This window comes from Apium graveolens, chromosome 6 (genome assembly GCF_009905375.1).
Source record: "Apium graveolens cultivar Ventura chromosome 6, ASM990537v1, whole genome shotgun sequence".
Classification (NCBI taxonomy): domain Eukaryota; kingdom Viridiplantae; phylum Streptophyta; class Magnoliopsida; order Apiales; family Apiaceae; genus Apium; species Apium graveolens.
The window spans coordinates 56,778,659-56,850,747 of NC_133652.1; the positions used below are offsets into that span (position 1 = coordinate 56,778,659).

Genomic DNA, 72,089 nt, shown 5'->3' on the forward strand with positions numbered 1-72,089 from the left:
TTGTACTCGCCTAAGTTGGGTGAATCCGTGCTTACGAGTATAAAACTCATATTTTTATATTAAAATACCTGCATGGACATGTCGTTTTCATGTAATCTATACTATACTATTATAAACGAAACATAGTTTGGTTTGATCGGTTGGTTACCACCTTCCTAAAAAATATGTTAACACCTTCCAAAAAAAGTTTAAACAAATATTATTTAATCAAAATAAATAAATCATGTATCTCATATAACTACAAACTCTATGAATTATAATACAGCTTGATATCTAAGAGCACTCAACTTCTTTCTTGGTAGGAAATCAAACACTTCCAAAATTAATTTTATTAATTTAAATTATAATATAATAAAATATTTATTAAATCAAGGAAAAATTAAAAAACAATAGCAAATCATCCATATACACTTATATTTATTTAAGACTCCCACTTTCGTATAGGCCCTACACCCGCCATATAGATTGCAGAAGAAGAAAAGACTTTTTAAAATTTTAACTATTGAAATTTTTAATCCTTCAATAATATATAATACATAAAAAATGATACGTAAATATTTTAATTTTATTAATTTTAATAATATATAATCATTATTTTTATAATTTAGTTTTACGAAATAACAAAATAATAAAATTATAAATATTATAATCAGTCCGTGCATCGCACGAGTTACATGCTAGTATACTATAATAACCGGAATGTGGTATAATTTGGTATACCTCTATTTTGGTTAGTTTGGTTATTTTGGTTATCCTCTTTTAAAAATAAATCTATACTATATTATAATAGACGAAATATTAAAAGTTTGGTAGTCGGTCGGTACTTGCTGAAATTACTTAATTACCCTTACTTAAGTATTTTAATTCTAATCATTGGGTCGATCCATTCTAATTCTAATTGATATTGAAGTCAACTTCCTCTGTTACTTTACAAATTTCAATTCTATTTTATATTGAACTCTATATCTTTATAATTTATATTAAATTCAACTTCTTCTACCGATTTATATTTTAATTCATATCGAATTCTATATTATTCTAATTTGTTATTTTGGGCTAAATTAAATTTAAGCAAACTAAATATATTTATTAAGATTTAGTTAATATATCATGTGAATCGAGTTAAGATAAAATAAGAATACTATCCATCCTCCTAAAAAAATTATACTAATGAACTCGGATAAACAAAATAATATATTTTATTTATTCAGGATAAAAAAATACATTATACAATTGATTCAGACTAACACAAAATCATATATACTAAATATTCGGTCTTAAACAAAATTATGTCATTGATTCACACTTAAAAAAATTAAATTAAACTAAAAATAATTACTTTAATTTGGTCTGTGTATTGGGCATCGGGTTAAAATAAAATAATGTAAACCACTGATTCGAGATAAATCAAATTAATATTAGACTAAGTATAATTTGTATCCTGTTGATGTGAACTAAAAAATTAAATTTTAATTAAAACATAAATATTATTTTTTTTAAAATACACATATAATTATCAATAAAACTATATCATTCAATTAGTAATATTTTCTTTTTCAAATGTCTTTTATAAAATTATAGTCAATCGATTAAGTAATTACCATACTAAAATAATATTTTTAAGTTCTCAACATAATGGAGACATTATATTTTTACCTTCTATAAAATAATAATTTTGTTATAATAACATTTCCGCCTTATCAATACTATCACTTTAAATAAGTTTAAATGTTGAACATATACGTCTACTAATATAATTATTATGAAATCATATCATTTAAAGTTTTAAATGAAAAAAATAAGAATTGAATTCAACTTTTAAAAAAAATATATATAAATTGAAAAAAAATATGTGTTATCCGATGCATCACACGGTATGTGTTATCCGATGTATCACACGGGTTTTAAGTTAGTATATTTAAATTATCTAAATGATGTAGTCGTTCGAAAGAGGGCTATTGATCATTACAGCAAAAAGATTTAATAGAACAGCAGCGGGTTTCTACAGAGATGGCGAATGCCATTACTGCTTGACATGGGTTACAAATTGCGTTATCGAATTATTATTATTGAAACAGATACGTGGAACGTGGTAAACATATGCTCCCGTTTATCTAATATTTGAGAATATTAATAAAGAAAGATTAGAGCAAAATATAATAGCCCACGGTTTATACCTTGTCATTATCATCTGTCATCAAGTTCTAATCCTGCTGGGTTAAATTTTGCCTCACCCCAAAATATTTTTAGAACATATATCAATTATAAGGGTGTACACGGCATATTAGTAAAAAAAAATAAAATAAAGGGAGATTAGTGTTTAACTCGTTTAATATACGTAATGTTGGAAGGATATTTTCTTAAATTGTAAAAAACTTTGGATAATTCTAATTTCTATTTTTTTAAGAAAGGTGAAGATATTTTAATAACAAAAACCTTTGTGATATCTACGATCTAGTCGAAAACAATAAGATAGATCAAATCTTCAGTGTTCATACATACAAAGACAATCACATTATATATTGAACATGATTAATTTATAATTATCCGGTTCGTTAGAACCTATTTGATCTATCTGACAATAATTATAATCATATACAAATTTTCATCATTAAATCAAAACCAATACACAATAAATAAGAGTAAATATTCTCTCACTAAGAAGAGCAACCAAAATCAAATTCGTAAATTAAAATCCAAATAAACTCTTGCTTAGGATACGAAAATCTAAAACAAAATTCCTAAGGGATTATTTACCATTCGAGTCTAATAAATTTTGTTTGAATTGAATACGAAAATTTCAAAGCTCCGATAATTTAAGTCTAAAAAAAACAAAATAAGCTAAATGGGTAGTAATTCATCCCAAAAGAAGAAGATTATTCAAATAAAAAACAAACGATTTTTTCCTCAAAAAAGACGAACAATCTTAATTATTAATATATCTTTACCTTTTGCTAAAAAAAGTAGTATAGTTAATCCACATCTTTATCAAGTGAGATCATGTCAATTTTCGAAACGAGATTCAAATTAGATATTTTCTGTGTCACATTTAATTTTATACAGTACAATTGTTTTTTAATATCCCACTTAATTTTATATATTTAAAAATTATCCAAAATGATAAAATTTTATAATATATAAAAATCAATTACATTCACTTTTTTTTCGCTATACTCATTTTACACATTAAATATTAATTAATTTCATCATTTTACCATTTTTTTCAATTAAATTACATTTTTCCCCTTACTCTTTCAATACCCCACTTACTAAAATTAATATTTATCAATACGTACTTGCAGGGCTGTAAAATGATCCAGGTAGAACCGAACACCCCCGTACTCAAGTATTGTAACATTTTACTTTTAATGTGTCCATATTTGGGTCCGAGATCATATTATTCGGATACAAACTGATCCCGAGTATTTGAGTACCGGATCCAACCCAAATATGAGCCGGTATCATATTTTCATTTTTTAATCGGATAGTTTATGATCCACCAGATATGAGTCAAATATGACCCACTAACATTAAGTATCATTTTTATTTCAATTATTCAGATGACTATTAGTATAAAATTAATATAAAAATATAAAAATAATAACCATAAAGTCATACTTTATAGGAAATTAATACTTATATAAGATATAAAGAAATATAAAATGATTTTTTACTTAAAAATATAAAGGCTTGAAAAGATATTTTAAATATGAGGTCGAATCGAATATAAGGCATGAATCATATTTGGATATTCGGGTATGATTATTTTATGAAAAATAATATGAGACATAATCTAAGCGGGTATATGAGTGTTCAGATCCGGAATCATATTTTATCTGAACTTATTTTTTCTAGCCAAATTTGGAACGTTTATAAAACGGATACGAGACATATATCATATTTTTAAGTCGGATATAAGGAGAGATACCAATAGTCCGGATCAATTTATAGCCCTAGTTACTTGGGACCGAGAGACTGAATCATCAAATTCATGTCAGCTATTTAAAAATCGCATTCAAATCGAATTTTTTTAAAAGATCTACTATATCCGTGGGATCATTAACAAGCATTAAACAGCCACTCTTTTACTTATTTGTTAGATCCATAATGAATTCGAGAATTTTTATATAACCATGGTAGTTACTGCCAGAATTGAAGTTTTTCCAGAAACTTTTGAATTGATCAAACTTACCCAAAATTTAACCCTCCAGATTTCAAATTTATATTTTTGACAAATACTTTATACACCAGTCAAACACAACAATAGTGGTACCCTCCTACAGGGCTATAGCCTGTTGTACTGAACAAATTTAGACACTGATGAATGATGATGCACACATATTACATACATGCATCCAAAACATACATATATCCCATGTACTTTCATCATACATACATGTAATAATGTAGTAATAAACACGCACCTCCTATGTATAAATAGAAAACGCAAAATTTATGAGCTGCTTCAAAGTCACACAGGCTGATGATGACAATGATGATCAAACACAGTTTTCACAACAAGCCCATTACCTAACTCTATCAATCTCTCTGGGAGAGAGGGAGAGAGAGAGAGAGAGTTAAAAGTGAGGAAAAAATCGGGAAGTGTGAAGGAGGGGAGAGAGTAGGGAGATGGAGACAGGCGTCCTTTGGAGGGGTCCACGTGTGATGTTACTATTGGCTGACAAACGCACAAACCCTCTTCTGTTGCCATGTCAGTTTTGTAACCCCAAAGTCCTATCGCCCCGGCGATTCCGTATTACTACAACTACTATTACTCACTCTCTCTCCTCTCTAAAATACAATCTCTATCTCTCTCTCTCTCATTTTGCGTGTCTCCCTTTTTTCCTTTCTCTCAATTTTGCCCTAATTCTCTAATCTTTACTCATCTAGCAATCTTATGTTATGTAAATTTGTGGGTTCTTTTATGCTTTTCTTGTAATTTAATCTGCTTGCAAGATTGGTATGTTCCTCTCTCTTCTGGGTACTTTTGTTTTTCTGTTTTTTTTACTTTATAGGTTTTTAGTTTTATGTTCAAATTGAGCTGATTCTTGTGTGTTTTGCTGTTGATTTCTATGTTTTTACTGCTTGATTTTGGTAAATGTTTGGTCTTTAGCTTCAGTTGTGTCTAAAAATTTGATCTTCTTTTGTGGGTTGTGTTGCTAATTAAGTTTCTTGAAATGGGGTTGGTTGTAATCACTAAAGTAGGGGTTTTGAGGTTTACTTAGATTGATGTGAATTAGCTTCCATGACCACCATATTGCTTTATATACTAACTCACAGTGGTTAAATATGTTAACTTTTTAATTAGAAAGCTGGTTCTTAAATAACTGGTGTTATCAACTGAAAATATATTTTTTTTAAACTTTAAATCCTAATTTGAATTTGGTATAGTGAGTTCATTAGCCGACTCACAAGCCTAAAAAAAGTAACAGAACTGAAAATTAGATTGTATTTTCGTATCTTTCTTGTTACGGTTGCTTTTCTAGATATATGTTGGTGTATTTTAAGTTTTAGGTACACGTTGTCCCAGTCCCTGTAACCACATTTTCGGTGTAAGCTCAAAAGCTTATACAGGTGTAGTAGTTACAAATAATTTTTCCTTGCGTTTCTAATCTTTCACAGAGGGACTTGAAAGTGTACCTACTTCAACACTGCCGTTAAAGTAAATTAGTTGATAGTATTCCTACTTAAACGCTGTTGCATGAGCATTGTGTACGTTTTATTATGTCCGCTCGTTCATCTAAGGGTCTTCCAAAGTGGAAGGAGTGCAGTAGCATGTAATAATGTTTACACGAGCACGTAGACATTGTATCTAACTTGCTCCCAGCAATTTATATTCTTCCTTAAAAGGTACCGTACTAGTGTGTTGAGTCTGATCTAGAAATACATCATCTTAGGTCCTTGTCATTAGTAGTCTGTCTACTCTGTGATTAGTCATGCACTGTAGAAATTGAAAACTCTCATAAAGAACGATTGATGTAACATTTAAATTTGAGTAGCAGTGGTCTTGCGAGCCTGTAAAACCTGACTTGGTTTTAGGTAAGGTAGTGGTCAAAATGAGCTTTAGGCTGACCATTTTTTGGACTTTGCATATCTGTTTAAAAAAGTTCATTTGAGTATGGAGCATTTTTAGATGAATTGAAATGCTATATGAGCTTAGTTTCTGGATGTATACCTATCTGTAGTAGAATATTATGCTTACCATTTGGACTATAGATCTTTGTTTGTTTTAATAAGAAGCTGAAATAATGCCAGTATGCCACATATTGATGCATAAATGACTGATTTATATTTCTAATTTTTGTTTATGTTCTAGGAACACAAGTGGAGGATCTAAGAATAAAGTTTTTTGCCCGATACTTCAGGGAATGGATCTCTATAAATAAATGAGTTCGGAAAGTATGAAGGGTAATGCCCCAGTGAATAGTAAAATGATTAACAAAAACTGGGTTTTGAAACGGAAACGTGGAAAGCATCCATATAGTCCGGATACATCCAATGGCGGTAGAACCAAAATCGTACCTTCCGAACCTGCAGAAAATGCATCATCAGAACTTAACCTGAAAACTGAGACAACTTCTCGTTGTTTTTCTAGAAAGAAGAAAGGAAATGATGGGGTAACCTGTTTTCCTCCTTACTGTCACTTTCATATATTAAGTACATCGCATAATGTATGATGAGAATCGACCTAATAACAATTGGAAGAAGAAGAATACTTACAGAATAACAATAGAACCTTAAAAGTATAGTAAACAGAAGAGGACTCATGGTTAGCGCGAAAAGTAACAGAAGAAGAAATGAAGAAGACAAGAATAGAAAGAGAAAATTGTGATGAATGTTACACTGCTTATGAATACATACTGTACTTCTTTAAGAACCCCTGTTACACTTTTTCTCCTTGGTCAAAGAAACAACCTTGTCTTTGCATATATTGTTGGTGTTTTCCCCAAATTATGTAGCCAGTAAATGTACTGATGATTTCCTTTGACCTAATTTAAAACTTTGCCTCTCCGTATTCCATATTGTATCTCTCTGGATACGCCTACATGGGTCTTCTTTGGTAAAAAAAAACCTCGTCTCTGCAGCCAGTTTCCTTACATGATTCTCTTGGCCTAATTTAGAACTTTGCTTGTCCATATTCTATTATCTATGTCATGCAAAATTGAAGATATATCAAGTTTCTAGAATGGTTTAGAGAATTACTACCTAAATACTTTGGTGGACACTAATAATTTTGATTGCAAACTGCTTATAATTTTTGCTGCCTCTTTCTTCTGTTCTGCAGTACTTCTATGAATGTGTGGTTTGTGATCTTGGTGGCAACTTGCTATGTTGTGATAGTTGTCCACGTACCTATCATCTTCAATGCCTAGATCCGCCTCTGAAGGTGCGTTCACTAATCTCCACTACAATGTACATTAACTGTTTTCCATTTTGCTCTTCGTTTACTGATTTGTTGACATTATATTCATTTTATGGATCTATTGTTATTCTATGCCAATCTTCTCCAGCGCATTCCAAATGGAAAGTGGCAGTGTCCAACGTGCGTCGTGTCACATGATTCCAAAGACAACTTGGATTTCTTCTCAAAGCGAGAAAGAACAAAATTGACCCAAAAAAAATCTGATGTTGGCAGTGAATCAGTTGACATGGACAACATGTCCTCCGTATTAGGAAGCTCTAACCTTCGGAAGAAACGATCATCGGGCAAAGGAAAATCTTCATTATCTCAGTCCATTCACTCAATCGGAGAGAAGCTAGTCCCTATAGATGTGGTTTCCAGCAATAAGCCAAGCCATCTACTCTCTGATGGTTCTGTAGAGGGTAGTTCATCGATTTTGAAGGTTTTTAATGAGAATTTACCTGAAATGTCTCCATTAACTGAACTTAAACAGACGAAGACAGTTTCTCTTGCGGAGGTATCACAAGCTAGCATTGTGGATACTGAGAAGGATGAAGGAACTTCTGAGAAGAAGTCTGGCCTGTCCAAGAATGTTGGATCTCCTGCAAAAGAAGTTGTTCCTGTGCTTGATGCTGCCACTCGAAAAGACAGGAAGAGGAAGTACAAGTTTTATGTAGGCAGCAATCAAAATAAGCCTAAAAATGGTGAAGACAGTTGTCCCATCAGCATATTAGAAAAGCAGGAAGTGGAAGAGAATTCAGCCAGTCGTCAAACTAAGAAAGTCCACTTGAAGTGCGAGTTGAAAGAGAGACCTTCCAGCTTTCAAGCTAGTAAAACTCACAAAAAACGCGAGTCAAAAGATAATTCTGTCGGTCCTCGAAGTAGTATACCTCTCCGGAAGCGTAAAGATGTTTCTCCTGTGGCTGCAGCATCTCTGTCTAAAAATGATAAAGACAGAGAGATAGATATCCCCTTTGAAGATGAGGTATATAAAAATTGTTATGTTTTTTTGGTTCTTTTTCTTCCATACATCTTACGGCGTGCTTGCATATATCTCCTTTGCAAACTTAATTTTTTATGGCATGGTGTTATATGTGTGTTCAGTGTTGTTTCCCTTTAGAAATAATGCATTATCTGGCTGTACAAAGTTTTAAAAACACTCACTCTCTTATTGCTGTTCAGCGGCAGATTATTAATAGCTGACCTTGTTATCCCTTTAAGTGGTAATGTGTTCTGATATAGCCAAGTATGGTGTATGGCACTTGGGCCGTGACTATGATCTCGGAGCCACATAATGAATTATCTTCTTCAACATGTACATCCTAAGTACCTATACCTATGGAAATAAATAATTCCTCATAGATCTTGACCATAATTATTAGCGGAAAAAGTAAAATCTGGTACTTTGTAGTAATGTTTTACATGCGTCATGTACACATACGCACACATCAGAATTTAGAACACATGCAAAATATACATGATAAGATTTGAAGAGATACTGGAAAACAAGATTTTACATACTAAGATAGTCCAGGTACTTTAGAAATATACTAATTTCTTTTACTTGCAAAGATCCTCTCGATACTGTTACTTTAATTTTTAAGCTTTATATCCATGCCATCAAAGACTACTAAACTTTAGGAGAATCTATGATCTAGATTCAAGTTATATGGCAACCTCAGAAATTGTATTATCTGTAGACTACACTTGTTACACAAACAGAGTAATCTCCATTCCCCCGGGTTTCATAAAAATTGTATTATCCGTGGACTATGCACATTATACAGATAAAATATAACAGGTTGACTCATTAATTTTCATTCCTTGTACTTTTCCCGGGTTTCATTTTATGTCCTTGAAAAGAAATAAATTTGTCGATCAGTTTCTCAACTTGACCTGTCATTCTAATACATATTGCCAAAAAATAGAGTGCCTACTCTTTAATCTTTATAAACTGAAGGGGCAAACTAGTCTTTTCCTACTAGTAGTGTGCCGTCCTTAAATTATTTTCTACATACACCGGCTTTAGACTAAGCAATACACAATCGAAATCTTCCCCAAATCTCAGATCCATTCTTCCCTAATTCACCTACGGTCTCCTCTAGATTGCATATCCCCCTTCAAATCACGATTTCACCCACCCATAAGATCTCTACTGCTCCAAACCAATTTTCCCTTCGTTGTCTCTACCGTCTAGTAGAGATTTATGTGCTAACCTGTCAAGATCACAGAAAAACATGTAGAAGAAAAAGATCTGAAACAGGTATGTATCTATTTGCTGAAAGGAGAAATGAAGTAAAATAGAAAATTAAAAAAAGAATAGTTGGTTTTCATGTTCATTTTACTGCTATAAAGTTTTCTTCATTTTTTAATTTGATTTGTCATTATTTGTATATATAATATTTCGTGGTAGTTGAGATATTTTTAAAAATTGTTTAAAACCGTGGATAAATTTTATCATACATTCTTCTACTCTATGGTAGATGTTGCATTTAGGTCAGGTATTGCAAATGCACTCAACAGTCTTATTATTGCATGCTCATATCGATCATAAATTTAAAGTTTTGCATAGGTTGTCAAATTGCCGGTTGGAATTATTTTTTCAGGTATTATTGTACTTGTAATGTTAACTGTTCCACCCTTCCCATATATTACAGAATTTGTGGGGTTTGGTTTAGTCTGTTCACTGTTGTACCTATTCATCTTAGTCTTCCTCTCGCTATAAAATCTTAGCTTATGGTTTTCTCACAAAATGAAAGAAACTCGCGTGGAGCTTGTTACTTGTCGGTGCATCTTAGTATTTTGGGTTACCTATTGATTGGTTCTTATGTGAAAGTCGGACTCCTCACTTATTAAAGTCGTATAGTGACATGTGTACTCGTTTGGGTTAAGGGCGCAAGGCTTCCCAGGATGGCACCAATAAAAGAACAGAAATTTATAGGGACCAAAAAGTTTTGTTTAGTTTGTATTGAGACTCATATTATCCCTTTGCTCTAAAAATATCTAATTGCACTGAAGATGGTTGTTAGTGATGACCATGTTGGATAAGTTTCTTTCTACACAAGATGGTTTTCCTCGTTTTTTGCTAGAAAAGAAGCAATAATGATCAGTTTGCAAATTATGCGCAGTTTCATGCTATCTTCCAAAGTAATAGTTGCTTGAAAGCTTGTCCTTGTTGATTATATTGGTAACTTTTCTCACTGTTGCTGTGTTGCATGCAGATGGTTTCTGCAGATATGGGACATAAAGAACATAGAACAAAGAAGCTTGTAGTTGACATACTGGCATGTGAGGATGTTTCTGATGCTCAACAGGTTGGTTTAATAAGTAGAATCGTTATAAGAATTTACTTTTGGGTGGATCTACTCGAGGCCTAGAGTATGCCTCTGCCTGTCTGCCTCAACCTGAATTTTCTGTAGTAATTTAATTTTTTAACATTGATTTTTTTTATATTATAAAAGAATGTCTGTTAAGTGCTAAATTTTGTTAAGTATATCAATTTCATTTTACTTTCCCTGTTTGTTTGGTTTTCAAATCTCTTTTTCCCTTCCTTATATTTAAAGAGCTTTCTTGTCTTCTTAATATCTGTTTATATTATATAAGATCATGAAATTTTTATCTTATTTGTATTTTAGATCTTAGCAGCTACAATTAAGTTTAATTTGTTATAATTTTTTTACTGATATAAAATCTTAATTCAATGAAATTCATTAATAGAAAACAATATATTAATAACTTATATATATATATATAATAGAATGGTGAAATTCAATAGAAATGATTATATGATGTTCATGGTCAGAGCAATGATATGATTGTATATATTTTATTTTACTATCTACTAACAATTTATTGTTTTAATATACTCAAAAAAATATTTTGAATCAACCTCGCCTTGAAATGCGGGTTCGCCATTGGATGTACTTAAATTGATATTTTGACCAGCTAGCTATATTAATATGTTATCTATTATGTTGGAGGATCGATTTTTTCTCTCGATTCTCTGCTGTTATTAGTGGCAAATTATGGGCTCTATTTTACTCTTTGATATTTTATTTATAGTATTTATCTTGATTGTGTAAAACAGGTTGATAGGGTTCTGGGTTGTCGAGTAAGAGGTGGTGAATTGAACTCTTTAAAGTGCGACACGGTGGCCGACTCAAATGACCAACCTGCAAAGAGATCTGTTTCTTTAGATGTTTCAAATAGAAACCCTGAGAAAATTACAAGCTGTGATCTTCCTCCAGATGGCGGGGCCTCTGAAAACAGTTTAAAAGCTGCAGAGGATAACTTAAACCAATTTGATGCGGAAAAAATTGTCAAAAAGGGTTCCGAATCAGACGAGAGTAGCATAGATAAAAGATCAATGGTTAAAGAGTGCAGTGAAGGAAATTGTGAGGATGTGATGACAAGTGACATTAAAGTTACTGATTCTAGTGCAATAAATAGTAAAAAGGAAGGCATTTGTGCTGTGAGTCTGAGTACTGGAGATCTGGAACGAACAGCTGGAAAGAAAACGATGGGAGAAAGCAGCGATATTTATAGTGATAATAATGAAATTACAGAAAGGCTTGAAATGTCCTTACCTCAAGAAAATGCAGAAGCACAGGTGGATTTGGAAATTTCAACTAATTGTGTTCCTGAAACAATGATGAAGGATGACTTATTGTCCGAATTTGTTCCTGAAACAATTGCATTCTCCAATGGAGCTGTGGTTGAATATGAGTTTTTAGTCAAGTGGGTTGGAAAATCTCATCTTCATAACAGTTGGATTTCAGAATCCCATCTGAAAGTTCTTTCAAAAAGAAAACTAGATAATTATAAGGGAAAGTATGGAAGGTCACTAATGGATATAAGTGATGAACGCTGGAAAAAGCCTCAGCGGGTAATTGCTCTTCATTCCTCGACAGTGGGTGTAGACGAGGTGTTTGTGAAGTGGACCGCTCTTCCCTACGAGGAATGCACTTGGGAGAGAGTTGATGAACCTGTTATTGCAAGATCATCTCATTTAATTGATTTATTTAAACAGTTTGAACATCGAACAGTGCAAAATGATGCTACGGACAATGACATGCAGAAGGGAAAACGTGGACGTCAGCAAATTGAGATAGTGCCACTAACAGATCAGCCTAAGGAACTTCTAGGAGGTTCCTTATTCCCACATCAGCTAGAAGCATTGAATTGGTTGCGCAAGTGCTGGTGTAAAGGCAGGAATGTGATACTGGCTGATGAGATGGGTCTTGGAAAAACAGTATCCGCTGGTGCTTTTCTGTCGTCGTTATACTTTGAGTTTAAAGCTACACTTCCTTGTTTGGTTTTAGTTCCTCTTTCAACAATGCCAAATTGGATGGCGGAGTTCTCACTATGGGCACCTGACCTTAATGTTGTTGAGTATCATGGTTCGGCCAAAGCAAGGGCTATGATACGTGAATATGAGTGGCATGCTAGTAATCCTAGTGGGTTTAGTAGGAAAACAGTTTCTTACAAATTCAATGTGCTTTTAACTACATATGAGATGGTTCTTGTTGATTCCTCATATCTACGTGCAGTGCCTTGGGAAGTTCTTGTAGTTGATGAAGGACACCGGCTGAAGAACTCTAGTAGTAAGCTTTTTGGCATGCTCAATACCTTCAAATTCCAACATCGTGTACTTTTGACTGGTACTCCTCTTCAGAATAACATAGGCGAGATGTACAACTTGCTACATTTCTTGCAGCCAGATTTGTTCCCTTCTCTGTCCTCATTCGAAGAGAAGTTTAATGATCTTGCTACTGCCGAGAAGGTGGAGGAGTTAAAAAAACTTGTAGCTCCACATATGCTCCGACGGCTTAAAAAAGACGTGATGCAGAATATCCCTCCCAAGACCGAGCGAATGGTTCCAGTTGAATTATCATCTATCCAAGCTGAATATTACCGGGCCATGTTAACAAAGAACTATCAGCTATTGCGCAATATAGGAAAAGGGGTTGCACAGCAGTCAATGTTAAATATTGTGATGCAGTTAAGAAAGGTGTGCAACCATCCATATCTCATTAAAGGCACTGAGCCTGAATCGGGATCAGCAGAGTTTCTTCACGAGATGAGGATAAAAGCTTCAGCAAAGTTGACTTTGTTGCATTCTATGCTTAAAGTGTTACACAAAGAAGGCCATAGAGTCCTTATATTCTCTCAAATGACAAAGCTTCTCGATATTCTTGAGGATTATTTAAACATTGAATTTGGTCCAAGAACATTTGAGAGAGTGGATGGTTCTGTTTCTGTATCTGATCGTCAAACAGCAATTACTCGATTTAACCAGGATAAAAGTCGTTTTGTCTTTCTACTGTCAACACGCTCTTGTGGCCTTGGAATTAATTTGGCTACTGCTGACACTGTCATAATTTATGATTCAGACTTTAATCCACATGCAGATATCCAAGCAATGAATCGAGCACATCGTATTGGACAGTCAAACAGGCTGTTGGTGTTTAGGCTTGTTGTTCGTGCTAGTGTTGAGGAACGCATCTTGCAGCTCGCAAAGAGAAAATTGATGCTTGATCAACTGTTTGTGAATAAATCTGGGTCTCAGAAGGAGGTAGAAGATATTTTGCGCTGGGGGACTGAAGAACTTTTTAATGATTCTTCTAGCATCCCGAGTAAAGATGCAGGTGAAAACATTGGCAATAATGATGAAGCTGCTTTAGATATCGAGCCTACCCGTAGGAGGAGAACTGGTGGCCTCGGGGACGTATACAAGGATAAATGCACAGATGGTAGTAGTAAGATTGTTTGGGATGAAAATGCTATTTGGAAATTGCTAGACCGTTCAAACATTCAAGATTGTTCTCTTGATAATGCTGAGGGGGATGCAGAGAATGATATGCTTGGCTCTGTGAAGGTATAGCCTAATTCATTTCTTTGCCTAAAAATGTATTTTCATGCATTTATTGCAGCAAAAATATCTTCCCTTCCCTTCAAATAATTTGGAGACTACACCTTTGTTTATGATGTTAATAGCAAATTTTTTAAAATATAAAAAACAATTGACACGTGTGTGTGTGCGTGTGTGTATCTTTGGGTTTTCACACAATTGAGGGCACGCGTCAACTTCTTTTGTGTCAACAAGCTACACTCTTGCATACACTACATAGATATTATGTAATTTTTCGAATATAAAAAAGAATTGACAAATGTGTGTGTGTGTGTATGTATCTTTGGGTTTTCACAAAATTGAGGGCACACGTCAACTTATTGTGTCAACAAGCTACGCTCTTGCATACATTACATATATATTATGTAACTTAAACAAAAGTTCTTGTTTGGCTTCTTTATTTTATTTTTGGTACAGTTAAAATAACTTTGATAGGATGGTTAATTAGTAATTATCTTTTATTTCCTGAAAAAGTATATTACATATTATATATGAATTATGATAATATACTCGGACATGGTAGGCATGCTTCCCAGTCCTCAATTAACCAACATTCCATTCAAAGAGGGCGTGGTCATGTTTTACATTACATGATACATTATAGATAAACATCACTCTTAAGGTTGCTCTAGACAACACTTTAATCTGGGTTTTTTCAAAAATTTTTCAACACCCAATTGTTCAGATGCATATATGATCTGCTAAGGCTAGTCTAGACAAGCCATCTGTATATATAGTATCTTCAGCAGAGCTAAGGATTGCTTCCTCATTACAATTTAAATGGTATTTTTATATTAGATTTAGTTAATCCCTTGTATTGTTTTTTCAGTCACTAGAATGGAATGATGAACCAGCAGAGGATCAAGAGATAAGTGAACTACTTCCAGTGGTGAATGATGAAACTTGTACGCACCACTCTGGAAAGAAAGAAGATGACGCGGTAGCTGTTATTGAAGGGAATGAATGGGATAGGTTGCTGCGTGATAGGTAAGAAGTTAGTAAATGAAGTTTTGTGTCGTAACATTTTTTTAAATTGAATCAGTACACTTTAAAGTCGAGGTTATCAGGAAAAAATATTCTCTGTAGAGAATGGGGAAGCAGCGTAGTGCCTGTAATATACCGCATTTTTTCCTACAGTGATGTGTGTCTCCTCAGAAGTTAGCAGTTCAATCTATGCACACACGCCAAACACACGAAGAGACACACATACCATTGCTTGTCAGTCTGATAAATTTAATGACCTGTAGTATGTGACATGGCAAAATGAAAGAAGGCTTGAGAAAAAGTCCCAAGTTACTTGAAAGAAAATTCCGTGTCAGAAAATGAGGAAACATTGTAGTGCCTAGGATACCACGATTTTTCTAGAGTGAGGTGTGTCTCCTCAGAAGTTTACTAGTTCAACATAGGCACACGCACACAAACACACAAAGAGACACACATTGACATTCCATCGCTTGTAAGTTTGGTAAATCAATGATCTTTATTATGTGACATGGTTAGAGGAAAGAAGGCTTGATAAGAAAGTCTGAAGTTACTTGAAATACTCTGTCTTGTGGATGCTGCATCTTCCTTCAGACAAGTAGATGATATTTCAGTCTCATATAAAAATCTGCATGGTAGCCTACACTAGCTAGTGATTTTTTTTGAACTTCCGTAATTCTGTTCTATTGATCTAGAAATCAAACAAAGTCACTAATTGAGGTCTATTATCAGTCCACCTGTTTGACCTTGTAATTTTGTATAAGCTTGGAGTGGTTATGCTCCCTTTTAAATATGCCAAAGTCTGTTATATGTATATATATTTATATATATATATAATTTTATAGACACACACAAACTTGGAAATATAAGAACTTTTCTTTTATTGAACTGTATGCACTATTATGTATTTATATGTTACATGGAGATTTCCCAGTCTTCACTTGTGTTCATAGTAATTTGAAATATATATTTTACACCATATAATTTTGTTTTTTTGGTGTAGATGGGAAAAATATCAAAACGAAGAGGAAGCAACTCTCGGTAGAGGTAAGCGCCAAAGAAAAGCTATTTCTTACAGAGAGGCATATGCTATGCAACCAGCGGAGACACCAAATGAGGTAATGAATAAGTCACCTGGGCATGGTTAATATCGTCCCACTCCATCCTTATTCCCTCTGCATTTTAGTGTCATATATATGTTCATGCTTTCACGGAGTTATGCCTATGAACATAGTAAGCAAAAGTCATATTGAACAAGTAATTTTAGTCATATCTAACAATTAATTCATATTGACAAGGACTGGGGTGTTTTACAATTACATTGCTTTGTTTCCATATTGAATCGCTTTGTTTCCATATTAAACTAAGTAACTGCGGGTTTATTTAAGTTCCAGTCAGGAATCTGTTACCCGTACTCTGGAAGAGTTCCGCCGAAAAAATATCCACACCTCTTTGTCAAGCTAACTGTTTGCTGAATATTAATTTTACTTGTTTGTCAAGATGGTCAACAATGCTTCCTGTTGGCGTAAATAAACTCTGAGTGGTCTGCACCTCCTCTGGGAGTTAATCATCCAAGTCATAGTCCTAGGCTCACTTTAACATTACATGTCTTTCCTACTTATTCTGATTGTGGACGTACTCTGTTAGTTTACAAGCTTTCAGAATGAGTATCCAGATCATAATAGCTACGTAACTCTATTTAATTAGCAGCACAACCCTCTATTGTAAATCACTTGAAAGTAAAAATTTTACTTATTCCAAGAGGTATATGATGAGATGTTAAGGTGTACTCATGTTGATTAAAATATTGCCATAGAAATATATTACCTCGAAACTATGTGATGAATTCGTGATATAAAGGTTTTATTACTTTACAATCCCTTGGAATTTTTTTAGTTAGTCGAGTAAAATTCCTGTAGTGGTCTCGGAAGTTCACCATTAGAGTTTAGATTTCTCTTACCTCCTATCTTGTTCTTGCTTCTGCTTATGAGATTGCAATATGCATGTGATGGTGTCTTTTCCTTTTTCTGTTTTGTAATCCAGGGTGATGGTAATGAAGAGGGGGAGCCACAGCGTGATTATACTCCAGCTGGTCGGGCCCTGAAAGCAAAGTTGTAAGTTTGGAGCTTGTGGAAGTTTCTTTACACTTTTTTTGTTATGGGATTGTCATTTGATTGTTATCAAACGCTTTTATTCTGTTTCTAACATTTAGAATTGATGAACTTCTATGATAATTGGGAAAATCAAATGTAGTTGAGAAAGATTTTGGCTTAACTTATCTTGTCTACAAAATTTGTTTTAGCCTAACAAATACTCTTGTGATGCTGTGACAGTGCCAAGCTTCGTGCTAGACAAAAAGAACGTTTGGTTCAAAGGCATGCTATGAATGCATCCGATCCAATTATGGAATTGAATCGATTTGAAACCTGCTTAGTCCCTTCATCCAGTGCTCTGGGAAAAGAGCAAATGACCAACTTAGATCAGCATAGGGGTGATGATATTTCACTAATTGATTCGGAAGGTAACAAACAGCAATATTTAGAGGCTCTAAAGACGAAGCCTGACTTGAAACAGAGGCTGAGCAAATTATCAAAATGTAAAATGAGAAGTCATGTAGATTTTCCTGTTAAAGCTGGTGAGCATCCTCCCGATATTGGTCCCCTAGGTCATCATTTACAGGGAACAAGCAATACAAAATCATTGTCAAACAACATTTTGTTACCTGTTTTGGGACTTTGTGCTCCTAATGCAAATCAGATGGAGTTGTCAGAGAGGAACATCTACAAATCTCACAGCAAGCAAAGCAGGCAAGGAAGCAAGGCAGAATTCCCTTTCGATTTAACTCCTTCCCGTGAAACACTGAATGAGACAGATGGTAAATCTCTTGAGCATGCCCAAGAAAAAGGTAAGTTTCCCTCGACATCTTTAGAAGCCGTGCAACGTGGGTGGAAAATGAGCAGACCTGATACTTATATGCAGGTTAGCCCTGATTTTCCTTTCCTAATAATTAGCCCCTTAATTTTAACACAAGAGTCATTAGAGCATCTCCAGGATGGCACGGGCACTCTGTGAGGGTGCCAAAAAATTCTAAATGATCATTAAAGTTAATTTTTTATTATTATTTTGCCAACGTTCACCAGTAAATTGTTTCAGTAGTTGGCAACTGTAAGAGTTAGCTACGTGGTGTTACCCAGTACCATTTTATGATAATTTATTCAGATAAATCATGACATAAAGATGCACAGTACAGAAATTATTCTTATTTAATGACTAAATGGTAAGAACCTTCGAGGCATGGGAAAGAAACAACAGAAACGACCAATGAATGAGAGAAATAGTAAATTATGAGAACTTTCTTGTAGCTAAAAAACACAAGATCCAGGAACAGGGTCCCAGGTGATAAAGAGAAATGTCATGTGTACACTCTTCTGTTGTAGAAAACATAGCATTATCATTGTACGGACACAGATAACCAGCTATAATAGCTTGGAATGTTGTTCAGGACTAAGGACTTCAAAGATCTGACCCTCTATTTCAAGGATACATGCAAATACAACAGAATAAAAATAGAAAATGGTCACACAAAGAAAGTTAGCATCCTTTTTGCACCCCTAGTGGAGTTGCTTTTAGGTATAGATATAGTGTTGTACTTCCTCCGTTCCATGTCGTTATTATATCGGCATATTCACATAAATCTACAACTGTAGCGTGAATCCTTGGATTTCACATATTTTTTAAAGACTTATAAAAATTCTTTGGGTGAAATGAATGGAGTAACTTTTATAGATTTAATTAAAAAAATGTGCGCATATTTATTTTTAATACTTAAATTGGAAAAAGAAGAAGAGATCCACTTTAGGCTTTTCTCTTCCAAAAAAAGATTCTGATTTGAGTATTATGTTTACTATGTTTTCATTTCACAACGAATTTAAAGATTAAATTAAAATCGTTTTGTAAAAAAGGTGTATTTTTACATCATATTAGTTCTATCCTCGTATGTTGTATCACTAATTATGACACATTATTGTCATCAGAGTACTTAGTACACACTTGAAGCACAATACTTGTTCTGTAACTTATGAGAGTCAGTGTCCAATATCACCCAAACTGTTCCTTTACCAAAATTAATATATCTGGCAACAGGTGTTTGGCTTGTTATTTTACCAAGATTCACGCCCTCCATTTTGTTATTGTTGCACTATGTGAATGTTTGGTGGTGTCCTGATATAAATTTCTTTTGCAGCATGCTCTTCCTTTCTCACAAGGAAAAGGTCATAATTATCTAGATCGAGGACCAGGTATTTCTGAATTTCAAGAAAAACCAGCATTGCCAAAACTACCATTTGATCAGAAACTGCTTCCCAGATTCCCATTTCCAACGACAAATGTATGCCATCCACATCCTGACTTGTTCCCCAACTTAACATTGGGTTCCAGAGCTGGAAATATAAGTGATTCTGTTCAAGATTTTCATGCAATGCCTTTCTTTCCGAATATGAAGCTTCCACGTGAAAATACATCGAGATATGCTCAACAAGGAGTTGAAGTGAATCCGATGCTGGGATTAGGTCAGATGCCACAGACCTATTCATCATTTCCTGAAAATCACAGGAAGGTTCTCGAGAACATAATGATGAGAACTGGAACAGTACCAAGCAACTTTTTTAAAAGTAAATCAATGAAAGATATATGGTCGGAAGATGAACTTGATTTTCTTTGGGTTGGAGTTCGCAGGCACGGACGGGGCAATTGGGATGCTATGCTTCGTGACCCAAGGTTAAAATTTTCCAAGTTTAAAACTGCGGAAGATTTGTTTTGTAGATGGGAGGAGGAACAACATAAGATCATGGACATGCCGGCTCTTCCTGTGCAAAAATCATATAAGTCTTCAAAACTAGGAAAATCTCCGTTATTTCCTGAAATTTCTGATGCAATGATGTCGAGAGCACTCCATGGAAGCAAATTTGCTGGTCCACCAAAATTTCAGTCGCACCTGACAGACATGAAATTAGGTTTTAGCAATCAACAATCTAGCTTACCTAAATTTGAGCCTTCTGAGCAACATGGTTTGACCGATGACCATTTAGCACTTCATCCGGGTTGGAATGCTGATAAATTCCAGAAAAGTTTTTCCGGGATGTCGTCTGTTAGACCATGTGATAGACCAGGAACTTCTACTGTTCGCAATGAGCAGCCATTTCTTAAGGATATGTTAGGAGCCAGTAGTTTGGTTTCTGTAGGTATGAACTCTTCAAGCAACTTTGATTTACAGAAGCAGGGGAATGAACTGCGTGATAGTAGGAGTTGGAAGCTGCCAAGTTTTCTTGACAAGTCTCTTAACATTTTGCGTGAATCTAATAACTTTAGTAGTGGGAAATCAAAGATTTCATCATTGTTGGCTGATTCTCATTTAGGACAGAATATGTTCTACTCGAAGCTGAAAGATGTTGCTGGAAGTTCTTTGAAAAAGGACCTGCCTCATTGGCTTCGGGAAGCTGTCGTAGGTCCTGCAAAACCAGAACCTGGCCTGCCACCAAGTGTCTCCGCAATTGCACAATCAGTTCATATATTGTACGGGGATAGTGACCCAATCTTTCCTCCATTTTTGGCCCCGGGCTTGCCTCCTGTCCAACCCAAGGATCCACGGAGGAGATTGAAGAAAAGGAAGAAACGAAGGGAAAGGGCTCAAATGTCGAAGCAGTTCCCAGAGGATATTGCTGGAACAAGTCACAGCTTCCGAAGCAACCTCCCTGCCGGAACTATTGGTTCAACATCACTTCTACATGCAGAATCACCTGTTCCTCTTATCACGCAGTTGTCTGCTTCAACTTCAGGACTCCCCTGTGGGAAGCCTAACCTGAATACACCTCCTTTCAGTGTAGATGTGCCAAATTCATCACCTGTTTCAGTATATTCAGAAACTCGAAAGAAAATGAAAATGAACCCCTCTTCTGATGTGCTTCAATTTGTAACGCCGTCTGTAGCTGCAAGTTCACAAGAAACAGACACAAAATCCCCTGAAAGCAAGGTCCCGCTTCCAGATTATGTTGAAGAAGTAATGATACCAGTACCGGAGGATGTTTGTGAGGAGAACAAAAGCAAGGATATTTCATCCACAGGAATGTTAGGTCCACACACGGAGGACAATGTAGAGCAGACTGAAAGCAGGGTTCCCAACGAGACTCGCCCAGATCCTATTCAAGGCAAGGATATTTCATCTACAGTAATGTTAGGTCCACACACGGAGGACAATGCAGAACAGACTGAAAGCGGGGTTCCCAACGAAACTTGCCCAGATCCTATTCAAGGCAAGGATATTTCATCTACAGGAATGTTAGGTCCACACACGGAGGAAAATGCAGAGCAGACTGAAAGCAGGGTTCCCAACGAGAGTCACTCAGATCCTATTCAGCCCAAAGCAGAGAAAACATCATCAGAAGGTAGAGTCTCAAATCATGGAGGCAATGAGCAAGAATCATAGACCACATTTGCTTTGTCGTGTCTACTTGTGGGAGTCGGCAAGAATCATAAACTTGCAGGGGTGAAGCTTCACATTTGCTTTGTCCATTCCCTACTTATTTACAGATACTCTAATCAATTATCAGTATGTACCAAAGTTTAGAAGTGATCCAGTTTAGTTAGCAAATATTAAGTCATTACAATATTTTGTGTAAAGTTTATGCAAGTGCAAAATGGAAGTATGCCAAATTTTACTTTGGTATTTGTGTTCTTGTTTGGAGATGGACTTTATATAAGGACTAGCAATATATATGTATTTTTTCATTTTAGCCTGGTTGAAAATTTCAAAATGTGATCATTTAGCAATTTTTATACATGTTTGAAAAACATAACTAAAATTTGTTTAAGAGATACTAGTCTGACCTCGGACAATTTGTTAAGCTCGCCAAATACTTTGAGGCTAATAATTTGACAAATAAACAAATAAATTTTCTACTAGTTTTGTTTTTTTTTCCTACCAGTTTTTTAAATTATTTTTCAATTCATTTGGTAAGTGCATATATCTGGACTCTGGTGTAGTGAAATAAATGTAATTCACAACTGGGTTTTCTTTTGGTTGTGTTGGAGAAATAATTGAAGAAAAGAAATGGATGTTGAAATTGAAGAATTGAAAACTGGAAAGGTGGTGGTGGAGAAAGTAATGGGAAAGTCAACGGCAACAAGATGCTTCTCTAAATATCCTCTCAAGTTCATCATCCCCAGAAAGGTATGTGTGTTAAATTATGTCTAATAATACATACATATGTGATATATTCAATTGAAATTGCTTTATATTCCAGGTGGGTTCTTCTCAAATTGATGCTGTCTGGATTTATGCCCTCACTTATGGCGGAGGAATTGTTTCTGTATGCACAGTTTTTAATTTCTATTCTTTTTTTTTTTTTTTGTATTTTTAAAGTTTATTCTTTTTATTTTTCAAAATTTATTGGGTTTTTTAGGGAGACTCTATCTCATGTGAATTCACTGTTGGTGATGGCTGTACAGCAGTTTTGACCACCCAAGCTTCCACAAAAGTGTGTTTTTTACTTATCTTAAATAAATAAACTGCTATTATTATTATTTCTTGTTTAAGAAAATAAGGAGTCTAATGATTTGATTTGTTTGTGAATGTAGGTATACAAATGTGTGGGGTCAAAATGCTCTATACAGATATACGAGGTAATGGCACATTATGGACATACATGACATGTCTGTCTAAGATTGTTATATTTTTACTATTGTGGATTTGTAATTGCATATATGTTTTGATAAATATGAGCTATTTGCACTATTTTGAGTCTTTCTCTATTGCGAGGTCACACATTGTTATTGTTCAAGAAATATGATGAAAATAATGCTTTTATTCGTTCACAAGGAGACAATGTGGTTCAATTGAAAACATGTGATTCTGGAGATGAGTTTGTTTTCGAGGATAAACAAAAATATTTCAAGGACATACTTGCATTGCAACATTTTTGTTTGCCTATAGATTAGAGAATAAGTATTAGTTGGGTATATGCGTGACTGCATATCCTTACATAGATACCATATTGAGAAACAGTTTAAACGTTTTACTGCTGTTCAAAAATAAATACCAGGTTTTTAGAATTTTGACAAGTTAGTAATAGATCTTTATTTTAGTTTTAGCAAATTCTACCTATTTGATCTTAATTTAATACTTTATAGACTATGGATAAATATATGTTGTATTTTTTTATTATTAGTATTTAGTATTAAATATTGGTGGCTAATTTATGTCATGCAGTAGGCAAGGATTGGGAATGATGCCATTTTGGTTGTCATTCCAGATCCAGTGACTTGTTTTTCCACTGCAAAGTACTCCCAGAAGCAAGTCTTCAGAATTATGTCAAACTCAAGCTTGCTCATTGTTGATTGGATTACAAGCGGGCGTCATGAAAGTGGAGAGAAGTGGGATTTTATGCAGTATAAAAGCACTAACCACATATATATGGAAGGAGATGAGCCTTTGTTTCTTGACACGGTAATTGCAAGATATGTGTTTTATTTTGGCAGTTTTTTGTTCTTATCGCTCCAGTTTAGTTACCTTGACATAATTCTCGAGCAATATAGTCTTGCCAGCTTTTGAATTTCACAGTTTGTCATCTTACGTCCTTGGGTTCTCCATCGTCATATCACTTTCATTTCTGTTACTAAATTCCTTTTCTGGTTTATTAGTTTCTTTTTTTTTTCTTTTGAGTTCTGTTTTGTATTCTGCTTTCATTTTCACTGGATATCCAGGTTGTTTGTCCTTTTAAAAAATTACCATTTTGGAATGCTCGTATTTTTCTTATTTATGTCGGGAAGTCGCCCTGGTTAGTTGTACTTCTGGAGTGATCAGAAGATAGCTAAACTGATCTTCTACACGTTTTCTCTTAATATTTGATGCCTGAGCGCTGCCTTATATTTTGTCTCTGCATATTCCCATAAGTATAGGTTCTTCTGGAGCAAGGAAGCACTGGTACTATTGCTGACCGTGTTAAAGATTACCAAGTACTTGCCATGTTGATAATCCTGGGGTAGGCAGTTGGCATATTACTAATCCCCCCCCCCCCTCTACTGTTAAATTATTTAAACTAATTCCTTGTTGCTGCATGATTGTAGTCCGAAATTGAAGCATGTCCAAGACAAAGTTCAAGAAGATGTCAAGAAAATGATGTCTGAGCAACTTCATTTACCGGCTACAAGGTTACAAAGCTACTCATCTCCACGTACGAGCCAATGTTTGAATAAACCAAGCTTCTTAGCTTCCTGCAGTCCCTTTGGCCCCAAGGTAACCCTATTTGGTATCCATTTTGGTTTTTGCATATGGAAGATCCACGGTCTGAATTACTTCACGTATATTGTTGTGAAGCACAATTTTTTTCCCAACGCACGTCTCAATTAAATATTTTGGCACATGGTACTAGTTAGTATTACTTCATCTGTTTTGATTCAGTAAATACTTGATAAATTTATTGTGAGATCAAGAGTTATTAAGTAATATCTATTTTTAACCACATACGTCTTGGTCCAGTACTGCTGGATTCGTGCAAGTACTTTGTCTTTGATTACCTCTCTACATTTGTCTGATCTTTAATGATGTTTGATTTATAATGAACGATTATGAATTTAGTTGTAGTTTTTGCGATCCTTTTCTTCTTACAATTTGTCTACACTCTACACCATTCGTAGGTAGAAAACAGAAGTTGGAATTTATCTTGCAAGTACTGAAATTTTAAAAGCCGTCTAAACTGTAGTTACAAGTTCACTAATGTAGAGGTGCCAACTGGTTTAAACATTAAAATGGAAATAACTTGACCTCCAATATAGTTTAGCTTCCCTGTTATTGCTATTACCCTTCTGTGTCTATTTGTGTGATAAACGTGGCATCAACTATATTTTTCATTCAGATAAAATCATATATAAGCAGTATTTAGCCAACTACTATTGCCCTTTTGTGTCTTGCCTCCATCATCATCAAATTATCTGATTCACACTCTGTTTTATGGTATACATTTTGTTTAGGGAAGCGGTGTTGTCATTAGAATAGCTGCCATGACGACGGAATCCGTTTACAGGTTCTTGCAACATCAATTAGCTAGCTTGGAGCCACTGGTCGGAGTATCACCATATCATTAAGAAAAAGAAAAGCTGAAACGTCTAGTATTTTAACGCGTTGTCTACATTTCGATAAATAAATCACACGTTGAAATTACAGCACACTGTACATTTAGATTACCTAGTGAAGGACCACGATCAAAGTACTTTTTTTTTTCTCTCAAATTACAGCGTAGGTTTGAAAAAAGTTAGCAAGCGGCTTTCAGTAGTCTCCGGTCTGATGCATCAGCCGCAAAAAGAATTCATTCTATTTTCAATTACAGACCTTAAAGTTCTCCGGATGTTCTTCGTACAAACTCTTTATTTATTATCAATTATTCAACTTCTGTTTATAAAATGAAATCTTGGAGAATAACTGGTAACTTATTGATTTTCCATTAATTTTACGGTTGAAATTACGCTTACGCATGTGACATGTCAGATATGAATTTATGCATCTCAAGTTGGATTAATGTTTTAATTAGAATCATATTTATGCTTAGAGTTCAATTTTAATCATTAAATTTAAATAATACATTCACGTTTACTGCAGAGTGTTGAGAGTAGATAGTTGTTATCATTGATTTTTAATGTTCAACCCTTTTTAGGGGGTGGCGGGAAGGTAATTAGGTCACAAAAGTGTCTCAGTCAAATCAGATTCTAATATTAATTATAATATATTTATAATAATACTAATTTGGATAAGATATCTGATAAAAAATATAGTATGGAATCCATATGGATTTATTTGAATAATTTAATAAGTTGATCGGATCACAAAATTAAATTTGAATATAAAATTAGTATGATCAAATCCAAATGTGATCGATTTAGTGCACAATATAAACTATCTATGAATAGCAGATTTATTTACTTCTATGTTATAATATGTTGATTGATATGTCACACAATTCTAACATGATTTTTTATTAGACAATCGGTAACCAAGGATATTTATTATGATCAACATTCCGTGTAAGAACTAAAAAGAACATACTTCCCCACCACCTCTGTCACACTGATTCACTGCAACTCAAGTGCTTTACAGTGGAAACCAAAACCACAAACTTAAATGGAATACATTGAACAAAATAGATTGAAATGAGCAAGGCTATAGCCATTAATCGCGTATCATGCTGTCCTATTGAACTGCGGAAGAACAGTCCTGATAAGATAATCAGCCACGTATCGATACACAACTTGAGTAGGATGTATTGCATCCCACATAAAGTAGTTTTGTGGATTGGGACATGTCGGCACAGATATATTGCATGTTGGTCCAACTGCTGGAATTCCCATTCCGCAACAATTTATATTGGGTGGATGAAGACCTGCCATCATAATTCATATTTCAACATAACAATATAGATATGCAATGGAAAGTACATGAAATTGTTTTACAAGTCTTTTTAAGGACATGTGTTTGTCCTTTCACTGCTACTACAATATTATGTGTGAGATTAAGGGTGTTTAATTAGGCTGAGATTATGAAAAATGTACCGTGGGCAATTGAACTGGCTGCTAATTCTCCCAAGGGTGTTAAAATATCAGCATAAACAAGTTTGCTCCCAGGAAGTGAGGGCTGTAATCGAGTTAACAGTGCTTGGAGCTTGCTGTTATACACATTGGAATCTGAATTTTTGTCATTCGAACATCCCAGCTCTGCCCCAACACCAGGAGGCACACAAATGAGAGGAATCCCAGCTATTGCCATGTTCCGGCAGCCTTCTTTATATAATGACTGCAATATACACATATTATGTAAACCAATTTTGAAATGCTTACTTGAATTAAATGGAGACTAATGTAAGTTTAATTATGGAGATGTATAAGAAAGAACTAACCTTGATAAACTTTTCAATATCAGATATTATAGCGTTCTGGTACTGATGCATTGATTTATGTGGCATTGGATTTGTATAGAACTGAAACATATCATTGCTTCCTGCAGTAGAAAACACTAAAGAATTTTTAAGAATATGTGAAACCTTCTTCTCTCCTACTATTGTAACAAGCCTCTGCTTATATTTCTTGAAATATTTTTGGTACTGTTTTGTCACCGGAATAACATTCCATGTTGCACCAGTCCTGTCGCCATAGCCCGATCCAGCTGAAGCGAAACAAACACCTGTAGAGAGCTCTGATGGAGGTAGATTCGGGTCCAAAAAAGGAGGAACTAGTTGCTTGAGACTTAGAGCATCAGCCAGAAAATCAGACATGAGTTTTCCATCAGAAAATCTACCCGTGGGAATGCCACCAGGAAACGATACACCATAAGGTGTGTGATTTGCTTTAACTATAGTAGAGATAAAGTTATTATTTCCTGTATCCGATAAAGAATCACCAAATATGAGAACCGAAGAGAATTTCGGTAAAGCATTGCATGTCAACATGATGTTGAGAAGATTTAGTAAACAAAGCATGAAGAATGAAGGATCCATAAGAGCTAAATGGTTTTTTTTTGTGACAATATTGTTCGTTTCCCATCATATATATATAACATCTTGCATGCTATAATATAGAATCAAATATTTTAAATTTGGTCACTAATTACTATAATCAATTAGCCATTAAAAATTAATATATTTGGATTATTATCTTCTGAATGTGATGGACATGCCATATACGTTTTTCTCATAAAAATTATAATTTTAGAATATGATATTTATTTGGAAAGATATATTTTATATAATACATTAAGTGTCCTATTAAAAATATTCCTTGAAATGTTAAATTATATTTCAATTAGTAATGGTTTAGAAATGTTATTGATTAATGGAATGCATAATGGAATGCATATCTTGTAACATTAATTAATCAACATTTTAGTCCACATTAAAAATCAATAATCTTCCTTTTAAAATAGATAGTCATTACTCAACACAAATAAACAAATAATAAATCAATTAGATTTCATAAACTATAATCAGTGTACAAACAAAAAATGATTTGAATAACCATTTCTACACGAAGCTACTTAGATCTTTCCAATCCAGAGTTTTGTACATGTAATGTAACTAATTAAAAGATAAAAGCTAAAATTTGCAAAATGTACATGATTCAAAATGCTGCATGCTTTATACCAAATGGATGGCACGGGCACTTTGTGGGCGTGCCAAAAAATTCTAAATGATCATTAAAGTTAATTTTTTATTATTTTTTTGCCAACGTTTACCAGTAAATTGTTTCAGCAGTTGGCAACTGTAAGAGTTAGCTACGTGGTGTTACCCAGTACCATTTTATGATAATTTATTCAGATAAATCATGACATAAAGATGCACAGTACAGAAATTATTCTTATTTAATGACTAAATGTAAATGGTAAGAACCTTTGAGGCATGGGAAAGAAACAACAGAAACGACCAATGAACGAGAGAAATAGTAAATTACGAGAACTTTATTGACTGTGGATTGTTTTCTATATCTGATAACCCTAAAGATGGAAGACACACATATATATAAATCATGAAATTACCGGATTAATTGGGGATCGTTTTCTATATCTGGTAACCTAAAGAGGGAAGACACACAGATATATAAATCATAAAATTATGTTTTATAATTTCTTTATAATCCATAACAATTTAAATATGACAGTTATTTCTATATATTTAAGCATCCTAACATATTAATCGCATACCAAATAAACAAAAATCATTTAAACAATTATAAAGTTGATGAATCAAGAACAGCTCACCGGAGTCCCTGGTAAATGCTATGCCCCTATTTCGACTTCTCCGTCATCTTGGGTTTTGCAACTTCAGGCGTCTCAACGGACTATCTACCGTTTCTTGCTTCTCCATCTTTATAATTATTATAATAGTAGATGTTTATTGGGTACTTGATTTATATGAAATTCTGCTTAAATATATATATAAACCGTATGTTATCTTGTTGTAGATTGCAGATGTGAGGTTTTTAGCTTGCCATTAATGTATAAAGAAAAGAAATTTGTATAAAAAAACTAAGAGAGAAAATAACTAAGCAAGTGATGGATTTTTTAAACTGATAAAAACACTGATACTTCTTTTGTTACAATTCTCCTCTTTTATAGAGGGATAGATTTCTACTACATGATATGCTTTTCCGACATAATATTCTTTCTCTTTCCTTCTTTTTCTTTCATCCCTTCCTTTTTCTTTACTTCTGTCTTCTTTTTCAACTTTTGCAACTTTTTCTTCTGTCTTCTTTTTCAACTTTGCAATTTTTCTTCTGTCCCGCTTTCTCTTTTCCTTGTGTCCACTTCTTATGAACTATTCTGTCTTCTTTTTCAACTTTTGCAACTTTTCTTCTGTGCTTTTATTCTTCCTGCTTTCTCTTTTTATTTCGTCCACTCCTTTTGATGCCTTCTGTCTTTTGTCTGGAATTCCATAATTTTTGGTTGTTTCTATTTGCTAATATATTACAGTCACCAATTTTCATTGGGCCGTAGAATCATATATTACAGTCACCAATTTTCATTGGGCCGTAGAATCATATCTTACAGTCACCAATTTTCATTGGGCCGTAGAATCATATATTACAGTCACCGATTTTCATTGGGCCGTAAAAATATTTTCTAATATGTTATGGTCACCAAACTTTGTTTGGGCCATAAAATTACTTTAATATTATATGTTGAAATAACATGAATTATTACAATCTTACTCGAAAGGATTAGAACATGCTCCTTCCTTTACTAAGGGTTTTAAAACTATTACAGTCTTCTTTCTTTGTCCTGTAATAGTATCCTTAAAAAACTCCTTGGTTTTTGGTGCATGATTGTAATTTCCACCTGTTCAACTATTATGCATACCTGCTAAATCACTTGTATCTGTTTTTAAAACATCATTATTATAATATAAGACTAATTTACACTTTGCATCCCAAAACTTTGGCCGAATCTCAGTTCAGGTTTAATATTTTAAACTAAAACAGTTTGCACCCCAAAGTTTAGAAACGCTATCATTATGCATCCCTTTAATGTTTCTGACGTTAAGTCAGACGTTAAAGTTATTGTCAGAGGGGTATTTCTGGTAATGCATAATTTTAAAAGTTTATGCAAACGTAAATTACAGTTTGCACCCCATATTTTATCTTGAATCTCATTATAGGTCTATAACTATATACTGTAACAGTTTGCATCCCAAAATTAATTTTAAACAAAATAAATAAATTTATCTAAAATAATTCTATTTTCTTTTACCAAGTTTTGGTATAATTTAAAATGAAGTATAATAAGTCGAAGTATAATATTCCCTCCGCCCCACCCCAATTTTTTACATTGGAGACCGGGGCTCGACATGCATTTTAGACTCGTATAAAAAAAGTTGTGTCAATTTTTTTTTTACATTTTTTCTTCTAAATAAAAATATAATTTTCAAATTTTTATATAAAAAAATAATTTAAAAATCAATTATGAAATTTTGATTTATTATAGCATCAATTATGGGACGAGGGAGTATTATATTAAGAAAAAGGAGTAAATAATCATTAGCTAAATAAAATAAGCGTAATGGGAATAAATAAAGATAGTTAGATCCTAATACTTGAAAATTAATTTAAACGGTCATGATTATATATTATTTACTTAAATCCATAAATAACTTATGATTTTATGATTTGTAAATTTTATAAATAAAGTAATACCGTATTATGAAATTCTTAATCAACTTTCTCTATATTTTCTTTCCGTTTCTAGTTATATTATAACTGTGAAAAAAACACTGAATTAATCATTATTTTGTGACTTTCGTGTGAGCAGTAAAATTTTATAAATTATCTTTTAGAACTTATAATATAACCAAAATAATAAATATTCCGCGTCAAAAAATTATATACATTAGACCAAATTAACTAGTGGTCCAGTTTTAAAATTCTAATGTGAACATAATAAATAATATAACTCGATTGTTTTTTTAAATTACAATTATTTTTTATGATAATACGAATTACAAAATTCTAGGATGCAAAGTGAGATTTGAAGAAAATATTAGGATGCAAATTGAAATATAAAAGTGTTACCAAAAATGCCCCTCTGACAGTTAACGTCTGAGTTAACGTCAAAAGTGTCAGAGGGAAGCAAAAAGTCATCGTTTTTTAAATTTAGGATGCAAACTGTTAAGGTTAAAAGTAATGGGACCAAAGTGAGATTCAGCCAAAGTTTTGGAATGCAAAGTGCTAATTAGTCATAATATAATGTTAGTATTTCTTCTACGTCTCCCTTCATACTTGTTCTTAATACACATGCCTTCCTCCCTTTTATAAGATCTTCAAGTTTGGATTTTAGAACTGATAATCCAATTGCTCTTTTATTTGACATCCATTCTTGGAATCCTTCTATAGTGCATGACATATGAGACTTGAGACTAGTATTATCGCCTTCTATAGTAGTATTCCTACCATACTTGAATATCTGACATATTATTATTGGTTTTCCTACAAAGTCGGTACAAGCATCAAATACCTGTACTCCATATATTCCTCCTGGTCCATATGATTGCATCATTGCACTAACGCTTTCAACTATTAGTGGTGGAAGTTTTGATATGCTTCTTAATGTTTCATCAACCATGATTTTATTAATAAATCCCAACATTAATAAGTTTTCTACCACTTTAGGAACAGCGTATTCTTTGCAGATATACCTTGGATATTTACTAAACTTTCCAGTTCTGAGGATGGTATTATTGGACTTGTAGTCATAAAATTTAGTTATCTTTTCAAAGGCTTCTATATACTCTTTTGGATATTTAATTCTGTCTGATATAGAAACTTGAGGTTTGGTTGTTCTAGTTTGGATATTTCTGTTTGGGTAAGGGTTGATATTGTAGGAGTTGTAGCTAGTCTTGATACAAAAATTTGGGGTGTAATATTTTTGGTAAGCTTTATAGCTCCTTCAAGAGTTTTTATAAAATTATTAACTTCTTGGGTCAAGGTTGCAATTTGTTCATTCTTCCTCTTGCTTTCTTCTAGTATCGTTTCCATCGGTTGAATATTTTTATTATCCCGGTCCATTTTCTCGGCTAAGAAAATCTGCAAGAATATTTTTAGTACCTGATATATTTTTAATAATAAAATCATAACAACTAAAGAATGCTTGCCAATTTTTTCTCTTATTTAATTCTGGTAAAGGGTCAATTTTATTGAATATAAATGATCTTACTTGAGTGTTATCTGTTCTTACAACAAATTTTACAGGTAATAGATGATAATGAAATCTTTTAATTCCTAATTTTACCACTAATAATTTCTTTTCATTAATATGATAATTCTTTTCATTAGGTTTCCAAGTTCCAGCTGCATATCCACATATTAAAGGGTTTTCTTTATCAATATCGTCTTTTTCGAAAGCTACTAATACTGCTCCCCATCCTATATCACTAGCATCTGTAAATAATTCTAATTGATCAGTATCTTTGGGTAATCATAGTTTAGGTAAATTTACTACCTTTGTTTTTAATACTCTTATTGCATTTGTATGATCTTCCTTCCACTCAAAAGTTTTATTTTTCTTTATTAAATCTTGTAGTGGTTTTCTTAATTTTGGTAAGTCTTTTATATAATCTGAAGCGTAATTTACTATTCCTAAGAATTGTTGTACTTCTTTTTTATTTTCTAAAGTTTCTTTAAAATTTTTTATTTTTGTTGATATATGTTCTTGTAATTGAATTCCTTCAGAATCTATAATATATCCTAAATATTCTATTTTGTGTTTAAATATTTCTGATTTCTTTTCTGATAATAGGATTCCATGTTTTCTAATAGTCTGAATAAATATATCTAGATATTTTGAATGATCTGTTAAATTGTCACTAAATATTAATAAATCATCTATATATACTAGAATAAAATAATTCATTTCTCTAAATATTTTATCCATTCTTCTTTGGAATATTTGTGGGGCTGTTCTTAATCCAAATGGTAGTACTATCCATTCATAATGTCCTTGTGGTACGCTAAATGCTGTTAAACATCTAGATTCCTTAGTTAATTTTATATGCCAGTATCCGCTTTTACAATCAAATTTACTAAACCATTTTTTATTACTTGCTTGGTTTATTAAATTTCTTTTATATGGTAGGAAATATCCATCAAATATAGTCTTTTTATTTAGTTCTCGATAATCTATTACCATTCTAGCTTTTCCTCTTTTTACTTCATTATGATTTCTTACTAAAAACGCTGGGCTACTATGCGGACTTTTACTTTCTTGTATTAGTCATAAGTTTAATAATTCTTTTATTTGAACTTCTAACTCCTTTTGATCTGTTGGACTATATCTTATTGGTCTGTTTCTAATTATATCATTAGGATTTATTAGTTTTATTTCAGCGTATATTTTTTCTTTTTCCCATAGCTTCATGGGATGTTCTCCAAAATTTATTTCTAAGGCTTTTAAATATTTTTATTTTAATAGTTCTAAATTAGTTTTTCTTTCTGCTTTAATATTACTTATTTCTATTGATTTTACAGGTACTATTCTTTTTAATACTATCCATTTTTCGCAAGGTGTTAACAAACTTATCCTATCTTGTTTTATTATTTGAGTTTTAAAAGAATCTAAAAAGTTATTTTCTAGTAACATTTGTTGTTTCATATTATTTTCTTGGTATATTATAGGTAACCTAAACCTTGTTTTTCCTAATATAATCTTACATTTTCTGCTATTATATCTATCTCTTTTTTATGGTTATTGAATCATGTTATTATTATTCTATTTTTAGTACGTTTCCATTTGTGTTGAGTAAATACTTCTTCCTTAGCTAAACAGATATCTGCTCCACTATCTATAAATATCTTTTGTTTTATATATTTAGTAGGTTTATATTCTACTTGTGCTTCAATATATATAGCTACCATTTTATTCTATTTAGTAGTTAAACTTTCATTATCACTATCAGTTTCATTTATATAATTTATTTCTTCTGGTTCCGTTTCACTTATATAGAATACTTCTTCATCATACCAGTTATTATTATCTTCTCTTATATATTCTAATTTCATTATTAATTCGGTAGTATCTATGTATTTTACTCCTTTTTGTTGTAATTTAGGACACTTATTTGCATAATGTCCTTTTTCATTACAATTCCAACATTTACAATCTGCTATTTTTATTTTATTTCTTTTTCTAAGCTTTCTCTTATATCTAAATCTCTTTCTATTTTCAGGAGTATTGCTATATTTTTTACATTTTCTTCTTTTAAATCTTCGATTAAATGGTTTATAAGGTCTATAGGTTTTATTTTGTTTATATAATATTCATTTTAAATATTATAATATGTTTTTCTATATTTCCTATATTTATAATTTTGATTATCACATCCAAATATTAATTTTTTCTCTGTGAAATTACAGATTTCTTTTAATCCTTGTTTTTTATCCTTTTTAATTCTCTATTGAATTCTACATTCCTCACATTTTTGAATTAAATATGCTCTTAATAATCTAATTCTCTCTCCTAATGTATTTTCCTTAGGTTCTAGATTATTATATTCTTTAGTTATTTCGGTATTATAAGGTGAAGGTAAATGATCATAATACAGTTGTTGATATACTAAGCTTTCATTAGGTAAAAACTTAGCTTCATAAAAGAATTTAGTAAAACTTATAGTATATTCTGGTAATTTACTAATCCTACAGCATTTCATATTATTTAGATACATTGTTATTTCTAATTTTTCTTTCTACTGTTATAATTTCTTGAGCTACAAACCATCTTTCTCCTAAAAATTCTCTTTTTAATAATATGTCAAAGGCGTTTAACGTATCTTTCCAGCTTCGAGCATACATTCTTACTTGTCCCTTTAATTCATAAATAATATTTTCTAACCAAAATGCTGCTTTTCCTACAATTGTTTTTGATATTAATTCAAAAACATAATCCAGATCTTCTATATTTTTTGAATTCATTAAGGTTATATACATCCCTAAATTCCAATCTTTTATTCTTCTACTTATTTCTTGATCGTCATAGACATTGTCTAAATCTAAAAAATATCCATTTATATTTATTCCTTGGTTTATTGATCCTATGAAATCTTGTACTTCATTTTGTTGTCCTACAAGTATATTTCCTGACATCTTAATATTATTTTTAGTTATTATATGATCTTCTATTTCTTCTTCTGGGTATGCATCTTCATCCATTATATTATCTGATTCAGTTTCATAATTTGTTTGTATATGTGAAGTTTCTCTTTCTTCTATATCACTTTCATCGCTTTTTTCTTCATTTGTTATAATTGCATTTACGGTTTTTCCAAGGGCTTCTAATATTTCTTTATTTTCTTTTATTATTATTTCCTTTTCCTCATTATCTGATTCTTCTAAGTAATTTAATCCTTCTTCTCCTAGATTACTATCTGATTCACTTGTATTACTACTCTCACCTTGTTGTTTATTCGTTTCTGGATTACTATCGTCAGACTTAATAATTTCCTTTCCTTTTAATTCTATCTTTAATTTATTTATCTCATTTTTTAAATTATCTATTTCTTTTAATACCTTTATTACTTCGAACTTTGTTTCTTTTAATTTTTTCTTTTAGGTTTTATATTTTCCTTTATAAAATTTATATTTATTTAACCATTCTATATTGGTTTTAGTTTTTAATTTAGCATTTTCTTTTCTTAATTCTTCTAATTCATCTTTTCTCATTTCTTGTTTTATAGGTTCGTATTTTTGTCTTTCTTTTTTCATTAACTCTTTTCCATGTTTTTTAAGAAATGTTATAACACTATGTTCTGTTATAGACATTTTTCTAGAATTTTCCTGATTTATGAAATTCTGCTAAACCATTTATTGCTCTTTTAACCCCTATAATCATTTTAGGTTTCGATTTGCTTATATCCATTAATATAGGTTCTTTAGTTCTTCCTATTACCGTTATAGGTACTATTTCTGGTTCTTCTGTTTCGTCTTTAATTAGTTTCTTTTTTTTTATTTTGTTCTAAACTATTTTGTATTAAGGTTAACTTATTTAATATTTGTTTAAAGATTGGGATTTCTGACATATTCCATAACGCTGTTATTTCTTCTTTAATTATTTTTCTATTAATTTCTTGATTTTCTTCCATCTTTTTCAATATAGCGTTTAAACTTTCTTTTATAAATATTTCGTTTCAAATATCTTTTATTTGGTTTTCAGTATTATTCAAATGTATAAACTCGTTTTCTCCATTCTCCTTCAATTATCCATGTTTTTCTTTTCTTACCTTTTATTTTTTCTAATTCTTTTACTTCTTCCTCTAGTTTTTCTTTTTCTTTTAAGTATTGTAGTTCTTTTTCTTGAGACATAATTAATGTTTCTTTTATTATCTTATTAATAGTTTCTATTTCATCTTTCTTGTTGTTTATCTCCTGTTCAGGGTTCATATTCTTTCTATAAATCTTAATTTATTCTGGTCATTTACTTCTATTCCTTCATTTGTTATATTATATTTTATTTCATTTAAGAAATTCATTCCTATTAATAGTTGATAACTAACGTCATTTTCTTTCACTCCTAGACTTATATTATATTCTAAGTCTAAAATTTTTAATCTTAATTTTATGCCTTTTGTTATTATTGTTTCTCTCGAACTATTTGGTTCAGTTATTATTTGAGGTTCTATTTCCTCACATTTGTTCGAGTCAACTTCAGTTATATGTATTTGACTTTTTGTTGCTCCAGTATTTATTTCTGTTATAACTTCTTTGGCAAATATTCCATTAAATATTATTGTTTTTATTCTTAATTCATCTGATTCATAACATGGTAATTTTATTAAATCTAATTTTCTACTAGTCATACTCATTGATCTAATTAATTTTATAGGGTTTTGTTCTCTTCTAAAACTTAATCTAGATCCATCTAATATTGGTTTAATTCTTTGTGTTGGAATTATTTGTCTATTACTAAAGTCTATTGTAAATTCTTCTGGGATTGTTATTTGAGATTCTTCTTTATGTTCAATTTTTTCTAATATATCATTGTATAATTTTGGTACTATTATTCCTAATTCCGTTTGTTTCTTTACATGATGGTTTCGAGCCATAGCATAAACTATTTTAATTTCTAAACTAATTACTTTACTTCCCTTTTGCATTTTTATTCCATCTAATTTATAATATAATAATTAAAGATCTTTCTTTATTTTCATCTCTTAATGATATGCTAAAATCAGATTGTAGTATAAATTTTAATTTCTGATATATCAAGTTTCCTTTTATTACTGCTATTAATGAATCTTGTATATTTCCTATTATTCTATCGTCTAGTACATATATCTGTATAGGAGTATCAATATTTTTCTTAAAATATGCTTTTATTGTAAATTCTATTGCTCCAAAATAAATATTTTGTTAGGTCACACACACTGTAGAAGGGGGTTGAATACAGTGTCTAGCACAATCAAATCGAACTGAAATAACACAAGTAACAGAAAATAAACTTTATTCAATGCAATAAACTCTGTTACAATACGGAACTGTCCTCTCTCAGTGATGAACAAATATCACGAGAGCTGCTAGGATTACAATGAATAATATTCTCGATAATGATAACACTTATAGTGTAAACCCTATGTATGTGTTTATATACTACACAGTTACAAGATAATCGCTAATTGATATGAAATATAATTCCGCTTCCTAAAATATATCAATCAGATATCTTTTCTTCCAAGTATTCCATTCTTCATAGAATTCCTTCTTCATGCATATTTCTTCTTACGTTTGTCTCGATCTTCTTTTCTTTCAATCAGCCGCCTTCCTTATCTGAAAGTTTCTTTAAGTTCTGATATTATCTCCTGATAAATATCTCCTGAACCTTAAGTACTGATCACTTAAGTTCTGACTTCAGTATAAGTGCTGATTTCAGTTAAGTACTAATTTGTCCTGTTTAAGTAAGATCTGAAAACTAAACATAAATCATATTAGTCATGACATTATCAAATATATCTAACAATCTCCCCCAACTTGTAAATTAGCATAATATACAAGTTTAACAGATATTTGATGATGTCAAAAACATTAAGTACAAATGCATGAGAAATGGACTAGATAACTACAACTTACAGTCCTTAAAGCTTTACCAACTTTAACTTCTGATAACAACTTCAGTCTGTATATATATCAAAATTTGAGCAGTTGTAGATCTTGACTTGGCTTCACTTTCTGATCTCTTTGATGTCAAGAGTTGTTCTGAGATAGTTCTTTAACAAACATCTCTCAGCATATCTGAGTTCATCAATCATCCTCCTTTTAGCATCTTTGAGTTCTGTAGTATCTTCACCAGTTTGGAAGATAGCAGCCCTGAGATCATTTATTCTAGCTTTCCTTATGTCCTGATCCAGTCTGATCAAATATGCCTTGTCAGACTCAAGATTGAATTCTACAGCCTTATAACCCAGAAAGGTAGTTATAATCTTAGCAGAGTTATGCTTCATCTCAACAATATCACCCTTGTGATCTCTGTACTTTGGAAGATATGTGCTGTCAGACTTTACAGAATAAAGCCTTTTATGTCTCTGAATTTGAGTCTTCAAATAGTTTGCAGCACTTTCTGTTATTCTGTCATTCACTTGAAGTAAGAATAAAACATGGTCTAGTTCTTCAAAATACTTCAGTGGTATAGCATTTTCCCTTATATGGTAAACCCTACCATCTATCATGAAATATAACAATATGTGTTCTTTCAAGTAGGTATGGTAGATCATCTGTACAGATTCTAGTTGATTCAATCTTTCAGGAGTTGTTCCAACACCTGGTTCACTTAAGGAGGTTGGATCATTGGTTGTGTTCTGCACTCTTCTTTCATCAGCACTACCCAATCCAGATTTATCTCTTGCTTCCTTTCCAGTAACCACTCTTGCTTCAAAACCACTTGCTGCAGTCTTCAAAGGTTGAGTCTGTTTGGCTTTAGTGAATCCTGGTAGGAGTAACTTTGAGGATTTAACATGAGCAATGTCATAGGTTTCCTTTGACTTATCTTCTGATATCAAGTCAACTTGAGCTATGTCAGAGGTTGCTTGCTTCATGTTTATATCAGAAATAACTAAATCTTGACTCTGAACAACTTGAGCCATGTCAGAGATTGTCTTAGAAATCTTCCTTGAAGTCAGAGTAAGATCGGCATCTTCAACATAAATTTCTTTATCCATAGGAGGCACATAAACCTTTATAGGTTCACCAACTTTTTCTTTGCCCTTGGACCTTGGATCTATCTGCAATTGTGATATGACCTTAGTAGCCACAGGATTTGTCCTTTCTTTTATCACAATGCCTTTAGCCGTAGGAAGTTTCTTTTTACCAACATAAACTTCAGATTTGGAGTTGACTTTTTCTGACTTAAGTCTAGCTTCTTCTTCCATTAGACTTTCAAAGTCCATTCCTGGATTTTCTTTCAGAAATAACTGTCTTGAAATTTCTTCATCAAGATCCAAAAGTTCATCAGAACTTATCCTTTTACTAGTATCAGAAGTTATTCTTCTCCCAGTATCAGAACTTGTTCTATGACTTGTAGTTCCAGCTTTTCTTGATGAGAGACCTCTACCTTGACCATGACCTCCACCCATTCCAGAGTTTCCTTGGTCTTCTTTTTCATCATCCTTCCCCTTCAGTGTCTTAACAGTTTTGCATTTGGACTTAATTACTTTCTCCCCCTTTTTGGCATCAGCAGGTAAAAGAATAGAGATAAACAATTCCACTGAGGATTGAATTTCATCAAGTTGAGATTGCTGAGAAGCTTGATTTTTCAAGATTTCATCAATCTGAGATTGTTGCTTCTCTTGGGTTTTCTCAATGTAAGCAACTCTGTCAAAGGTAGGTTGGAAAAAACTTTTCTTTTCAAGTTTCATAGTCATTTCTTGCTTGAGTAAAGCTTCTTGAATTTTATACACCTCAGCATGAGTTGTTGAGTGTTGACCTTGAAGGTGTCTAGTACTCAATGCAGTAACTCTCAGCTGTGTCTTGAAATCATCATTAACTAGCATCTCATCAGCTTTTGCCAAGCGCTCAGCAAGAATTCTTTCATTTGGAACAAAGGTAATTGTGTTCCACTCCTTAGTCCACTCCTGTCCTCTAGGAGTTTCAATCCAAGGTACTGGTGCATCTCCTCTAACAAACTTTTTAACTAGTTCAACTTTTGAAGGAGCTTGTAGAGGTGCATGTCCAGAAGGACCAGCTTCATCAGCATTTGTAGCAGCATCACCAGTATCATCAGTATTTGCAGCATCAGAACTTACAGAGTCAACATCCTCTGATAAAAGAACAGTATGAGAGGCTATTGAGGCGTCAACATCAATATCAACCTCTAAGTGCTGATCTACTTCCAAGTTCTGATCAACAACCATATTCTGATGCTCACCTATAGTCTGATCTTCAATGTCAAGATGCAGAGAAGGTTTGTACTCAATTCTGGAATTTCATTAGCATCAGGAATTGGTGTTGTTGATGGATTGAGTGGAGCTGGTGGAGCTTCTAAGTAGAGAACCTCAGGCACAATTAGTTTGTGAATATCAATCTCAGCACTTGTGCCTGGGTCTGCAGTAGATACTGGTTCATTTACAGGAGATACAGGTGGTGTTGATACTTTATCTTGAGCAGTTTCCTGAGTTGGTGACAATGGAGGTGTAGATGCAGTAGCTTCAGCAAATTCTGGCTCTTTTGAGATCAGAGATTCCTGATCTCCTTCCTTAGCTGCTGCTTCCTCATCCTCTGAAACTGACTCAGCCATGTACCTTTGTGCTCTCTGTTTCTTGTATCTCTTTGAAGGTGGATATTCCTTGGGAGTTTCAGCAGAATACATCCTTCTAAGCCTTTTGAGAAGCTTAGAGCCCCCAATTCCAGTATCCTTCTGAGAAGAGACCTTCTCAGCTTCTTTGACAACAGGTTCTGACACAGGAACCTGTTCCTCACTGTCTGACTCATCTCTCAGAACAATCCTCCTTCTCTTCTGTGGTATCTGAGGTACAGTCTTTGTCCTCTTGGGCTTTGAAGATGAAGGCTTCACAGTATGTGCTGATGATGAAGGTTGAGATATCTGTGAAGGTTTGATATATGTTATGATAGAGGGTTGAGTAGGTTGAGGTGTATATGTGGTATGTTCTGATGGTTGTTGTGGTGTCTGGGATGTGTTGGTGGGTTGAACATCAGGGTAAACAAATCTGTAGGTTTGAGGATCAGCATTTACCATGATCTGTTTTACAGAATGAGGTATCTGTAAGGGTCTAACCACCTTTTTCTTAAGGTCAGCATTTACCAAGTCATTAAAAGCCCGTTTTACAAGTTTAAAGGGTGGAAATAAAGAACTGGCTGGTTGAGGTTCATTATCAAGGAAAAACCGTTCCACTTACCAAGTAATCCCATTAATTAAGGTAGTTCAGTTTTAGTTTAAAATTTAAAACTGTTCCCACTTAATAAATTATTTTCACTGCGAGACCAATATTTTGTAAAAATATGACCAATTAGAGTATGACCGTAAAGAAACCAAGTAGCAAATATTGACACGTCAGAATCAGAACTTGATTTGTATCAGAGTTAAAACGGTCATCAGAATATAGGTAAATCAGGATTTATAAATACATCAGAATATCAAACGACTCAGAGACAAAATCTTGCATAAATATAAAATTTCATTAATATATTGAGCAAATACATTCCATGAAATTTAAATTACATCACAAAAGTACAAGATTGTCCTAAGCTACAAGTCCTAACATCAACAGCTTTTGTCCTAAGCTTTAAAAGCCAGACAAAGCTGACAGTGAAGAGAAACAGAGAGCAGAAACTATTTCTTCTTCCTACTCTCAACAAAAAGAACAGCGAGACGAATGATTCGCTCCTGCTGTCGGAGACGACGGAGATGTAGATCTCTTCGGACTGTCAACAGATCACGTTTAATGATCTCTGGAAATTGAATCCAGAGATTGTGAGGGATGTTGTTGATATGGTATGGAGTTGGAATTCCATTGAGAAAGACATGTACTGTCTCAGTACCATAATTGTAAAACCAGCCAAATGCAGCCATTTGTGGTGATAAGAATAAGGCGAGAGTGAGTTTGTGAGAAAATGAGAGATGTGCTGGCTGGAATGAAGTGTTGGTTTATATAGCCAATGGAATGTCAGGAGATGCAAGGAAAATTTAATGATAATAGTTAGAAATAATTCTACCTCGTCTCCCTAGACTGATGAGAATAAGAACAACCATTGGAAGTTTAAAACAAGATTTAATGCGCACATGAGACAAGTAAAAATTATTGTGCATGGACGTGTATCACTAACCCTTATTGAGTTGACTGTTAATATCTCACCCAAACGTATTCTGATTTTTAAATAAGACTGTTTCAGATTTTAACCACAAATAAGTCAAGTAAAGAATCAAAGTGTAATATCAAAACTTGGACTTGTATCAGAACTTAACAGTCATCAGAACATGATTTCTTAACTCAAAAAATGAATGCCTATATCTGCAATTCTTCACACAAATTCTGATTTCATTTCTTCAGAACTTAATCATCAGAACTTCCATCATAAATTGTCCTTAGAATTTATGCAATCTGATACATAAACTGTTCATCTAAAACATCATTTATCACCACAGTAATTTTCATCATTCATATGAAGTGAAAGTGTGTGCAGTAAGCTAAATATCAGATAACGATTAAAGTCTGATTCACTTCAATACATCTTAAAAATAAGGCATAACTGAGAACTTTGCTCAAAACCTGTCATGATTCTGAAGTCTACTTTAGAATGAGTTTATGCATGAGTCTACCTCAACTGTTTTGTACTCATTTTATGCATCTTTTGAAATTCCATTTTACAGTGGCTTCTCAGTGTAAGTGAGTCACGACTGCTTATCAGAATTTATGCTATTATCAGAGTATTTCTCCAATAATCATAGAGTGTAAAAAGTCACCAAGAAAAATGTTTATTTTTTCTTTTCTGATGCATATTACTTAATACCAGCAATGCACTTGGGTCTTCCCTTCCACAGTTTTTACTCTAGATCTCAAAGGAGTACCTGATTTTTATTTCTTTTTCTTTTCCTTTTCTTTTGATAAGTGAGGCTTATCAGCACTTAGTACATTCATCAGATTTACTAACATCAGAACTTAACAGATGAGAAGCATTATTCTAGTTTTTGACTTAGTAATAAGATAGACAAAGTAAACTTAACTAAGCTCAATATCAGAATTTGCTTGTGTCAATAGATTTCCACATAAATAATTACTTCTAACATGGGATTTGTTAGTATATTAAAGACTACTAGGTCAGCATCTAGCATATTTATCCTCATTGGATTGAATAGTCACAGAAACATTTATATCATTATCAGAGTTTAGAAATTCACATCAGACAATAATCAATACTGAAGCAATTTTCAATTAGGCACAAAATACACAAAGATAGTAATTTCTGTAAATACTGATCATAAAGTCTGATGCATCAGAACAAAACCTAAGCAGATTTAGAGAAAAAACCTGAAACCATTTCAAGTTCATTTACCAATCTTGTAAAAGTAGCGTCACACAGTGGTTTGGTGAAGATATCTTCCAGTTGTTGATCTGTTATAACAAAATGCAATTCCACTGTACCTTCATCCACATGTTCCCTTATGAAGTGGTACCTAATGCTGATGTGCTTTGTCATTGAGTGTTGAACTGGATTACCTGTCATAGCAATAGCACTTCGATTATCACAGTAAATAGGGATTTTAAAATATGTTAGCCCATAATCCAGTAACTGATTCTTTATCCAAATAATCTGTGCATAACAGCTTCCTGCAGCAATGTATTCTACTTCTGCAGTTGATGTGGAAATTGACTTTTGTTTCTTGCTAAACCAAGAAATCAATCTGCCTCCCAGAAATTGGCAGCTTCCACTTGTGCTTTTCCTGTCAATTTTGCAACCTGCAAAATCTGCATCTGAGTAACCTATTAGTTTAAAGTCTGATTCTTTGGGATACCACAATCCCAGATCAGCTGTTCCCTTAGGATACTTGAAAATTCTTTTCACAGCTGTTAAGTGAGGTTCTCTTGGATCTGCTTGAAATCTTGCACAAAAACAGGTAGCATACATGATATCAGGTCTACTAGTAGTTAGATAGAGTAAAGAGCCAATCATACCTCTGTAATCAGTAATATATACTGATTTACCAGTATCCTTATCCAATTTTGTTGCAGTGGCCATGGGAGTGGATGCACTTGAACAATCTTGCATTCCAAATTTATTCAGCAAATTTCTGGTGTACTTGGTTTGACAAATAAAAGTGCCTTCTTCATTCTGCTTGACTTGAATGCCCAGAAAATAGCTAAGTTCCCCCATCATACTCATTTGATATCTTGACTGCATCAGTTTGGCAAACTTCTTGCAAAGTCTTTCATTTGTAGAACCAAAGATGATATCATCAACATATATCTGAACCAAAAGTAAGTCCTTTCCATGGTTGAGGTAGAACAGTGTTTTGTCAATAGTTCCTCTGTTAAATCCACTTTCCAGAAGAAACTGAGCTAAAGTCTCATACTATGCTCTTGGAGCTTGCTTAAGGCCAAAAAGTGCTTTATCAAGCCTGTAGACATGATTTGGATATTTGGGATCTACAAAGCCTGGAGGTTGTTCAACATATACTTCCTCTTCCAATTCTCCATTGAGAAAATCACTTTTCACATCCATTTGAAAGACAGTAAACTTTTTGTGAGCAGCATATGCCAAAAATATCCTTATGGCTTCCAATCTAGCAAATGGTGCAAATGTTTCATCATAATCAATTCCCTCCTGTTGAGAATATCCTTTTGCAACCATCCTTGCTTTATTCCATATAATTATGCCATCACTATCAGTTTCTTTTCTGAACACCCACTTTGTACCAACAACAGATCTGTTCTTTGGTCTTGGCACTAGGGTCCAGACTTTGTTTCTTTCAAATTCATTTAACTCTTCCTGCATTGCTTGCACCCAATCAGCGTCTTGAAGAGCTTCTTCTACTTTCTTTGGTTCAGTCTGAGAAAGAAAAGAATTATAGAGACATTCACTTGAAGTAGCTGTTCTAGTTCTGACACCTGCATCAGGATTTCCAATTATTAGGTCAGGTGTATGTGATTTAGTCCACTTCCTTGCAGATAGAAGGTTTTCTCTAGAATATGCTCTCCCATATGATCCATGCTATCTTCATCAACATTTTCTGATGCTCCCCCTGAAACTATGCTCTATGAGTTGGATCCTTCAGAATTTAAGTTTTCAGAACTATCAGAACTTGGCTTATCAGAACTTGATGAATCAGAACTTGAAGAGCCAGTTGTATCTTCTGATGCTTCTTGAAATGTGGTTTTATCTTCAGTATGCTCCCCCTGCACAGGTGCATCTTCCTTTGACGTAGTCACCACAGTTTCAATAACATCAGAGTTTAATCCATCAGAGTTTGCAGTATTAGGATTTAGACTGTCAGGATTTTCAGTATCAGAATTTAAGTCTCCATTTTTGAATCTCAGCTGATCATGATCATTGAAATCTTCAAGTCCAGTAATCTTCTTATCATCAAATAAGACATTGATAGATTCCATGACAACCCTTGTTCTTAAATTGTAGACTCTGAAGGCTTTCGTGGAAAGTGGATATCCAACAAAAATTCCTTCATCAGCTTTTAAGTCAAATTTGGATAGCTGTTCAGGATGAGTCTTAAGAACAAAACACTTGCATCCAAATACATGAAAATACTTCAGATTTGGCTTCTTTTTCTTCACCATCTCATATGGTGTCTTTCCTTGCTTGTTAATAAGTGTTGCATTCTGAGTAAAACAAGCAGTCTGCACAGCTTCAGCCCAAAAATAGGTTGGTAGCTTTGCTTCATCAAGCATAGTTCGTGTAGCTTCAATAAGAGTTCTATTCTTTCTCTCAACAACTCCATTTTGCTGTGGAGTTCCAGGAGCAGAAAATTCCTGCTTGATTCCATGGTCTTTTCAGAACTCTTCCATTGTCAAATTCTTGAACTCAGTGCCATTATCACTTCTTATTATCTTCACAGAATCTTTGACCAATTTATCCAGTTGCTTGACATGATCAATCAAGATAGATGCAGTTTCACTTTTTGTGTGCAAGAAATACACCCATGTGTATCTGGTGAACTCATCCACTATGACCATAGCATATTTCTTCTTTGCAATAGACATGACATTCACTGGACCAAATAGATCAACATGTAGTAGGTGATAAGGCTCAAGAATTGATGATTCAGTCTTACTCTTGAATGAAGATTTTCTTTGTTTACCCTTCTGACAAGAATCATAAAGGCCATCAGGAGCAAATACTGACTTTGGAAGTCCTCTCACAAGATCTTTCTCGACCAGTTCATTTATATTGTTGAAATTTAAATGAGAGAGTTTCTTGTGCCAATTCCTGCTTTCTTCAATTGATGCTCTACTCACCAGACTGATTGCAGACCCATCAGTACTTGTTGAAAGCTTGGCTTCATAAATGTTACCATGCCTGTATCCTTTCAGAACAACTTTGCATGTAGATTTGCTTACAATTTCACAGTGTTCTTCAAAGAAATCCACATGATAACCCCTGTCACAGATTTGACTAACACTCAGCAGATTGTATTTAAGTCCTGAGACCAGAGCTACTTCTTTAATGATGACATTCCCAAAATTGATATTGCCATATCCCAATGTTTTTCCAATGTTGCCATCTCCATAAGAAACACTTGGGCCAGCCTTCTTCACAAAGTCTGATAACAGGGCTTTATTTCCAGTCATATGTCCTGAACATCCACTGTCCAGAACTAGGATGTTTTTCCTGTTGCCCTGCAGTCACAAAGACCACTAATGATTAGTTTTAAGGACCCAGACTTGCTTGGATCCTGTGGCCTTATTAAGTTTGGTAACATTTGTAGCGGATTTAGCATCAGAGTTTATGTTAACATTTTTCTTATCAGTATTTATACTATCAGACTTTGTATCAAAACTTACACTAGAAGGAACAATGCTAACTTTCTTTAAAGAAGGTTTTATTTGATAATAATCATAGTACAACCTATAATATTCCTTACAAGTATAAATGGAATGCCATAAACTACCACAATGAAAACAAGGATTTTGTGGCTTATATCTAACAGACTGACTCTTAACTCCTGACTTTGAAGGTAAGGAGTTTATGTTCTTATTCTTCCTGCAAAAAGAAGCCAGATGGTTAGAACTTCCACAGTTATGACATGTTTTTCTAGGAGCATTAGTAACAGGCTTATAATCATTGCTTTTATTTATACCTTCCTTTCCATTCCTATTTTTCCTAGGAGACTTTACCTTGTTTATATTCTTAACATCTTTCAGTTTATGCTTAAGCTGCTTCTTTGTCATTAAGCCCACGTTTACTTCAGTTATCTTTTCCTATTTTAGTTTGTCAGAAGTTAATTCCTCTTTAACTTCTGATTTTTCAGTTTCAGACTTTACAGCTACAAACTTAACAGGTTTTAACTTTGGCTTTTGTTTAACAATTATAGGCTTAATTTCTACAGTTCCTTTATCATTCTTATCATCTCCATAACCTAAGCCCTCTTTTCAGTTTCCACTACTTAACAAATTCTGAGTTGTTCTGCTAGAGTTAGTCCAAGTCCTGATAATCTCTCTTTCCTTTTCTAGCTCAGTTTTTAGAGATTCATTCATTTTAAGTACTTCATCCCTAACATAGAAAGCATCATCTCTATCTTTCTGAGTTTGATGGAACATGACTAACTCTTTTTCTAAATAATCATTCCTCTTTTTATAAGCAAGATTTTCAGAAGTTAATCTTTCATATGTTAAATTTTGATCTCTATAACTAATAAACATGGTTTTAAGATATCTTCTCAACTCATTAATATCATCAGTATGAAAGGCATAAGTAGTTTGAGGTACCTTTAACTCAGCAGCTTCAGTACTGCTATCAGCATTTTCCATATCAGCATTTGCCATCAAGGCATAGTTCTCCTCACTTTCAGAATCTGAAGTGTCTGTCCAACTTTTCTTCTTTGTGACAAGAGCCTTTCCTTTGTCACTCTTCATTTTCTTGCAATCAGGAGATATGTGGCCTTTCTCACCACAGTTATAGCATTTGACATTTGAGTGATCTCCTCTGTCAGACTTCCCTCCTTTGCCTTCAGATTTTCTGAAATTCTTCTTATCAGAACTTGCACCTTTCCTGGAAAACCTCTTTCCCTTCCTAAACTTCCTGTATGCAATTCTTGTGATTCCTTTCACCATAAGAGCACACAGCTTCATCATCTCTTCATCAACATCCACCTCAGGCAAGCTTTCAGTTTCTGAGTCATCATCACTATCAGAACTTGATGACTCAGTATCAGACTTTGTGATGAGCGCTTTTCCCTTGCCTTTCATTGAGGTAGCTGCCTTGAGGGATTCTTCTTCAGCCTTAAGAGCAACTGTCCTTGACTTTCCTCCTTTCCTCTTGCTTCTTTGTTCCATCTCAAGTTCATGAGTCTTGAGCATCCCATAAATTTCATCAAGAATTGTTTCTTCAAGATTATAGTTATCTCTTATTATTTTTGCCTTCAAATCCCAACTTTCAGGAAGAGCTAACAGGAATTTAAGGTTTGAATCTTCAATATCATACTCCTTATCAACTAGTGACAAATCATTCAAGAGTTTGACAAATCTGTCATATAAATTAGTCAATGACTCATTAGGCTTTGAGTCAAAGTGTTCATACTCTTGAGTGAGTATTGTCTTCCTGTTCTTCTTAATCGAATCAGTTCCCTGGCACCTTGTCTCCAAGGCATCCCATATCTCCTTTGCAGTCTTGTAGTTAATTACCCTGTTTGACATTACATTATCAATGGCACTATGCAGTAAGTGTCGTACCTTAGCATCCTTAGCAATTGATGCGATATCTTCAGCAGTGTAATCACTCTTCTCCTTTGGTACAGACTTTGCTACTTCACCTGCAACTATAACATCGAGTTTTGTTGGCTTGTGAGGTCCTTCATGGATTCTGTCAAGATATTCTGGATCAGTAGCTTTCAGAAACATAGTCATCCTCACCTTCCATATGGGATATTCAGATGGCTTCAGTATGGGAACTCTAATAGCCTCATATCGACTATGGATTTGAGTCTTTGGTGGTTCTTCAGTTTTGGTGGGCTTGGTTGGAGTTTCTGCTTCAGACATGATTATTTTTGGATCTTAAACTATTTGTGTGTTAACAGATAGGCTCTGATACCACTTGTTAGGTCACACACACTGTAGAAGGGGGTTGAATACAGTATATAGCACAATCAAATCGAACTGAAATAACACAAGTAACAGAAAAAAAACTTTATTCAATACAATAAATTCTATTACAATACGGAACTGTCCTCTCTCAGTGATGAACAAATATCACAAGAGCTGCTAGGGTTACAATGAATAATATTCTCGATAATGATAACACTTATAGTGTAAACCCTATGTCTGTGTTTATATACAACACAGTTACAAGATAATTGCTAATTGATATGGAATATAATTTTGCTTCCTAAAATATATCAATCAGATATCTTTTCTTCCAAGTATTCCATTCTTCATAGAATTCCTTCTTCATGCATATTTATTCTTACGTTTGTCTCGATCTTCTTTCCTTTCAATCAGCCGTCTTCCTTATCTGAAAGTTTCCTTTAAGTTTTGATATTATCTCCTGATAAATATCTCCTGAACCTTAAGTACTGATCACTTAAGTTCTGACTTCAGTATAAGTCCTGATTTCAGTTAAGTACTGATTTGTCCTGTTTAAGTAAGATTTGAAAACTAAACATAAATTATATTAGTCATGACATTATCAAATATATCTAACATATTTTTTTAGTTTATTTGCTTCCTTTTGTTTTAATTTGGATAGTTCTCTTTTTATTAAACCATCTATTATTAAATTTAATTTTGCTTTTCCATTTATCGTATCTATATATCTATTACATTTTCATATTTTTGAGCTATATATCTAACTTCTTTATTTCTTTCAAAATATGATGTTTTGAATATCTTTTTTATTGTAAGTTCTTCTGTTTCACTTTGGATTTGATTATATATATCCAGTTTAAAACTTAGAGTTTGTGATGTTCCTTCTTCGTATTCATCCATTTGATAATATACATCTTGTTTTTCACTTGATTTTTCCAATGACATTTTTTCGAACTGTATTATTATCCAGTTATATTACTTGATAAGATTATTCTTTTAAGTCCTTGTATTCTTATTTTATTATTTCTAAATGTTATTATCATATTTCCAAGTTGTTGATAACATCTTATTATTTCATCCCTATTTTCTTTTGTCCATTCAATTTTATTTTTTCTTTCGTGCAATTTATCTAGTTCTATTTCTAATTTTTCTTGATTTTTTATCAAAAGGTTTATTTTTCTATTATTTCTAGTTATTGCATTTGGATCTATCCAATTCATTTTTTAATTTGTTGTCTTAAATCATTTATTAATTTATATTGTTCAGTTAATACTTCTTTTAAGTCTTTTATTTGAATTTCTAAATTAGTTTCTTTAATAATTTTTTTTCATTTTATTAAAAGATTTTCTTCTTCCAGTCTTTAAATTTTTTCATCTCTTTCTTCCAACATTGTTCGTAACCTAGCTATAATATCTAATTTTTCATTTATTATTTGCATACTTATTTTACAACTTTCAATATGTTGATTTATATCTTTATTAAAAGTAAAGTTTTTATCTGCTATAATTTTAATACTTTCTAACTTATAATCTTCCATAAATCAAATATTTTTTTTATTTATATAAGTATATTAACTGTTTATATAGAATTTTACGGGCTGGACGATTATTATGAGGACCAGTGATGAGCTGGATCCTATGGGCCGGAGATGGACCGGACCCTTAGGCCATAGTTGCCTGGGTACCCCATATGTTGGTTGGGTCTATGCAGTTGGGTATAGATCCGCACTATCTCCTGACTGATCAGCAGGTTATAGTGCATATATTGGTTTCTAGTGTCCAGTCTAATTTATTGTTGATCGCCATTAACGACATTCCTTTCCGAGTAGTTCATAATTACATACTCACACAAAGATTTAATTCGAAAGGATGAAATATTGAAACGATTACTGACCTTTACGGAGAAATGTGATTTATGATTAAAGGCCAATGAGGGACGATGTTTTATTCGCTCAACTATTTAAATATGTAAAGAAGTTGTTAAAATCATTCAACAATCGTTTCCAGGAGTTTTCTGATCTGATACCTGGAAACCATTTATGATACTTGCTGGGCATTTTTGGATCACTCTTGCTTTGTGAACTCTTATTTCTTTCAGTATCAAATGAGGGCAAAGTGAATAGCTTTTAATAGACAGCAAAAGTGGTGAGATTCCAGCTGAAGAAATTTGGAGATGTTGGAGCGATCAATACAAGGAAATTAGTAGTGAGGTAATGAAATTGTATTTAGACAACGTAAATTTTAGAAGGTTAGATTCTTGTTTCATACTATAACCTATAAGCGATCCTGAATATGAGGGATAATCTGTATATTTATTTTAATATACAGGTTTTTATTATTATTTAAAGTTGTGTAGTGACACCCAATCCTGACCCCGGATTTGGGGGCGTCATAGTTGGTATCAGAGCTACAAGTTATTGGTCACTGAAATAAGAATAGGTGAGGGTAAGATAGGAGTGATAGGTCATATGAGATAGGAAAGACCCTAGGCATAGATAGGAAAGACCCTAGGCATATTCTTTTTAAGTTCGAATTGAGTGTGAATGAGGATTAGCAGGTCTGATACGGAATTGGTAAGCCAGGATGGTTGAGAAAAGGTAAGGCGAATATCGCAACGCTATAGGTATATTGAGTTCCCCGATCATACAATAATGAGGGATTGATAAATTGACGGAGACTGGAGATGCTACCCTACGTTTCATGCTATTTTGAAGAAGATGCGAGTGAGTCTTGTGAGAACTTCGCGTAAGAAAGGCTAGATGAGTTTTGGGTACGATTTAACTTAGAATTAGGTAGTAGGACGAGTTTCACGCTGGAGGCAACAAGTTGATGGAAGCTGATGAAGAACCAACGTTGCACGTTTCGAAGGCACCACCGCTACGAGAAGATTCCTATCACATATCGGGCGTTGTGCGAAGAATAATTTTTACCTTACCAGGTATAGGTAAGGCTAGCGAGAACGTCGAATCGCCTGCGTGGTTGTAAGTATAACGTCAAGAATGACAGCAAGATTGTCAGAGATAGTACCGGATGTCAGCATTGCGGCAAATTTGCGAGTAAATGATATACAATAGTAAATGGAACTTCGTTGACTAATAAGTGCGAGCAGAATCCAAGAAAGAGTAGGAGATGTACCAAAATGGAGAGACCTTTATATGGGCATTCCTTTAATTAGATATTACATTAGTGGATCAAGAGAATAGCAAGTAACCTATATAGTAATGACGACCATATAATTGATTTTCAAATTTTAAAATGAGATTTCAGAGAAGATTTTCTTAATCAACTTTCAGAAGATTTTTGTATGAAATGAGCTTTACAATTTGGTTGTCGAATTACTATCTATGTTCTTGTTATTATAATCAGAAAATGACCGAAAAAGAAGAATGGATATAGACTCCGTGTTGTCAGTTTGAAGGACTAAGTGGACCCCCCAGCGGGGAGAAAGTTTAAAATTTTCATGAAAGACGAGAGTAATCTTTGTTTAAATAATACTAACAATTGAATGAATATGCTAAAATATTATTTACCCAATTCATGAAATTATTAAAATTTAATAAGATTTGTAATTTGAATGGACAAAGGATGATTGAAGAAAATAGAAGACACTTTTAGATGATTGGCAAAGGATAATACTCCTAATCGACAAAATTGAAGCGTTGCGGGATCGATGGTTATCCTATATGGCGTAGAAGAAGTTAGAAGTAATAATTATAAATTTTGTAGGGACGCGATTACGAATAAATCATTAAAGCATTTAAGGTGGAGGCATTTTCAGACGATATTTCGAAGATATAATGTGACCTAAATTATGAATCTCTCATTCGACTGGTTTCTGAAGGCATACGTAGGTGAAGCGTGGAAGGTGATCAACATCGACATTCCTTCTCTTAATACGATAGCATGTGTTCTTCTTGATTCTTGAATAAGTATGAGTTTCTTCTGTGAATAAGTCATATGAAGCAAAGATGAAAGAAAAATTTATTGTATTCCTTTTGAATCGTTGCTCTTTTCAAATTACTGATTCTTGATTGAGACAAACAGTGTTGTGGTATGACGCTTTGTCGAAATGATGAAAAGTCGGGTGGGACACCACCTAAACATGTGTTGTATGCCATATAGTACGAAAGACTGGCCATCTTGAGTACGAATATGGTTGTCTCATTCACATCTAAATCTTCACTCATTCTTCTTCCTTCAATTTACTAAATTACAAATCCTCTCAATCGTTTGTGGTATTGTTATTCCTTATTCAGTTTTCAATCGAAATCATATTCGCAAACTCTCCTTTTGTGTAAAGTCTGTTCTTTGACGATTTCAAAAGAAATAAAATAGTGTAGCACGTGGAATCATACAACAAACATAGATATGACTGCAAATCGATAAATGGTGGACATCTGCGGGTAAGGAAGAAGAAATTCATCAATAACATGGACGTGGCGAAGACATCAAGTTAGACCATTGTTCGTGTTATGAGGATCTCATCAGTACGATAGATTACGGTAACATGACGTGCTTCAAATCAGAGGATTTTGACGTGGAATGAATGATTAGTGAAACACAACAAATAAATTAGTTATAAACTAAGGAAGTAAGGATATATGCAAAGCGAACAAGCGTCGGGACAACAATCGGAGATCAAGGGAATTCTGAACACTGACTCAGACAGGCAATTAATACGTGAAGCATCCCTTCATCGTGAAAAGATATTTGTCATGAAGTTTCAAGATCAAAGAAATCTTAATTGCAAACAAATTTTGAACGTGTTCTTCAAGAAATTGAGAAGTTCTCTACCTTGAGTAAATAAGTTATGGTGAATTTAATACCCATAAGCGGGCCAGAGACGATGGTTCGATACTGGAACATAAGTGGAGATGAATAAATGGTGACTCGACTGTGAAACTTTTTAAAAAATAATGATTTGACAATTGAGTTTCCACCAGACTGTTGCGATAATAATGAAAACCATGCGTAGTTATTAAAAGATAAACAGATTAGTTAATGAAATTAAGTGTGTATCGTCAACAATAGATGATTGATGTGACCAATGTAAGGATGCAGTATAATTATAAAAGTAACTATACACAATTAGTAACGATAATAAATAAATCAAAATACTCGCGAAATAAAATTTTGAGACACGAGATAAATTTTAAAGCTTATTGATAAAATTTTGTAATATTCTTGAAAACTTGGGAAGGGAGTGGTTATATTAATCCTTGTTAATTTAAGGCCTTAAGTTCATTTCAAAAGATATATGTTATGCCAATTAATCATACCTATACTAAATCAGAATGATATAGTTCGAACTATGGTGGATGGATGAATTTAGTTGATGGAAATGGATGGATGTGATTGTAGATGATTTGGTAGATTGATGGTGTCGGCTTGAGTCCGACTGGTAGTCGATGGTATAGGGGAGGTGCTGCCCAAATTTTAAGAAATTACTCTACATATAAGGATAAAGAAGTATATTCTCACTCCTAGTTGTACTCCAAATGGTTGTGATTTCGATTCTTGATAAAGAATGTTATGATTAAACTGACTTTATGTAATTGATCTTTGATTCTAGTTAGCTAGTCTTCACTTGGTTTAAATGATCAGTTAAAAGAGTCAATTGATCAACTTTACCAACTAAGGATTAACTAAATGGGGATCGATTCCAATTAGATTGAGTCAAGCTCTAACATGATTTTCAGATCCAAAATCAAAGCGGTTAGCAAATTGAAGAAAGTGATGGCATTAGCAGGAATCGAAAGTTTAGTAGAATTAGTGTGATGTTAACACATACATGTGCGAGACTTTATCTAGATGAATACGCTTTTTTGATAAACAAGAGGAACATCAAGTAATTGGTACATGCTAGTAAGAAGAAAATTTTCAAAAACTGAAGGTGCAAGATAAAGCAAAGAGATTCTATCATCTGTAATAGTATTCCAGGAAGAACTTGAAAGTAAACCCATATCGAATGGCGATTGAATAAAATTTTTCAAAAGCTCGCAAATCCAAGTATTCGATATAAAACGAAGACTAACGAAGTACACATGTGAACTTGGGAAGAAGAAATGTTGATCAATTGGAAAAAGCAAAATATGCGATCAATGATGATTTAAGTGAGGCTAAGAAAGTAACCATCGATGAATTTGATAATTCTATCAATAAAAACCTAAATATTATAAATAAAAGCCTTTTATTAACTTCAGAACTGGTTTATCCTATAATGTACATATTAATATTATCAAGAAAAAGACATTCCATATGTTAGAAGAGTTAATGAGTAATGAGCATGAAGTACTAAATAAGAAAAGAAGTGGAATCAAAAGGGATGATAAAGAAATATTATAAAATAATCCAGGATATATGTTGTGAACATTAGATATGTCAGAACTAATAGGGGAATGAAGTAAAACACTGGCAATTGAAGACAAGAATTTTATTCAAAGAATGTGCGTAAGCAGGGAAGATTAAACAACAGTATTCGTGGCAAACTATTAGAGAAGAATGATACAATGAATCTCATATAGGAATTCTCCATAATTAAAGTGAAGTCCCGAAGATTCTAACGAATGATTTACCAAGGGTTATCAGATATAGCTCTAGGTTCGGCCTAGAGCTAAATCTTCAGGTTCGGCCTATTTCTAGCTCTGATAACCCTAAAGAGGGAAGACACACAGATATAACTTTATAACAACAATGTATCTAAATAATATGAAATGCTGTAGGATTAGTAAATTACCAGAATATACTATAAGTTTTACTAAATTCTTTTATGAAGCTAAGTTTTGCCTAATGAAAACTTAGTATATCAACAACTGTATTATGATCATTTACCTTCACCTTATAATACCGAAATAACTAAAAAATATAATAATCTAGAACCTAAGGAAAATACATTAGGAGAGAGAATTAGATTATTAAGAGCATATTTAACTCGAAAATGTGAGGAATATAGAATTCAACAGAGAATTAAAAAGGATAAAAAATAAGGATTAAAAGAAATCTGTAATTTCACAGAGAAAAAATTAATATTTGGATGTGATAATCAAAATTATAAAACTAGAAAGAAATATAGGAAATATAGAAAAACAGATTATAATAATCAAAATGAATATTATAAAAAACAAAATAAAACCTATAGACCTTATAAACCATTTAATCGAAGATTTAAAAGAAGAAAATTTAAAAAATATAGAAATACTCCTGAAAATAGAAAGAGATTTAGATATAAGAGAAAGTTTAGAAAAATAAATCAAACAAAAATAGCAGATTGTAAATGTTGGAATTATAATGAAAAAGGATATTATGCAAATAAGTGTCCTAAATTACAACAAAAAGGAGTAAAATACATAGATACTACCGAATTAATAATGAAATTAGAATATATAAGAGAAGATAATAATAACTGGTATGATGAAGAAGTATTCTATATAAGTGAAACGGAACCAGAAGAAATAAATTATATAAATAAAAATGATAGTGATAATGAAAGTTTAACTACTTAATAGAATAAAATGGTAGCTATATATATTAAAGCACAGGTAGAATATAAACCTACTAAATATATAAAACAAAAGATATTTATAGATAGCAGAGCAGATATCTGTTTAGCTAAAGAAGAAGTATTTACTCAACACAAATGTAAACGTACTAAAAATAGAATAATAGTAACATGATTCAATAACCATAAAAAAGAGATAGATATAATAGCAGAAAATGTAAGATTTATATTAGGAAAAACAAGGTTTAGGTTACCTATAATATACCAAGAAAATAATATGAAACAACAAATGTTACTAGAAAATAACTTTTTAGATTCTTTTAAAACTCAAATAATAAAACAAGATAGGATAAGTTTGTTAACATCTTGCGAAAAATGGATAGTATTAAAAAGAATAGTACCTGTAAAATCAATAGAAATAAGTAATATTAAAGCAGAAAGAAAAACTAATTTAGAACTATTAAAATAAAAATATTTAAAAGCCTTAAAAATAAATTTTGGAGAACATCCAATGAAGCTATGGGAAAAAGAAAAAATATACGCTGAAATAAAACTAATAAATCATAATGATATAATTAGAAACAGACCAATAAGATATATTCCAACAGATCAAAAGGAGTTAGAAGTTCAAATAAAAGAATTATTAAACTTAGGACTAATACAAGAAAGTAAAAGTCCGCATAGTAGCCCAACGTTTTTAATAAGAAATCATAATGAAGTAAAAAGAGGAAAAGCTAGAATGGTAATAGATTATCGAGAACTAAATAAAAAGACTATATTTGATGGATATTTCCTACCATATAAAAGAAATTTAATACACCAAACATGTAATAAAAAATGGTTTAGTAAATTTGATTGTAAAAGCGGATACTGGCAAATAAAATTAACTAAGAAATCTAGATGTTTAACAGCATTTAGCGTACCACAAGGATATTATGAATGGATAGTACTACCATTTGGATTAAGAACAGCCCCACAAATATTCCAAAGAAGAATGGATAAAATATTTAGAGAAATGAATGATTCTATTCTAGTATATATAGATGATATATTAATATTTAGTAACAATTTAACAGATCATTCAAAACATCTAGATATATTTATTCAGACTATTAGAAAACATATTTAAACACAAAATAGAATATTTAGGATATATTATAGATTCTGAAGGAATTCAATTACAAGAACATATATCAACAAAAATAAAATAAAAAAGAAGTACAACAATTCTTAGGAATAGTAAATTACGCTTCAGATTATATAAAAGACTTACCAAAATTAAGAAAACCACTACAAGATTTAATAAAGAAAAATAAAACTTTTGAGTGGAAGGAAGATCATACAAATGCAATAAGAGTATTAAAAACAATGGTAGAAAATTTACCTAAACTACGATTACCCAAAGATACTGATCAATTTGAATTATTTACAGATGCTAGTGATATATAGGATGGGGAGCAGTATTAGTAGCTTTTGAAAAAGACGATATTGATAAAGAAAACCCTTTAATATGTGGATATGCTGCTGAAACTTGGAAATCTAATGAAAAGAATTATCATATTAATGAAAAGGAATTATTAGCGGTAAAATTAGGAATTAAAAGATTTCATTATCATCTATTACATGTAAAATTTGTTGGAAGAACAGATAACACTCAAGTAAGATCATTTATATTCAATAAAATTGACCCTTTACCAGAATTAAATAAGAGAAGAAATTGGCAAGCATTCTTAGTTGTTATGATTTTATTATTAAAAATATATCAGGTACTAAAAATATTCTTGCAGATTTTCTTAGCCGAGAAAATGGACAGGGATAATAAAAATATTCAACCGATGGAAACGATACTAGAAGAAATCAAGAGGAAGAATGAACAAATTGCAAGCTTGACCCAAGAAGTTAATAACCTTATAAAAACTCTTGAAGGAGCTATAAAGCTTACCAAAAATATTACACCCCAAACTTTTGTATCAAGACTAGCTACAACTCCTACAATATCAACCCTTACCCAAACAGAAATATCCAAACCACAACAACCAAAACCTCAAGTTTCTATATCAGACAAAATTAAATATCCAAAAGAGCATATAGAAGCCTTTGAAAAGATAACAAAATTTTATGACTACAAGTCCAATAATACCAAGTTTAGTAAATATCCAAGGTATATCTGCAAAGAATACGCTGATCCTAAAGTGGTAGAAACTTATTAATGTTGAGATTTATTGATAAAATCATGGTTGATGAAACATTAAGAAGTATATCAAAACTTCCACCACTAATAGTTGAAAGCATTAGTGCAATGATGCAATCATATGGACCATAAGGAATATATGGAGTATGGGTATTTGATGCTTGTACTGACTTTGTAGGAAAACCAATAATAACATGTCAGATATTCAAGTATGGTAGGAATACTACTATAGAAGGCGATAATACTAGTCTCAAGTCTCCTATGCCATGCACAATAGAAGGATTCCAAGAATGGATATCAAATAAAAGAGCAATTGGATTATCAGTTCTAAAATCCAAACTTGAAGATCTTATAAAAGGGAGGAAGGCATGTGTATTAGGAACAAGTATGAAGGGAGGCGTAGAAGAAATACTAACATTATATTATAATAATGATGTCTTAAAAACAGATACAAGTGATTTAGCAGGTATGCCTAACAGGATAACAGGTGGAAATTACAATCATGCACCAAAAACCAAGGAGTTTTTTAAGGATATTATTACAGGACAAAGAAAGAAGACTGTAATAGTTTTAAAACCCTTAGTAAAGGAAGGAGCATGTTTTAATGCTTTCGAGTAAGATTGTAATAATTCATGTTATTTCAACATGTAATATTAAAGTAATTTTATGGCACAAACAAAGTTTGGTGACCATAACATATTAGAAAATATTTTTACGGCCCAATGAAAATTGGTGACTGTAATATATGATTCTACGGCCCAATACAAAATTGGTGACTGTAAGATATGATTCTACAGCCCAATGAAAATTGGTGACTGTAATATATAATTCTACGGCCCAATGAAAATTGGTGACTGTAATATATTAGCAAATAAAAACAGCCAAAAATTATGGAATTCCAGACAAAAGACAAAAGACAGAAGGCATCAAAAGGAGTGGACGAAATAAAAAGAGAAAGCAGGAAGAATAAAATCACAGAAGAAAAGTTGCAAAAGTTGAAAAAAAAGACAGATTAATTCATAAGAAGTGGACACAAGGAAAAGAGAAAGCGGGACAGAAGAAAAATTGCAAAGTTGAAAAAGAAGACAGAAGAAAAAGTTGCAAAAGTTGAAAAAGAAGACAGAAGAAAAGAAAAAGGAAGGGATGAAAGAAAAAGAAGGAAAAAGAAAGAATTTTATGTCGGAAAAGCATATCATGTAATAGAAATCTCTCCCTCTATAAAAGAGGAAAATTGTAACAAAAGAAGTATCAGTGTTTTTACCAGTTTAAAGAATCCATCACTTGCTTAGTTATTTTCTCTCTTAGTTTTCTTATACAAATTTCTTTTCTTTATACATTAATGGCAAGCTAAAAACCTCACCTCTGCAATCTATAATAAGATAACATACAATTTATATATATATATATTTAAGCAGAATTTCATATAGATCAAGTACCCAATAAACATCAACTATTATAATAATTATAAAAATGGAGAAGTAAGAAATGGTAGATAGTCCGTTGAGACGCCTGAAGTTGCAAAGCCCAAGATGACGGGGAAGTCGAAATAGGGGCATAGCATTCACCAGGGACTCCGGTGAGCTGTTCTTGATTCATCAACTTTATAATTATATAAATGATTTTTGTTTATTTGGTATGCGATTAATATGTTAGGATGCTTAAATATATAGAAATAACTGTCATGTTTAAATTGTTATAGATTGTTGAGAAATTATAAAATATAATTTTATGATTAATATATCTGTGTGCCTTCCCTCTTAAGGGTTATCAGATATAGAAAACGATCCTCAATCAATCTGGTCCCGGGTGATAAAGAGAAAGGTCAAGTGTACACTCTTCTATTATAGAAAACATAGCATTATCATTGTATGGACACAGATAACCAGCTATAATAGCTTAGAATGTTGTTCAAGACTAAGGACTTCAAAGATCTGACCCTCTATTTCAGAGATACAGGCAAATACAACAAAATAAAAATAGAAATTGGTCAGACAAAGAAAGTTAGCATTCTTTTTGCACCCCTAGTGGAGTTGCTTTTAGGTATAATATTGCACTTCCTCCGTTCCATGTCATTATTATATCGGCATATTCGCATAAATCTACAACTGTAGCGTAAATCCTTGGATTTCACATATTTTTTAAAGACTTATAAAGATTCTCTTGCTAATACTAAACTCACACCCTATGCAAGTATAATACTAACTAACTGTTTGTATATGCTAAAAAGATTTACTCGACTGAAATTTTCTTCTTATCCAAATGAAAAGCAATACATTACATATATAGAAATACCAACTGAAACTGAAGCCTATAAACTAGGACATGATCCAGATTAAATCCTAATACAACTCAACTACTACTGACCCATTCTCAATCCTACAAACATGTTAAACTAACACGTTAACATGTTCGACTTATTCAAACAAATGTTGCACTACACACCTAAGGCAGAACAATATAAAAACTAAACAAGTATAAATATTTGAATTAATTCCAACATTCCCCCTTTAATCTCAAATATGTCTTCCCAGATTCTTAACACCCAGCAAGTTCCTCATCCGTTCAAACTTGATAGTTGCCAAGCCTTTTGTCAATATATCTGCACGTTGATCACTGCTGCACACATGCTTCAACTGAACTTCTCCCCGCTCCACGCATTCTCTAATAAAGTGGTATCGTATGTCTATGTGTTTGCTTTTCCCATGGAACATGGGATTTTTGGCTAAATCGATGGCAGAATGATTGTCTATACATAAAATCACTGGACCAACAGTTTCTGATGTTATCTGACTTAGTATGTTGCACAACCATATCCCCTGGAAAGCTGCAGCTGTTGCTGCCATGAACTCCGCCTCGCATGAAGATAAGGCCACGCACTTTTGTTTTTGCGACACCCGGGTTATTGCACTCTTGTTCAAATAAAATACCATGCCACTGGTGCTCTTTCTATCATCCAAATGTCCATCTAGGTCGCTGTCTGAAAAACCAGTAAGAATGTTGTTGCCACTATCCTTGGAGTATACCAGACCATACTGAGTTGTTCCTTTGACATATCTCATAATCCTCTTCACTGCGTCTAGATGCAATTTTGTAGGCCTTTCCATGTATCTGTTGACAATTCCAACTGAGTATGCAATATCTGGTCGTGTATGGACCACATATCTCAACCCTCCTACCATGCTTATGTACTGTGATGCATCAACAGGCCTGCCTTTCTCATCATGTCCAATCTGTTCCTTGGGATCCATGGGGTATTTTGTGGGATTACAATCCCCCATTCCTGCCTTGTCGAGTATCTTACGTGCATAACCAGATTGCTTCAACTATGTATCCCTTCTTTTGCTCGACTTCGATTCCCAAGTAATAACTCAGCTTTCCTAGGTCACTCATTTCAAACTTTTCATTCATTTGTTTCTTAAAATCGACTATCATGGATTTACTGGAGCTTGTGATGAGAAGATCATCGACGTACACAGCTACTACCATACTATCATTTTCTTCTTTTCTTGTATAAACTACATGTTCATAAGGACATCATATAAAACCAAGACTAATTAAACAAGAGTTCAATTTTGCATCCCATGCTCTGGGGGCCTGACGTAGTCCATATAAAGATTTAAATAGTCTCAGGACCATATGCTCTTGTCCAGCTCTTTTGAAGCCTTCAGGTTGTGCAACATAGACATCCTCTTTTATATCTCCGTTCAAGAACGCTGTTTTGACATCAAGGTGATGCACCTCCCATTGGTTTTTCGCTGCTAAAGCTTAAAGTAATCTTAATGTTTCAAGTCTGGTGACAGGGGCGTAGACCTCATCAAAATCAATTCCGTGCTCTTGAACGTAGCCTTTTTCTACCAGTCGAGCCTTGTGCTTCACAATTGCCCCATTTGCATCCCTCTTTATTTTGTATAACTATTTTAGACCTATGACCTTTTGTCCTGGTGGCAGATTTACTCACTCCCATGTTCCATTCTTTTCTATAGAGTCCATCTCCTGCTTCATGGCTCGCCTCCAATTACTGTCACAAACAGCTTGTTTGTAGTTCATGGGTTCATCAACACCCATGAGGAGAAATTCTTCCTCTAGCTCTACCTCCTCCATTTCACTATATATGTCACTGATAGACCTGAATCTCTTTGGCTCAGTACTGTCGTCGTAGTTATCACTATTAGCTCTTTCAGAAGAATGGGATGCAGGTGTTCCTCCTGTATAATCAGTGTCATGTGTCTCGCTGTCATGCGTCTCAGCTTCACCAGTTCCATCTTGGTCGTCATGGTCCACATGATCCTCACCAGTAGGTTCATGTATATTCAAGACTGAGAACTGCATCGACGTATCGTCTTTACTTGCAGATTGACCCCAGATCCATGGCTTTGATTCTTCAAAAATGACATCACGGCTGGTATGTACTCGATTGCTTTCAGGATCGTATAAATGATATCCTTTAGTCCCTGGCTCCCTTCCCAGATTGACAACTCTTTTACTTCGATCGTCTAGTTTTTATATGGTCACACTGGGATTCTTCATATGCGCTAAACAGCCAAAGACTCGAATATGACTAACATCAGGCTTTCTCTTAGTCCAAGCCTCATACGGTGTTTGTCCCGTTAGAGCTCGTGTGGGGAGCCTGTTCAGAATATACACGGAATTTCTAATAGCTTCCCCCATAATTTGGCTGGCATTTTCATTTCCTTCAAACAGCTTCTTGCCATCTCAACCACTGTCCCGTTTCGACGCTCTACTACACCATTTTGTTGAGGTGTGTAGGGCGTCGTGTAATGTCTGTCTATTCCTGCACCTTCACAGTACTCCTTAAATTCGGCCGATGTGAATTCACCTCCTCTATCCTTCCCAAAAACCTTGACCTTTTCTTCTGATTCATTCTCTACCAACATCCGAAATTTCTTGAATGACTTAAGGGCCTCATATTTGCTTTTCAAATGATAAACCCACATGTAACGACTGAAGTCATCAACTAGTAAAAAGAAATACCTGAATCCAGAAGCAGTTTCATATTTGATCCCACAACATTTTCATATTTGTAAAATAACCAGAGATATTATCAGTGCCTTGCTTGATTTCTTGCAATGATTGTTGTAATGCCAACAGAGTAGTTCCTGATGCCTGACCAAATCTCTCCTCTAGATTAGCCCAATTCTCTTGTGATGTCTGAAAGTGTAACACACTTCGTCCTATATCTTGTTCAAGAACTCCCAACAACCATGATACCATCATGCTATTACATCTGTCCCAAGCCTTGTAATTATCCACAGTAATATCTGTTTTCTCTATACTTCCATCAACAAATCCCATTTTATTTTTCGCTGACAGACTTATGATCATTGATCTCTTCCAATCGTTATAACTATTGCCATTAAACTTTTTTGAAACTAATTTCATACGATGGATGTATATAGTACGGAGAATTAGGGCTTTGAGATAGATCGACATTTTGTATTTGAGTTTGTGTTTGTTCAGTAGCCATCTTAGCAAAGAAACGTAAACAAGAAAGATGTAACTAAATTTTGAGGAATGAGTTGATTTCAAGAACAAGGATCAATTAAAAAGAAATGATAATTTATCGATCAAAAACATGAAACTGATCAATCGTAGAATATTCAACAATCTTCACAGATCAATTAGAAGAAAATCGAGAACAATATAGAACAAATCAATCGAAAACGAAGAACAAATCAATTGCAACGAAGAACGAACATGAATATTATAGATCTGATCTGATTTAATTTATAAAATCATTCGAAACAAAAATACAAAACGATATGAAGGCAATACGAAGATGCGAAACGAAGATTGCACCTTATTTACGCTCTCAAGACAACGAAACACAGAAACGTAACCTGGAGCGCTCTGATACCATCTTACAATTACAGATTAACTCCATTAGATTGCAGAAGACATCAATATACAAGCTACTTTACACACTGTATCTCCATTCTTATATTTGTACTTAATACTACAAGTTTTCTACATACTACTATATCATACTTCCAGATAGAGAGAGGGAATTATAAAACTATAGAGACAAGATTGAAAAATTAAGAGAGAAAGAGACTGTGTCTTTATGAAGACTATTTATCTATATTCCCTGAAGTCTTACCAGCTGGAGTTTGTTATAACTGATTTTGCTCGGATGACTTGTCTGTGAGTCACCCCAGTTTGTCGGCTATCCTTGCTTTCTTGTGAGCTTGCTCTTGATCTGTATCATTCTTTAATACTTCAACACACCAAAATTTCAGTCGCACCTGACCTGACAGACATGAAATTGGGTTTTAGCAATCAACAATCTAGGTTACCTAAATTTGAGCCTACTGAGCAACATGGTTTGACCATTGACCATTTAGCACTTCATCCGGCTGATAACTTCCAGAGAAGTTTTTCCGGGATGTGATAGACCAGGAACTTCTACTGTTCGCAATGAGCAGCCATTTCTTAAGGTTTCTGTAGGTATGAACTCTTCAAGCAACTTTGATTTACAGAAGCAGGAGAATGAACTGCGTGATAGTAGGAGTTGGAAGCTGCCAAGTTTTCTTGACAAGTCTCTTAACATTTTGCATGAATCTAATAACTTTAGTAGTGGGAAATCAAAGATTTCATCATTGTTGGCTGATTCTCATTTAGGACAGAATATGTTCTACTCGAAGCTGAAAGATGTTGCTGGAAGTTCTTTGAAAAAGGACCTGCCTCATTGGCTTCGGGAAGCTGTCGTAGGTCCTGCAAAACTATTATTATTATTTTTTGTTTATTTGATTTGTTTGTGAATGCAGGTATACAAATGTGTGGGGTCAAAATGTTCTATACAGATATACAAGGTAATGGCAGATTATGTGTTGGACCAGGACAAGACGGCCCAAAGGAATTATAGTTAGAATAATTACAATACATTATGTAAAGCCCGAGAAGGCCCACATTATAAGGTTTGAGCCCATTTGGGACTTAGTATAAATAAAAGACAACAATCTCATTTGAAGGGGTTGGCTAATTAAGCAAAGAAGATCATCTCCTAAAACTATAGTCTAATAATATTATTGGCACATCATTTGGCGCTAGAAGGAGCTTTGCTTTAACAAGATCCAACCAGAAGATGATTGTAGAAGAGCTTGATCCGGGAACCGCCAGACCGACTCAGGTAAAGGAGTTGACGGCAGAAGTTGCCGCCGACCCCTCGACCCACGGCGATCGCGAGCTTCCTAAACAACCGGCATTGAAGCCGAAGTGTTTGTTCCCTCCACCTGAGGCTCCTCCAGAAGATCAATTTCTAGGATTGAAGGACTCACTCCAAAGGGACAGAAAAAGAAAAACTGTGTCAGATCAACGTTTTAGAGTTCAAACATCTAAAGGAAAAAAAGTTCTCTCGAGCGACGTTTGGCTGCATTTGGAAAAGAAAGAAAGGCTAAAAGCCCAAAACCAAGAAAATCCAGAAGATTCGCTTGATTCAGATGAAGAACTCGAGTTTCTAGAGCGCGAAGCTCAGAGATTGCAGGCTAAACTTGAGCGAAAACGCGAGATTCACCGTCTCCGTCGAGAGCTCCAACAAACTACAATTCAAAATGATGGACAAGATGATGAATTTTATGACGAGGATGATGCGGAGTATGAATATGAACCGTCGGCGGAGTCGACATATTCGCAACCTCACGAACGTCGACAGAGGACAGTGTCATCTGCCGATGTCTCACATCAGACAGAATCCACAGAATCTATATCTCACGAGGAGTTCGCTAAAATGCAGGAGGAAATCGCCCAGATGCGTACCTTGATGAGAAATCAGGCAGGGTTTGAAACCGTTTCGGAGAGCCCCCTATCATTAGTGCTTGAGAAGGCGCGCATCGACAGGACGCTGAAAACGCCTGCTCTCGATCATTTCGACGAATCCTCGGACCCGTTAGCATTTTTAAATATATTTGATGGTCGCATGGCTTTCTTCGGCCACTCGGAGATCGCTAGATGTCAGTTCTTCTCCACTTGCCTTCAAGGCACGGCTCTCCGATGGTACAGTAACTTGCCACCTCGGTCAATCGACTCGTTGACAACTCTGAAAAGCAAGTTTCAAGCCCGATTTTCCAGCAACTACAAAGGAATCAAAGTTACTGCATCCTTGATGACAATGCATCAACGCTCCGGCGAAAGTCTCAGGAGTTTTCTAACCCGGTTTAGAGAAGAGATAGCAGAAATTCCAGACTTAATAGAACAGATGGCAGTCAATTTCCTGACAGCGGGCATCGATAAGTCTAGGCATGGCCTCCTTTTAGAAGAGATCTTTGAAAAAAGGCCAAAAACCCTACAGGCCGCGTTCCAGATTATAGAACACCGCATGATGCTTCAAGAAGCGGTAAGCTGTATACAATCTCCACGGAGGTCGTCAAAATATGAACGGCACTGAAGCTACAGTCCACGATCCCCTGCGAGGGAAAGGCGCCGAGAGCGCCGTAGGTCACCACCGCCTCGCACATCGGACCTTCCTCCGAGGGATAGAAGAGAAAGAGATTGGCAGCCCCACAATCGATCTGAAAAAGAGTTCACCAAACTCAACACCGAAAAAACGACAATTTTGGCGGTGTTAAAAACAGAACCGGATTATCGCCCTCCAAGGCCCATGAAACCAGGAAGACCCCCAAGCTCCAAATATTGTGAATATCATGAAGATACTGGCCATACAACAGAGCAATGTTTTCAACTTAGCAATCTCATCGAAGGAAAAATTCGTCGAGGACAACTAGTCCACTATGTGCAGCACGATGATGAACCCAGACGTCGTCATCGAGGCGAGGATGATCGTGTAATCGACGTTATTTTTGGGGGTATAGCAGCCGGGGGCCTCTCCCACAACTCTCGCAAGATTTATGCTCGAGAAGTATTTAATGTCAATCCCTCGGCAGCTAAACGCCCTCGAGCGAATTCCTCCCCAGTCATCTCTTTCTCCGATGATGATTATCGTCCCGATCTCATCGAAGGCCATCAAGATGCTCTCGTCATCACAACACGTGTGGGAAACAACACGGTTAAGAAAATGTTGGTCGATAATGGTAGCTCTGTCGACGTGTTATATCACCATGCTTTTTCCCGAATGGACATAGGGGATCGAAGACTCGAGAACTCCCGAACCCCGTTATACGGGTTTACAGGCAATGAGGTTCATGTGGTAGGAACCATCGACATGCCAGTGCTTTTCGGTTCCCCACCCTGCCAGATTTGGAAAATGGTCAAATTCCATGTGATTAGCGCTTCCTCAAGCTTCAACGCCATTTTGGGACGAACAACGATCACCGCACTCCGAGCTATAACATCTATCTCCCACTTGAAAATGAAATTTCCCACGGATTTCGGCGTGGGAGAAATGATTGGTGATCAAGTAACAGCAAGACAATGCTACCTAACCACTGTATCTCCAAGAAAAAAGGTTGACGAAGAATTTGATGTTAACCAGGTGCTTGACATCGACCCCAGAGACCTTGTGGAACCACCCACTAGCAATTCTTGCTCTCCCGCCGAAGAAACTGAAGAAATAGGAGTGATCGAAGGAAATCCTGAGAAAACCACAAGGCTCGGCAAGAATCTCCATGATCAATTAAAGAAAGATATCACGTGCCTTATCCATGAGTTTTCTGATATTTTTCGCCTGGGATCCAAAAGATATGCCCGGGATTCCCGAGGTTGTCGCTCGACATTCTTTGCACATCAGTAAAAACATTAAGCCGGTTAGGCAAAAACATCGTACATTCTCTGCTGAAAAAAGGGTAGCCATCGACCTGGAGATCAATAGATTGCTCGAGGCCGGTTTCATCGAACCAGTACAATTCCCCACTTGGATCTCGAATGTGGTCCTAGTCAAGAAAAGTAGCGGGAAGTGGAGAATGTGCATCGATTACTCAGATGTTAATAAGGCATGCCCCAAAGACTTTTATCCACTCCCGAACATCGATCAACTTATTGATGCGACAGCTGGAAACGAACTTCTCTCTTTCATGGATGCCTTTTCGGGGTACAATCAGATTAAAATAGACTCGCAAGACTGGCAGCAAACTGCATTCATCACACACCGGGGAGTCTTCGGATATCGAGTGATGCCTTTTGGTCTAATCAACGCTGGAGCTACTTTTCAACAAATGATGGATAAGATATTCAATACACAAATTGGGAGAAACATGCTGATATATGTTGACGACATGATCACGAAGTCGAAGGCTGCCTCTAACCACGTCATAGACCTCCGCGAAATGTTTAAAAATGCGAGAAAAAATAACATGCGCTTAAACCCAGCTAAATGCTCGTTCGGTCTTACTGCCGGAAAATTCCTCGGGTTTCTGGTTACACAAAGAGGTATCGAGGCAGATCCATCTCAAACAAGAGCGATCTTAGAAATGGAAAATCCAAAATCAGTAAAAGACTTGCAAAAGTTAACCGGTTGCATCGCCGCACTTCGGAGGTTTATCCCCCAATCGTCAAAAAGATGCCTCCCCTTTTTCTCAGCAATAAAGGCAGCTTCCAAATCATCACACTTTGAGTGGAACGAGGAGTGCGAGAAAAATTTCTCCGAGCTAAAGGTATTCCTTACAAATCCTCCCATCCTCACTCGACCCTCGCCAAATGAGCCTCTGAAAGTATATCTCTCTGCATCCGATGAAACGGTCGCGGTCGTTCTGATTCAAGTCAATGAAGGGAAAGAAATCCCGGTGTATTACATTAGCCACTCCCTTCGAGATGCCGAAGTCAGATACCCGCAAGTAGAAAAATTGGTCTATGCCTTGGTTGTCGCAAGCCGAAAGCTTAGACATTATTTCCAGGGAAGGGAGATGCATGTGCTTACAAATCAACCCCTGAAGAGGATTCTACATAAACCCGACATGACGGGCAAACTTGCCGCATGGACGATAGAGTTAAGTCAGTTTTATATTGAGTATAAGCCTCGAACGGCGATAAAGGCCCAGGTTCTCTCAGACTTTGTTGCTGAGTGTCAGTTTCAGGCCAAAGCCCAAAGTTTCGACGAAAATCACTTAAGACCATGGTTGCTATTTATCGACGGATCCTCGACGGCTGACTCCACAGGAGCAGGAATTATTTTAATAAGTCCGGGGGGATTCAAAATCCAGCAAGCTCTGAAGTTTGATTTTCTGGCAACAAACAATGTCGCCGAGTACGAGGCACTCATCGCAGGCTTAAAACTGGCTATGGATCTCGAAGCTGAAAATATTGACATATTTGGAGATTCTCAGTTAGTTTCCAAGCAAATAAGCGGGGAATTCAAGGCACATAATGAGAAAATGGCTCAATACTTGGTAGTAACACAAGAGCTGCTCAAGAAATTCTCCTCATGGAAACTTTCTAATGTCGATAGAGAAGAAAATCAATGGGTTGATCATTTGGCCAAGTTAGCCTCCTCGAGTCTTCCAATCAATCCCAATCCGGTGTACGTCGATGTCCTAGCTACTCCCGCCATCGATGAGCGTTCTATCAACCAAATCCAGAACAACTTTGACTGGCGAAAACCGCTTCTCGAGTACATTATCGACAACAAACTCCCGAGCGAGAAATGCGAAGCTCGCTCACTTATGTTCAAGGCAAGAAATTACTGTGTAATTGGTTCGTCGTTGTACCGGCGTGCCCTATCTGAACCATTACTCCGATGTCTGACGTTAGAAGAAGCCCAGTTAGCGATGATCGAGGTTCACACAGGAATCTGTGGAGACCATCTCGGAGGAAAGAACTTGGCCCTCAAAATAATCAGGCAAGGTTTATATTGGCCCACAATTCGGAAAGACTGCGAAGAATATGTCAGAAAATGCCAAGCATGCCAGTTACATGGGAACGTGGATCACCGACCCACGACCAATCTCAATTCGGTCCTCGCACCGTGCCCTTTCTTCCAATGGGGCATCGATATTGTAGGACCCTTTCCAAAATCTAAGAACCAGTGCCAATACATAGTGGTAGCAGTGGATTACGCTACGAAATGGGTCGAGGTGAAACCACTTTCAAAGATCAGAGAGAAAGAAATGATTGAATTCTTTATGGAATATGTGGTATTCCACTTTGGAGTTCCGCGAATCCTAGTTTCAGATAATGGAACGCAGTTTGTGGGGGCTCAATTTGAAAAAACTTTAGAGGAACTAAAAATCCAACACATCAAGGCATCAGTGGCATATCCACAAGCCAATGGACTAGCAGAGGTAACAAATAGAACCATCCTACAAGGGTTAAAGAAGAGAATTGAAGAAATCCCCCGCTGCTGGGTCGACGAACTGCCAAATGTGCTGTGGTCCTACAGAACAACTCCTCGAAGTGCAACAGGAGAAACTCCTTTCCGTCTCGCGTACGGTGTCGACGCTGTTTTGCCTGTCGAGATTAGCTTGATTTCCCCCAGGATCGAGGTCTTTGATCCCTTTCTCGCAGCTGAAGGATTACGTTTCCACAATGACTTACTTGAAGAAACAAGAGAGGAATCTAGGCTTCGCATGATCGCTCAACAAGAGAAGACAACAAGGTACTTCAACAATAAAGTTAAAAATAGGCGATTTGAGGTGGGAGACCTTGTCCTTCGAGACTCCGCCGCGTCGCAGCCGACGATCTCAGGAAAATTCAAGTCAACATGGGAAGGCCCGTACAAGGTGTCGAAGGTCGTTAGCACAGGAACCTACGAGCTCTCATACCTCGACGGTCAACCAATTAAAAATGCTTGGAATGGTATCCACCTCAAAAAATTTTATCAGTGATTAATGCTCTATGTAATGATTAAAAGTTCAAAGCCCCAGGGACTTACCAAAAATAAACCCTCGATGCAATGAGGGTCGTTATGAGATCCCCATCGAGGGAATTTAAATTACG

At 34.2% G+C, this 72,089-nt stretch overlaps 4 protein-coding genes across 5 annotated transcripts; 2 read left to right on the forward strand and 2 right to left on the reverse strand.

Annotated features, from left to right (window-relative positions):
- The first annotated feature begins 4,396 nt into the window (after positions 1-4,396).
- LOC141664359 (protein CHROMATIN REMODELING 4-like) lies at positions 4,397-22,081 on the forward strand. Of its 2 annotated transcripts, XM_074470292.1 has the most exons (11): positions 4,397-4,960; positions 6,317-6,617; positions 7,286-7,387; positions 7,512-8,387; positions 10,624-10,716; positions 11,490-14,279; positions 15,142-15,299; positions 16,297-16,411; positions 17,337-17,407; positions 17,627-18,272; positions 19,537-22,081. In XM_074470292.1, the coding sequence occupies exons 2-11, from the start codon at positions 6,387-6,389 to the stop codon at positions 21,772-21,774; spliced, it is 7,320 nt and encodes a 2,439-aa protein (XP_074326393.1). In that variant the 5' UTR covers positions 4,397-4,960; positions 6,317-6,386; the 3' UTR covers positions 21,775-22,081. The 2 variants fall into 2 exon arrangements, with proteins under 2 accessions (XP_074326393.1, XP_074326394.1); XM_074470293.1 differs by lacking the exons at positions 4,397-4,960; positions 6,317-6,617; positions 7,286-7,387; positions 7,512-8,387 and adding an exon at positions 9,458-9,665.
- A 114-nt stretch (positions 22,082-22,195) lies between these two features.
- LOC141667226 (urease accessory protein D) lies at positions 22,196-25,734 on the forward strand. The gene is made up of 8 exons (XM_074473632.1): positions 22,196-22,518; positions 22,592-22,657; positions 22,751-22,825; positions 22,926-22,970; positions 23,560-23,793; positions 24,246-24,328; positions 24,414-24,582; positions 25,317-25,734. Exons 1-8 carry the CDS (start codon positions 22,399-22,401, stop codon positions 25,428-25,430), a joined length of 906 nt encoding a protein of 301 aa, XP_074329733.1. The 5' UTR covers positions 22,196-22,398; the 3' UTR covers positions 25,431-25,734.
- Positions 25,735-26,318: 584 nt separating this feature from the next.
- On the reverse strand, positions 26,319-27,838 carry LOC141668544 (GDSL esterase/lipase At2g30220-like). The gene is made up of 3 exons (XM_074475458.1): positions 27,233-27,838; positions 26,889-27,129; positions 26,319-26,719 (listed from the first exon to the last, which is right to left on the reverse strand). Exons 1-3 carry the CDS (start codon positions 27,827-27,829, stop codon positions 26,520-26,522), a joined length of 1,038 nt encoding a protein of 345 aa, XP_074331559.1. The 5' UTR covers positions 27,830-27,838; the 3' UTR covers positions 26,319-26,519.
- Positions 27,839-61,762: 33,924 nt separating this feature from the next.
- On the reverse strand, positions 61,763-62,527 carry LOC141665095 (secreted RxLR effector protein 161-like). The gene has a single exon (XM_074471078.1). The coding sequence runs from the start codon at positions 62,525-62,527 to the stop codon at positions 61,763-61,765; it is 765 nt and encodes a 254-aa protein (XP_074327179.1).
- Between the last annotated feature and the right edge of the window lie 9,562 nt (positions 62,528-72,089).

Coding starts and splice junctions, on each gene's coding strand:
- LOC141664359 (XM_074470292.1), top strand. CDS start 6,387: ATGAGTTCGGAAAGTATGAAGGGTAATGCCCCAGTGAATAGTAAAATG. Junction 14,280..15,141: donor ATATGCTTGGCTCTGTGAAG/GTATAGCCTAAT, acceptor TTGTTTTTTCAG/TCACTAGAATGGAATGATGA. Junction 18,273..19,536: donor GACCTGATACTTATATGCAG/GTTAGCCCTGAT, acceptor TTTCTTTTGCAG/CATGCTCTTCCTTTCTCACA.
- LOC141667226 (XM_074473632.1), top strand. CDS start 22,399: ATGGATGTTGAAATTGAAGAATTGAAAACTGGAAAGGTGGTGGTGGAG. Junction 22,826..22,925: donor CCACCCAAGCTTCCACAAAA/GTGTGTTTTTTA, acceptor TTGTGAATGTAG/GTATACAAATGTGTGGGGTC. Junction 23,794..24,245: donor AGCCTTTGTTTCTTGACACG/GTAATTGCAAGA, acceptor CCATAAGTATAG/GTTCTTCTGGAGCAAGGAAG.
- LOC141668544 (XM_074475458.1), bottom strand. CDS start 27,829: ATGGATCCTTCATTCTTCATGCTTTGTTTACTAAATCTTCTCAACATC. Junction 27,130..27,232: donor ATATTGAAAAGTTTATCAAG/GTTAGTTCTTTC, acceptor TGTATATTGCAG/TCATTATATAAAGAAGGCTG. Junction 26,720..26,888: donor AGCCAGTTCAATTGCCCACG/GTACATTTTTCA, acceptor TTATGATGGCAG/GTCTTCATCCACCCAATATA.
- LOC141665095 (XM_074471078.1), bottom strand. CDS start 62,527: ATGGGGGATTGTAATCCCACAAAATACCCCATGGATCCCAAGGAACAG.